This window comes from Tetrao urogallus, assembly GCF_951394365.1.
Source record: "Tetrao urogallus genome assembly, chromosome: 5".
Taxonomy (NCBI): Eukaryota; Metazoa; Chordata; class Aves; order Galliformes; family Phasianidae; genus Tetrao; species Tetrao urogallus.
Genome location: NC_136818.1, coordinates 26546902 through 26612082, shown reverse-complemented (window position 1 = coordinate 26612082; position 65181 = coordinate 26546902). Strand labels below are relative to the sequence as shown.

The 65181-nt window shown below is 47.3% G+C and overlaps 1 protein-coding gene across 1 annotated transcript; it reads right to left on the bottom strand.

Moving 5' to 3' along the window:
* Nucleotides 1-5246: 5246 nt before the first annotated feature.
* LAMC1 (laminin subunit gamma 1) lies at nucleotides 5247-53295 on the bottom strand (the record flags this gene model as incomplete). Its single annotated transcript, XM_079536336.1, has 28 exons — nucleotides 5247-5503; nucleotides 5859-5958; nucleotides 6419-6577; nucleotides 6709-6908; nucleotides 7465-7579; nucleotides 8005-8154; nucleotides 8699-8843; nucleotides 9023-9160; nucleotides 9451-9530; nucleotides 9952-10157; nucleotides 11922-12078; nucleotides 12240-12418; nucleotides 12890-13032; nucleotides 13472-13625; nucleotides 13714-13959; nucleotides 15287-15475; nucleotides 15560-15781; nucleotides 16438-16550; nucleotides 16831-17020; nucleotides 17108-17230; nucleotides 18008-18144; nucleotides 18248-18346; nucleotides 18438-18555; nucleotides 20560-20748; nucleotides 22578-22744; nucleotides 23717-23847; nucleotides 25624-25928; nucleotides 52896-53295. The coding sequence occupies 28 exons, from the start codon at nucleotides 53293-53295 to the stop codon at nucleotides 5247-5249; spliced, it is 4812 nt and encodes a 1603-aa protein (XP_079392462.1).
* Between the last annotated feature and the right edge of the window lie 11886 nt (nucleotides 53296-65181).

The window sequence follows — 65181 nt, the reverse complement described above, 5'->3', positions numbered from 1 at the left end:
CTCTCTCCCCAGTCATTTCTGCATATTTGCTTTGGTTACGTTCACCTTGCCATCCTCCACCATTATCCTACCTCTGAAAACAGCATCGATATGTGCACAGTGCCATCCAAAGCGCATTTCTGAGGACCTTGCTTTTTAAAGCACAGCAGACTCAGAGCAAACTGATGCCTGCCACCTTCTCCTGAAGAAATGTTGCCCTTCATCACCCATGGCAGCACTGTTTGGAAAAGGCCTCATGCAAACATGGTTGGCTGAAATAATAACACTTTTGAGAGTAAAAGCAAGGTAAGCAGCAGTAGGCATTTGGAGGCACAAAAGAGTGATAATCAGCAGATGCTGTAGCAGAGCAACATTACCTCATTGGAGAAGCTGGGCTTGCCCTTCCCTTTCCCTCTCAACAACAGAAGAGTCCTTCTGAAGCTGTCCTTCACTCATTCCCTGTAACAGGGCTAAGGAAGCTAACATTACGGCTACGGGGAACCGTACCAAAATGAAGCACTCCAAAGATACGTCGAATCCACAAAACGCTCTGAATCGTGCTGATTCTCACAGGTTCTAGACACATGAAAACCACAGTCATATTGGTGTGGCCTTACCAGCAAGCCCCTATGGGCTTCTCCTTCAGGAGTTATGAAGGTGTGGATTACCTGCAGATGTGTGCTCGCTTGTTTTCCTTCCAGATGTCACTGCACCATAAGCATGTGTTCACCTACACACATCCACCATCTTCCATTGTATGGAGCTTTCTTCTGGCCTCACGGCAGCACTCGATCCTTCCATTTGTGCCTTTCTTGGTAGGGAAGGCTCAGTGATAGAACTCAACAGGCTCCTAAGGGCATGGCCCGCTGGTAAAGCATAGACTTCAATCTCTGGCTTGCTAGGCAGGTGCTTTTGCTATGGGCCTTGCTGTGCTCTCATGGATGAATTTCCATGGTATGTATGGTGTTATTCTGCAGCAAATCAGGCATTTACCCTGAAAACGAGCTATTTCATAACCCAGTACCTAAAGCAGAACTCCAACATTATCAGCTAATCCTCTAAACCCCTTGCTCAGGAAAATGCATGCTTTCTTCAGGAGTCATCTTTGGGCACTTGCAAGGCTTTTCTTGACATTCCTAGCTTATTTGGACCCACAGCTCAACAGCTGGGGCAGCCCATGTTCATTTTGGCCAGGCAGAGCAGCAGAGAGCTGTAGGATTAGGGCAGGGGCACGGCGAGACCCCCGGGCCTGGCTGTGCTCAGCATGCTAGCTGCTCTGTAGGACAGCAACCAGTGCCCCAGCAGAGCCCACCAGCGGTGTTCAACACTCCCACTTGTTCCTAAAGCCAACAAGGCATCAAAATATTGCTGCTAATGCTTCTGATAGCTCAGGGAAGCCAAATCCCACACGTTCCCCCCGGGTTACAGGGCCGGCTGAGAGGAAGGATGCCTGGTGGTGACGCATCCTGCGCTGATGACAGCCGCAGGGCCGCCCGGCTCCTCGCCTCAGGGCTGTGGCAATGAGCAAGCAGGGCAGGGCAGTGGCAGCATGCCAGGCATCGCCTTGCCCTGCCCAAAGGAGACACGGACAGATGGACACGTGGCAGGCGGGGAGATAAGGGGTGTTGGCATTTCCCAGGAAGGCCTCTCCTCAGGAAGCCTTCTGGGCACTGGGGCTAAGAGAAGGAAAGCCACCAGAGCACGGCATTGGAAAGGTCTCTCCTGATGAGGACCTCAGTGCTGAACCCAGCCCACACAGAGCAGAAATCCTCAGATTCTCTCTACCTGCGCAGTGAAACATCAGTACTGGCTATTCCCCCTACCCCCGGGAGAAAGCCCTTTGTCAGCTCTTCTGGATGGACTGGAGCATTCAGACACTTCACAAGCTTCTGTAGCTCAGCAATACATTGAACCTGGCAAAGCCACCAGTGAGCAGGACCCCCAGGTGCCCACCTTCCTTCTGTTGACCATCATGACAGCCAGAGTACTCAGCATCATTTCCTGCACTGGAAATAGCACCTCATGATGGAGATACCACCCAGGGACAGCTGGAAGCATCCTCAGCTCCCCCCATGCAGCACAGTGGGCACTGTCAACCTGCTGCTCTTAACAGAGCCTTGGCCACAAGGGAGCAGAGAAGAATCTCCAGTTATAGGTTTTTAAGCTATTATATCTATCTCACGTATTTTATATATACATCCACACACACACAGCTTCATACACTGAGGTGTAAAATCCAAAATGCAGTAATACTGCATCCAGATTGGGAATCCATCAGCAGCAACTGCAGTTTCAGAATAAAGCTGCAACCAGACAATCTGAAAATGGTGAAGGGGGGAAGAACAACTTATTAGTTGAGAAGGGATTAAGTATAATGCAAGTTAACGAGACGTGTGCATTTTCTTCTGCTGAGAAAAATAAAAGAAACCCAAACGTAGACTGGTTGGATTTCAAAGCTGGGCTGTCTGCTATCACAGTAATCTGTCCTGACATTCAGAACAGAATTTGAGAATAAAATTTCTCTGTTCTTGCAAATAGGACCGGTGAACAACAGAGAGCTCTTGGCAGTTCCAGTGAAAGGAATGCCAGGCCCTTTATTTTGGGTCTCTTTTCCCCCTGGAGACAATCCTTCCGCCTCAGCAGCCCCTCTTCAGCTGGGGAGGGACAGGACTGCTCCCCTACAACACAAGGAACCACCCCTCCCACCTTCCTGTCCTGCATCACAGCAACAGCTCACGCACATTTCTTACAGACTGGAAGAACCACAGCTCAGAACTCCTTGCAGCCGTAGCAATCCAACACTGGACATCACCAAACGAGAAGGAAACCCTGGGATGGAAACCAAACGCCACCAAAAAAAAAAGCAATACTTGAAAGAATCCTGAGGTATAAGGGGTTACAAATATTCAGACTTTATTATAAATAAGAAATACTGTTTTATACATAAAAACTGCAAGTGTTGCATTTTGTTCACCGCCCCAGACAGCGAGACCACAGATTAAGGCAAAAAGCTGAAGTGAAGGCACGTACTGTGGGGCCACAGTCAGGAATGGAGTGATGACGGACCGACACGCGCTGCCATCCAGCACTCCACCAGCAGCCATCTCATCATCACATCACGTACAGAAATAACTGGACTTATACAATGAATAATGGCTGTAATGCAGTAGTGATTAAGAGATCGCTTATAAAGACTTTTTTTTTTTTATTTAAAAATAGAATTCTGTTAAAAACAGCTTAATGACGACGACGACAAAAATTAAAAATAATAAAATTAAAAAAAAAAAAAAAAAAGGAGAAAGCAGGAAACCTTAGGCCTGAGGTCAGCCAGGGCATGCGCGCATCTTCGCATCTGCTCTTCTCACAGCCTTGGCAGAGAGGTGACGTGGTTAGAAACAGCCATCTGACCAGAGCAGCCAGCCGGGAACACGGAGGGAAGGTGAGCACAAGGGAGCCCTCCTCCAGGGTCCAGCTATGTTCACAGGTGGGGAAACCCCAAGGCAGTATTTGGTAAATGGCACGAAACCCTAAGAAGATGGGTATGGAGATGCAGGGCTTGCTGGCATCATCCTGCCCAGCAGCACCGGGCAAGGTGTGCTCCCTGCACAGTGGTTATTGCCAATATCACACAATGCAGATGCTGAGAACACATGGGGGACAAATGGGAAGCTGGGCAGAGGAAGAACCGGGTGCTGCAGGGGCAATGGGGCAGGAGCAGTGCAGTGCACATGCTGCGGTGGTTACGGGGGAAAGCATGGAGAAGAGGCCAGGCTGTACCACTCTGGAAATATGGCTGAGGATATTTACACATGCACACGCACACACGCACGAGAGACTTCCTCACACTGTAATCATGATTTGAAAAAAAAAAAAAAAAAAAAAAAAAAAGGAAAAATATATATATCACATTCACACAAAAAATATAAATTTGAAATAATTAATAGCACCAGTGTGTGTCAGATAATAATTTCTTCCCCGCTACGCAAACGTACAAAGTTGCATAGTGTTTAAGGATAGATATATGCTTGATCTGAAGGAAGAGAGAGGGGATGCTGGGCTAGAGCCCAAGGGAGAGCTGCAGAGGGTGCTCCGGGCTGGGAGCAGACCTGGGGAACACCGCAAGGAACCTGAACACTGCTCTTTCAGCTGGCTTAAAAAACAAAAGACAAAAGGCAAGAGCAACACCAGGAAGTGTAAAAATGCCACCTGCCTCCTCCAGGAAGAAAATGGGGAGAAAGATCCTCTTATTGACATCTTCAAGGTCTCTCTGTTCCCCACCTGAAGTCATTCAGGTTGAGGTCAGCCCAGCTGTCAGAGCCCTCTGGATGGCAGCTCTCCTCTTCAGCAAGATTTCTGTTGCATGATCAGGTCAACGTGCCACCCAGACATCTGTAGCCTCAAACAAAGATCCTCTGACACTGACAGCAACACCTCCGGATGGGAACTCAGCTCGTCACTTCCAGACTCCCCAGCCTGGGCCACCCAACAGGCAGCTGCCTGCAGACTGCACGCACAACTTCTGCTCCACCAGCCAGCGGTGCTGGCGAGACCTATTGCTCCCCTGGCATCTCATCTTCCCAAAAAGCTCCTCTCGGAGGCTGCGTTTTTCTCAGAGCGATGCATCATCACAGAAAGCATTTCAGAAAGAGGCTTAGGATAGTTTGTAGAAGGCTACCAACATTTCCGACTGGCCACTAGTTCACGTCACAAAACAAGACCAAAAAATTCACAGGGTTAGAAGTTGGGAACAGGGATCTGAATGAGTGCAGCTATACTGGCCATTACAGTAATGATTTGGTAGCCAACCCCCTTCCTTCATGGAGACAGAGTTCCAGATCAAGGATTTTACAGTCAAGGGGAGAAGTGAGGAGAGAAAGCAGAGTTAGTTTTGCATTGCTGTACACAGCTCACATGGTTATTGCTGAACAGTATAAAGAGTCCAGAGCATCTCTCATCCTTGCGCTAATCAAAGGGAAACTGTGTCTCAGAAAGGGGCAAAGGCAGAGTGCTCAGGAAGACAATTTATATTAAAAAAACCCTTTGATGCCCAAAGACGGATATTTAATTTGCTTCTCTTAAAAAAAAAAAAAGAAAAAGGAAAAAAAGAAAAAAGTCCTTTTCAACTTATCCTGATTTGAAAAGAGAACAGCGGCTGCAAGCAGCAAAGAGATGGGGATTGGAAGAAGGTAACGTGTGTTAAGGCACTCCATAGCCAAACAATTGCTCCACCGATCAGCGGGGGAATACCCTCCACCCCCAGCACACCCTTAGGGTTTCTCAATGGACGGGGTGTTAAAACAGCCAGATGGCAAGGTCTTCCTGATGTCCTCCAAGTTGCTAATGTCTTTCAGGATTTCCTCAATGTCCCTGTTGTAGGACTGTATCGCATCATCTTGCTTCCTGGCTTCTCTCTCAAGGAAAGCCACCTTCTGGTCCAGGTCGCTATCTTTCATCTGGTCTTTGGCACTGTTCAGGGTACCCTCAATCTCATTCAGTTTGTTCAAGTCCACAGTCTCCAGTTGCCCTGAAAAGCCAAAAGGGAACAGTGGGAACCATTAAAAAGCCTCTGAAGCTTCCAGGTGGTTACAGAGCAGATCCCATGTTCTGGCTGAGCAAAGCAAGATCTGCATCAGGCCATCTTTGTGTAAGAAACAAGAACAACTGAAGGGGCTCCACCTCACCAGCAGTCCTTAGCTTGCAGGGAATTGGTACAAAACACTGCACAATGAGCCTCATTAACAAATAGAACAATTGCCAAAACCATGTTAATTTAATTTATCAGAAAACAAAATGGACCTGTTTGATTCCCAGCACAGCACCCCATCATGCTGGCTGCCAGCACTTCCCTGTTTGGAGACAAGAAAAAAGGACAGCCTTACCTAGTTGGTCTAAAAGGTCATTAATGACAGCAAGCAAGCTGTTCACAGAGTTTTTCGCTTTTCTTGCGTTGTCTTCTGCCTCCTGGGCTGCCTGTGAGACCTGTGGGATAAAAGCCACGAGAACACTGTAAGCTATGTAGGGTTTAGTGAAACCACTCTGTCTCCTTCCATGTATCTGCCTAAGCAGTTGCGTGCACCCCTGCCTTCTCTCTCCATAACGATCTCTGAGCAGAGATACCTGTCACAGCACTGGAAAAGATGGCCTGCAAACATTCCATTTCCTGCAGGAGATGGTGCTGATCCCCAAAAACTGTTTCACAGGAAAAGTCACCCCAGAGTCAGGTTTGTTAAAAGGACTGCGTTAAGAAAACCAGCTCTCCAAGTCCAGCAGGGAACCTATGTAAACTGTGTGTTAACCTATGTTCACTTTTGCAATTAAAACTTGGAAGATGGAGAACACTAAGCGGACCCAGTGTGGTCACTACAGCAGAGCAGAGGGAGGAAAGCTTCCAGAGGCAGGGAGAAGTCACCTCTATGCCACCAGGGTCAGCATTACTCACCATGCCTGCCATCATCATATCCTGATCAGCATCATCTTGTTTACGTTTCAGCTCTTTTTCTGCCTCCTGGAGTTGCTTCATCATGTCATCCACCTCCTTGGCCAGACCCGTCACGTCAGAGAAGGTCTTGTCCGCTTCTGCTCTGGTGGCAGCAGCACTCTACAGCCAGCATGGGGAGAAGGATGAGAACAGCTGGAGAAGGTGCAGAACTTAGCAGAACAGAGCTTACGTGCTGCTGAAGTGGGACATGTGGCTCTGGAGGGCTGGCTCCAGAACTGCAGGGCACTCACCTTCTGAACAGTGCTGGCAATTTTCTCAGCATCATCTGCTCTAGTTTTGGCTTCACGGGCATCAGCAGCAGCATTGCCAAGAGCCAGCTCTGCCTGGCGGGTCTTGTTGTTGGCTTCAGCAATGGTCTGGGTAATGGCAGGAATCTTCTTCAGAGCCTCCTCAGCTGCTGTCTTGTTGTCGTTCACCCGCTTATCGAAATCTGAGACAGGGCAAAAGAGGTTCTCATCACCTGCTCTGGAAGAGCCTTGCGGCACTTCTCTGACTGTACTGCCCTGCCTCTGCCTCCTTGAAATTTGGGGGAAGAACAGCCCAGCTAGACCCCAAGCAGCAGAAGAGAGAGAGAAGAGAGCCCTCCCAACCCCTTCAAAACTCTGTCCACATGATGTTATACGGCATGGAATATCCCTTTGGTCAGCATAAGTCAGCTGTCCTCGCTCTGCTCCCTACCAGCTCCCTGGGCCCTTTGCTGCAAATGGCCTTGGCTCTGTACAGCACTGCTTAACAGCAACTATAATCATCAGCGTGTAATCAGCTTTGTTTTTCTCCTAAAACCGAAACAGAGCATCGTATCAGAAGCTGAAGAAAAGAATTCCAACCTAGCTGAAACTGAAACACAGTTCTTCCTTCAAAAAAGCCAAAAGAATCCTCCAATACAAGTAATGACAGCAGCACGAGCCATTTAACCAAGATGCCCTCCTGCAGAGGCAGAGCGAGCTGATGGGAGCTGCAGGATTCCCCACACGAGTTCTCTTTACCTTTCAGGTTGCTGAGAATGGTGTTGGCCTCCTGCAATGTGCCATTGCCCTTCCGAGCAGCTTCCTCAGCCAGGGCTTTTGCTGCATCTGCTCGAGCCAGGAGCTGGTCTGCAGTCTACAGAGACATGACACCTATCAGCATACCCTTATTCTTTGATGGATGACCGTGCTGGCCTATCAAAAAGCATCACCGCACAAGAAATACCAATGCAAATACAGGACAGAATTTGTCCCCATGTGAGTGGCAATACATGCTATGAAACCACATAAATTCAGGTATTTTGGAACACTGTCTTGAATACAAACAAGACAGCATGCCCAGCAAAGATACCAACTCCCCAGTATAGCCTCAATGCCATTGCTTTTAGCAGCTTTTTGGTTTTCCTTTCCAGGATCATTCCTCATGATATCAATGATCCTCATTCCAGGATCTGCATAAGTAACAAACACCACTAGGATATGACTAAGGCTAAATCTCTTGCATTTTACCAGTTACTTGTCTCCCTTTGGGTTGTTTTGCCTGCACCAAACAGAACTGACCTGCTGCTCCGTCTTCCCTTTCTCCAAGAGGTTCTTGACTTCCAGCTCCTTTCCTTTCATATCTTCCCTCAGATCTTCATAGTCCTTCAACTTCCTTGCTATTAACTGATCTAATTCCTCCGCTTCCTTCTTGATCTTATTTGCTTCACTCTGCATGCAGACATCAGAAACACATGCAGGTTCTCTGAACATTAAAGAATTTCTGAACAGGTGACAAAACACAGCATGGTTTTTAATGATAAAACAGGCAGAAGCCACGACAAGCTCCCATCTTTCACAATTAGAGCTGCAACTTTTTCAAAGCTCTATGTACTCCAAAGGTCTGTGCAAGGAAGGATGGGCTGCAAACAGTTTTGTGCAAAGAGAAACTACATTTCCATGGCGAGTGGAAAGGGAATAGCTCTGCAAACTTGACAGGAGTCAACTTTTTTCCCACTTTTCAATTCAAGACACGATGTATGACAAGCAAGATTTCACTGTTTTTTGGTCCTTCAGAACCTGGCAGAAATAGGGGATCTATTTGTAGTTTCCCGCTTGCAAGTCTCCTTCATAAAAACTAAAACACAGACATCTGGATGATGTCTAGATGGATCTAAGGCTGAGTACCATTAGAAAAGAGCACACAGTGTTTGTCAGCCACCTAGCACACTGCTTTAATGTCTGTCCTCTTTACAAAGCCATGCACATCACATACCTCCAGCCCTGTGGTGTCCACAGTGGGCAGATTAGTGAGATTAGCATAGATCTGGAGGGCCTTATTTCCAGCTTCCTCTGCCTCCTCAAGCACACTGCTGGCCTGTCTCTCTAGATCTCGAGAAATGTTTCTTGCTTGGTTATACCTAACAAAAAATAAATAAAACCAAGGATCCCGTTACTCTATCATTTCTTTTTGTTGAATTGAACTTACTGAGAGCAGAGAGGCTAGAACACAGAGAGACCCAAAAGCACAAAATGCTAAAAAGCCATCTAATTTTAAGTACTGCCAGGAAATGAACTCAGTTTTCTGTTCCTGACTCACTTCTGGTTGAGCTCATCAATATCACGTGCCGTTTGGTTTTCCCCAGCCAGGGTCTTCAGCAGCAGCTGATACGCTTCTGTGGAAGTATCGTTGGCTGCCTTGGCAATGCGAACAATCTCATCAGCTTCTTGTTTGTGCCTGGACAAGACCACAGAAGGAAAATGACACCGTTAGAACTGCCAAGCAGCACTTTCTGTCCTCAGCTCCAAGATCTTCCTCCTTCACCCAGTGAAGTGGTGCAGTGGAAGATGCTGCTGGAGCATACAGCACGTATCCAGGATTTGCCCTGACACACAGGCGTGCAAAAAGGGTACCAAGCAATCTCTTAAGCAGCCCAAGGATGCATGTTTCACATCAAGCAACCAGCTCTGTTTTGCTCCTTCTGCAGGGCCCAGATGTGGGCTGGTAGGAGCTGCAGCACAGCCTACCTCTCAGCCAGCCGGCGAGCCTCTTCTGCCAATAGAGTCATGTTGTTGGGGTCACCACTCGACTCCGGGGCTGTAATGGACTGCAAAAAGGAAAAAAAAAAAGAGGGAAAAAATACCTTGAAGCTCTGTTTTCATCTTTTATTCATCAATGCTTTAAATATTTATTGTCATGATCTAAATGCTTTGAGATGGGTCTAACCTACTTCTGACCTCTCTCTATTTTTTCTTAAGCCACTGCCATTTCCACCAGCAGTTTTCCCTTAAAAGCAAACATTTTGGTGTATGTTCAGGGTTTTTCCTTCAACAGGGGCAAGGATGCCATTTGTGAAAGAGAATTTGCAAATTCCTTGATTTATTTTCTAGCATTATTCAGTAACGAGAAGACATTTCCACAGCAAATCTGCTATGGCAGTGACAAAAAGCAGAGAAACACAGCCAGACAGTACAGCAAGGAATGGCCCTGCCCTCCCCCTGCCCCATAGATCTGCACAGCACACTCACCACGTTGCCAGCTGCCATCTTTGCCTTCTCCAACATATCAGAAGCCATTGCAATCAGGTCCTCTGTGTCCTCCACCCGGCCCCGGGCTTGTTCTGCCAGGTTCTCTGTCTCCTGCACCGTGTTCTGGATGTTCCTCAGCCTGCTGAGCTGACTTGTCAGTGTGCTGTTGATGTCTCTGAGACGATCCATGAGACCCTGATCTACGTCTGAAAGACACCATGCAAAAGAAGGGAAGCAAAATCAATTAAAGCAGGAAAAAAAGTTGGAGCAGCAGCTTAGCATCGCAGTCAATACATCGGCAGGTTAATCCTCCGCTGAAAGGGGACTTAGCAAAGGTGTTTCATAATTCAGCTGGCTTGAGATCAAAGTCATCATCATTAACTACTAATCAGACAGACCTGCTGGGTGCTTGAACTGGCTCTAATGGGAGATCTTGTGTTCAGAATCTTGTTTCACCTCTATCATTGATTAAAGAAAGGCAACTGAGCTGCGCTTCTAAAGGTACGTAACATCTGCTTTCCTGATTCCATTTATCTTCATTACTACAATATGAGCAGAACTGGAGGAATGGCAGGGCTGTATGTTATCCTCTTTGGGCAATGATGGCTTTCCCTTGAGCCAGACTCTGTCCCAAACAGAGCAGCTGAAGACGTGCAGAGCAGCAAACCCACACTGACTGCTGCCCACCCCAGAGGGATGATGAAAGCTAGCAGTACAGATGATCCAGCCTTGGTTCTTCAACACACAAACTATGAGCTCCCTAAAATCTTGTCTGCCCAGGTAATGCCCCATAGCAATTTCTCAATAGTGGAGCTGTAGAACAGGCACGTGCCTCGTGAACTATTTTGATAGGCAAGAGCACTATTTGGGGACAAAGTCCAAGCAGAACTTCACATGCCTTCAAAACTAAGGTTTTCCACAAATACACATCTTTGTCTTGCAGCACATCCTATGTATTAAATGTGAGCATTTAAGCATTAAAAAAAGTCACATATCAAGTAGAAGAGCACAAAGAAATGCCACGTGCTTTTTGCAAGTGTCATTTTTGCTTGCCTTGAGCTTGCCTTTTCCAGAGGAAAGATGTGGAGAGATGGAGAAGTAACACCCCAAAGCCAATCTATGCCCTAACCTTAATGTAATACCCACACTCACACCTTGCACACAGGACTACTGTCATCTAGGCACGGATACTAAGAAGGAAACAACGCTATGTAGAGATGCAGAGTTTCAGAAATCATTCCCATCAGCAGGAATCCCTCCAAACACATGCAGTGTCAGATTGGTACCAGCTCTTCCAAGCTTTGCCAAAAGATTTTTCCCAAGCGGTCTCAAATCAGCGAGCAAACTCCTGGGGGAAACACTGCTAGTGCAAAGTCGAGTCTCCTTCAAGTCGCTCTTTTCTAGAGCATGCATTAACTCAATGTGTTAAAAAAAAAAAACCCTAAGCAAAATCCACTGTCATACTTCTTAATGCCCTCCTCGTAGACATCCTATAGTAGAGGTGGCAGAACAAGAACTCTTAGGAAGCAGAGTTTAAGAGGAAAAACAGCTACAGGCCACCACAACAGCACTTTTTAGGACATTATGCACTTCATGGTGAGCTAATAAAGTTTGCCAGCAGGATTTTGAGGCATTTATTCTGATCACTGATGATATCCCAACAAGAGACGCTTTGGCCCAAGGCATCCAACAAACAAATCTGTGAGCAACTCAGGCTGCATTTGCTAATGGTGAAAACTGCAGAAATACAAACCTATTGAGCACCCTTTTGCTTTTAAAAAAAAAGAACATCAGAGGCAAAAATCAGCCTTTGCTGTTCCTATAATAATGCATAGTAGTTTCAACACCATCCAAAATAGCTCTTCATCCTGGTGCACATTGAAGTCTTGAAATAAAAAGCTCTACATCCTAAGAGAACACAAACACCAACCTCATTTCATGCTAGCCCACATCTGATCTGCTCAGCTCACCTTTGCTGTTCTGTGCTTCTCGGAGCAGCTCCATAACATCTCTTTCTGCCTGCTTCAACCTCTCCTCGAAGGCTTGATCAGTGACAGTTTCTTCTCCTGTGCCCAGGTTTGCTATAAGGTTTTCCAGCTCCCGTAACCTCTCTCGTTGCTCTGCTACCTGTGTGAAAAGGGCAGAGCACAGTTACATCACGGGGAGAGCAACAGCACACCTTTCTGCTTCCCGTCACTCTGACACTGCACCAGAGCCACTGGGCAAGCAGGTATGGCACAAAGCACCAACCTCAGAAACCACACAGTCAGTCATATTGGTGGCCTTACCTTATCTTTCACTAATCTGTAACACGCAGGGCACTCCTGGCAGCCCGGCCATGACCTGTTGTAGAAGTAGTTCTCCTCGCACTGGTCGCAGCGGTTCCCCACAAAGCCCTCCTTGCACTCACAGCGACCATCCTCACGGCACTGCAGGGCACGTGAGCCCTCCGGGTCACAGTCACATGCTGCGGGGAAGTTAAGCCTTGGTCAGAGCAAAGGAGACACACAAACACTAAAAAACTGCAGCCCGTTCTCTGCCAAAGAAGCAGAGCACCTACCGACCCATGGCAGAGCCCTGTTCTCATCAGAGTGCTGCTCTGCAGGGCAAAGCCTTAAGTTGTGCCAGGGTGAGGTTCAGGTTGGATATTAGGAAAAACTCACTCTCACAGGGAGTGGTGAGGCATTGGCACAGGCTGCCCAGGGAGGCAGTAGGGTCACCATCCCTGGAAGCAATCAAGAACCACGCAGATGTGGCACTGAGGGATGTGGTCAGTGGTGGGGATGGGCTAGAGCTGGATTTAGGGGTCTGAGAGGTCTTTTCCAACCTTAGTGATTCTAAGAATATCAGGAGGAAAGTCTGGATCACCCTCTTTTTCAATCACGCTACTCCTTAAGTCTGGATCTGTACACTGAGGCCATAGAGCACCCACACTCACGTTTGCAGCCCTCAGGGCCGAACCCAAAGTGGTTGGCCTCGCAGTGGTCGCAGCGCTGGCCGGTGACGCCGGGCTGGCACTCACACTGCCCCGTCCATATGTCACACTGGCCGTTGGTGGAGCCCAGAGCATGGCAGTCACACCTGGGGGAGAGAGCCATACATCAACAAGGGGCAGGAGGCATGGCTGATGTGCCTCTGAAGGAGCCCTCTGAGCACTGCTGGAAGCCTCCACAGCAAGGCAGTGAACTTTTCTTGCTGGGACAAGGCACCCAGCCTCTGAACCACGCAAGGTCACTTGGTGGCTGCACTAAAAAAGGAACCCACGAGCCCCTGCTACCAACAGTCACACAGCCATGTGACACTTTTCTATTTAAAACTCTGATTTAGGGCTATTTATAAAGCTATTTATAAATCAAGATTTTTGTACAGCTCTTGGAGCTGCTCCTTAACTCCTGCTCCTCCCCATCCTCAGCAGTGTTAACAAGGAACAAGAGGTACTGGTGACAAGCACCACATTCCCACCGTTGCTGATGGCAGACCCAATAAAGGGCCCACTGCCCCAGCATGGGCTGAAGATTACCTCTCACAGCCTCGGCCGCTCTGCAGGTTGAAGAAGCCAGGCTCGCAGGCACTGCAGTCCCTCTCGGTGACACGGGAAAGGCACTCACATTGCCCTGTCACTTGATTGCAGCTCGTCTGCTGATTCACGGTGCCATAGGGATTACAGTGACAAGCTGCAAAAAGGTCAGGAATGGGAAACGTCACCCCAAGGCAGTTCTCAGGGACCAAACCAGCTTAGAACATGAGAGGAAATGCTCGTACCCCGGCATTTGTCAGCAGGGTTGGGGGCCAGAGGGTTCCCAAAGAAGCCATCCTTGCAGCGGTCGCAATAGAAGCCGGCTGTGTTGTAGATGCACTTGAGGCACTCTCCTGTCTGTCGGTTGCAGTTGCCCACAGCGTTGGGATCGATGTTGTCATTGCACTGGCACAGGCGGCACGGCCTCACAGCCCCGTTTTCACCCAGCGGGTCTCCAAAGTAGGCATCATCACACAGCTCACACCTCTTGCCTGTGGCGGGACAGAAGCACATGCTACCCCTAAAGCCATCCATATTTGCTGTAATTTGTTGTTAATTTAAGAGTCTGAGTGGGAGGAGCTCAATGGGGGCACCCCTGCTCCAGGAAGCTACACAACAGTGAGATTTGTTGAACCTCAGCAGGCAGCCCCCAAAGCATGCAGCCTAGCAGCTTCCCAAACTAGCTGCCAGCTCAGCCTTCCCTGCCAGTCCCAAGCTCTTTCTCAGGCAGTTCTACACACACAAACCATCTTTTCCCTCACCTTTTCCTCATTACGAACACATTCAGAAGCACGAGAAGCAGGAGCAACTCTTGGGTGGTCATGTTAGCTACAATAAATGATGAGCTTGCATGGAAACCTGAGCTGCAAGGAACTCCGACCTCAGCACTCTGAATTGGTTAACAAAGCGATAACATCCATGGGAACCCCCAGGAGCTGCTCCAGATGGCGTGCCTCTGGGCTTGAGCAGGGGCTTTCCCAAGCATTTAAAGCATTTACAGGTACTCTGGACTTTGGAGTCTTTCATGCCAAGCAAAAAACCAACAGAGAAGAGTGGAAGCTGCCAACCATCTTAAGTCTTATTTGCTGTTGGCAGACAGAACAAAAGACTCCACTTCACAACTCAAGTACGCACTCAGGCTTTCCGGTTTGTCATTAAGGAAAAAGCTCAGCACCTGTTCACACATTTCTTTTCAAAACTGTTGAGTATAAGTCTGGTCTTGCATGTTTTGATTGGTGTTCACATGTCACTGCAAACTTCCAGCTCTTTCTAGGGAGGACACTGGCCTCTGTGAGTATCCCACACTGCCTCTGGCTGGCAAACAGGAGGCACACCTTCTAATTTTGTTTCAGTCTAACCCATCTTCCTGACTCTTTTAGATCTATCAAAGTTTCAGCCCAATGCTATGCAGTTATCAGAGGATAGAATGGCTCAGATTGGAAGGGAACCCAAAGACTCAGCAACGTTCCCTGCCATGGGCTGGCTGCCCCCCAGTCAGCTCAGGGATGGGGATCCACGGCCTTGGGCCCGTGTGCCAGATCTGTACTAGAAGCCAGCATGGCTCACATACATAGCACAGAAATGTTAAGATTTGCACAGATGAAAACATTCCTTTCCCTTCCATTCTTGAGAGAAGTGCACAAAGAACAAGTCCTTCAGCCCTGAGCCTCGCCTGGGGAAGCAGGGCTGGTGGAGGAAGGGAAAAACAGGTTGCATTTGAATGAAGAGACACAGCAGTCTGCTGTGGGTCAGAGCAGCAGAACTGCTAGGAGATCAGGAACACAGGGTGGGAAAAGTGCCCTTCTGGCAGGGGCTCACCTGTGGTGCCCGTCTGGCAGCTGGTGCACACAACCTCCTTTGTGCGGGGCACGATGGCGCAGCTGGAGCCAGCAGGGCACGGGCAGGGCTGGCAGTCCAAGGCTGTGCCTGCTGTCGCATCTCCGTAGTAGCCATCACTGCACTTCTCACAGTGAGAGCCCGCAGTGTTATCCCTGCAGTCACAAACGCCTGAAAAATTGAGGCAAGTGGGTTTTTTTCCTTCTTCAGCCAACACAAAAAAAACAGCCCTTCACTCCCCCTCTTGCTGCTTACCCGTCTCAGGATCACAGGTCTCGCTGTGCCCATTGCAGCTGCAAGGCACACAGGGGCTGTAGGGTCCCAGGCCAGGGGTCTCTCGGCGGTACCCGGGGGAGCAGCGCTCACAGAACTGCCCCTCATAGCCTGCAGGGCAGGAGCAGCTCTCCACCCATGCCGCGGGCACGCCGGCCCCTGGGACAGCGCTGGTGATGGTGACGTCATCCAGGTGACCGGCACCTCAGAGCAGAGAGAGGACGACATGGTCACTGCTGCACTATGAGAAGCTGCCCAGGTGACAGCCCGCTCCCTGCCATGCATCACCCTGGGCTCCTCTTCATGAACAACCCCTACTCACATCTGGGGAAGCTGCAAATGTGCATTTTTGTCTGCTTGATTTTAACTCCGAAAATCCTTCTTCTCATGACAACATCCAAAGGTCCATAACTAGCACTTGATTTTTGTAAATCCTCACACCACGGGGAATTTTTCAACAGGATGAAGGTAACTGATCACAGAGAAACTGATTTTTGTCTCCCCACATCTACGCTATCGTATCTGTCAGGACTCTGTACTGCACGTTCCTATCAATTTGGAAAGCACTGGATGCACAACAGGAGTGAAGAACCACATCTGCTCCACAGAGGGACATCAGCAGTGACAAGCACTCAACTCTGAGATTCTCAAAGGCAGCACATCATGTTTCTTCTCCATCTCCTCTCCAGGAGCCTCAGGAGAAGCTGCTACACAGGAAGGCCAGGCAGAAAGCAATTCAGCATGGCTCTGCCAAATAACCTGTGGCATTTATTCATGACCAATCCCTGCAAGTAAGCAATCACAGCACCAAACAAAGGGGTCTGTCCCTCTTTCTTATGGCACTCTGCTCAGCGACTTACTTCTCTCACTGTATGTTCCACGGATCTTGATGGCAGTCAAATTGTGAAGAAGCTTCTGGAAGTCGAATGCAGAGAGAGCAGGCCTCCACGGGTAATCGGCAGCCTCATGGAGCCTAGGGAGAAAAGCCATGCTCCATTTGCAAAGCTTTCAGATGCTAACAACTGTGTCCTTTTAAAGCACTATTTCCAAGCAAGGCATGCAATTGCCACATACTCTTCATACACTTAAGCAACACCGCTGAACAGCCAGCTTCAAATTGACCTGATAAGACCGCTCTTGTGAGCTAAAATTACTGCTGTTTGTTTTCCCAGGAGCTCAGAGGGCAGGGTGTGTGGCAGACTGGGTCCCACCTGCTCTCTGGGCTCCCACTGGGCTGGGCTGGGCCCCCTCACCTGAAGGTGTAGGTCAGTGGGCTCTCACTGGGGTACGAGTTGCCCTGGGCAATGAGAGGCACCGACACACGCAGCCCGGCCCCTTCCAGCACCAGGTCCTCTGCAGAGAGACGTGTGTCCCGTCTGTCCACACGGAAGGAGAAGGTCAGATTCTGACCGTAGCTCCGAACTTGGTTGCCCAAAAACTTGCCTGGAATGGGAAGAAATCCTTACGGTCAGGAGACAGAGAACAGAGAGGCAAGGGAGTCAAGAAGCGAGCTTTTCTGCAGTGACCTACGTGGTGCAACAAAATAGATGGGAAAGTAACTGTCTGAGATGACAGAGATGTCCTGGGTCTCTGAACTCCACTGCAGTGGGACTTGGGAGCCATCACGTTGCTCAGCATGCCACTCGTCCTCTCCTGAAAGCCAAACATGCAACAGTCAACATCATTCGAAGGAGTCATCCTGCAAACTGCTCATATGTAACCCATCTCTATTCTATATGCTGGTACTGTGCAGAACACACACAGCATATCCAGAGTGCTGATTTAAGCCCTCTGAACTTCAAACACTAGAAAAAACGCAAACTTGCTTAACATTTTGATTTCTAAAGACCTCAGGAAAAGACTGGGAAACCAGCAGTCAGCAATGACTTTATGCAAGTTTCAGCCTTTGTAGGAACCATTCTCCATTGGAATTTTAATTATAAAGATGTTCTTTTTAGACTACGCAGAATGAAAACATTCATATGCAGGAAACAGACTGTATGAGAAAAGATTTCTGCTCAGCTCACGGATCCATCAGAAACACAACCACGTTTCATTCAGAGCCAAGCAACCCAAAACCTGAAGCAATTATAATCCTCTCCCTCAAACTCTTGATTCAGTTCTAAAATGGAGAAAATGCCCCTCCTTCTTTAGCACCTCTTTTTTGAGGCATGAAGTTTTACATTATCAGTACCCACTTAAACTGCATGCACTGGGTGCCTGAGGGCAAAGCCATGAATTCTTTCCACCCCAACGAAACAAACAACCTGAAGATGGGGAAGTTCTCATTGACTTTGGAAGCTCCGTGCTTCCCAAAAAAGGGAATCTGGGATTGCACCCAAAGTTTGCAATCTCACACAGAGAGGAGGGAGCAGGACTTATCCCACTTTCATCAACCCGACCTGAGATACAAAGAAAGGCTCATTTTACCAAACTGAAAGCTGGAGGTGATGCTGTACACGCTGTAGCCAACAGCATTGGTGCAAACTGAGGAGTGTCCAAAACAGAAGCAGGGCGTACAGCCTCTTGGATTTGAGGGATCCAGATGGAAAAACCCAGGTTTGCATCTGAAGTTGCAAAGGAAAAAGAATTCATTTCCCTGTTACTTACTCCAGGCCATTGCTCAAATATTTCTCATTCTTGAAACAAAGCCACAGGACGAAAACTCACCTCTCACAGTGGAAGCCCTCAACGTTGTCCTTGCAAGTACACCGTCCTGTTTCCATGTTGCATTCACCTGTGCTGCCAGCAGGATTGCAAGAACAGGGCCTGAGAGAGCCACGTGAGAGGATAATTAATTAAAATCACTCATACTTTAAAAAGGCGTCTTCTTTTCCCTTCAGAGAGCAACTCCCCTTACCTGCACCCAGCCTCAGAGAGGGAGTGGAAGCCCGGCTGGCAGCGGTCACATTTCTCTCCCATGACACCAGGTTTGCAGCTGCACTGGCCATAGCTATCACACTGCGTGCTGAGGGAGCCTGGGGAAACAAGGACAGGGGCCTTACCACACCCATGTGAGATTCACCCAGCTGTGGGGAACGTGCAAGAAATACAAGGAAGTCTGAAGAACAGCTTCAAGCTGATGAGCAACAGCTCACAGTTTGGTGTTTCTCCATAGCAGGCCTGGAGACAGATTATCAAGTTTTGCAAAAAGAAAAACAAACCTGTATTCAGCTTGAAGTATTCTTTCCAAATGTTGTTTTTATACAATTCTTCAAAGCTTAATTGCATTCTCTTCCTTATTTCTTCCTCTCAATACTACCTTGATACATCTACGTCCATCCATGTTGCTTTGAGCAGCCTGGTCTGGTGGGAGGTGTCTCTGTCTATAGCAGAGGTTGGAACTAGATGACCTTCAAGGTCCCTTCCAACCCAAGCCATTCTATGAGTCTATGATCTAATGCCCCACCTTTTCTCCCCGCAGCATGCCCTAAGAAATTATTCCCAAGCCCTGTGTCTCCCCAGTGACCACCTCCCCTTTGCCAGGAGCTATCCTGATCTCTTCTACCCTTCACGCTCCAATTTCCCCAAGTGATTCCGAAGCTGGATTTAAAGACTGAACCATCCCCCCAGAGAGAGGCTCCATGTGCTTACACTATTAGCCCTAATCAATTCTACAGAAAAACTTTCTTGTTTGACAGGATTCCTCCAAGGTACTACCCAAAAATCCCCAGAAGGGGACTTGCACAAACAGTAGCAAGGGTTTCTTTAATCCTCAATGCCTCTTCCTCAGGCACTGCTGCAGTCAGCAGGCCAAAAGCTGTCAGCACTACAAGAGTTAACAACTAGGACAAAAGCATACTAAAATAGATAAATACTTTTCTTTCCACTTCAGTCCTCGTTAGACGATTATAGCAAAGTGAAAAGTCATGAGACGATTAGGCTGGACAGGAGAGAAGAATGCACAAAACCTTCACCATATACCAAGTACAGCATACTTCTATGAGACTCCTTTGCAATCCCACAAATGACTACTAAGGTAAAAACAGCGTTCAGGTAAAAAACAGTCATGTAAGGTAATCCAGATACACACTGGATGACACAAACTGATGCCTAAGTTATAAGGGCCTCTGAAATTTGTCCTAAAATACCTGGGAAGTCACCTCACTGCCTCTTCCCTCCACTGACACCAACCCTCAGCACAGACATGTCTTAAAATAAGGTAGGGCATGAGAACCAGGGAGAGCAGAGGGAGGAAAAAAGAGGCCTTTCTTGGTCAAAGCTTCAGAACTGTATGACTCTGACCAAATTAGCTAGCAGACGTACCCTGCCAGCCCTCTCACTGGCTGCTTTTAGGGCATGCCGCAAGCAATTACTTATTCCAGCTACTCTATTTTGGAACCTCACATCATATCTTACTATCTGTTACCCTTTTGTTTCCTTCGCCCCTATTTGTTGCAGGGCTGCTGGAGTTATGGGACCACGCCATACAGGTCAAGCGGTTCCCTTGACGACAAAAGATTTGTTCTCCTGCCAGGATTTTTTCCATTCTTTTTTTTTAAAAAGGAGTCTAACTGCATGTTTTGACTTGACTTTGTTTCTTCTCGTCCCCTTTTGTGTTTAAGGTTTCACTGGTTTGTATTTACAGTGCTTAGATACTCAGTAGGAGAAACTGATGCTGCTAATATTCACTACCATTCTTTGGTCCAAAGAACTTCCTGAAATATCCGCTCGCGTAATCTTGTTTATTAAGAATTTAAATGAGTGCTTTAGTGCTGGGTGTGCCCAAGGCAACACATACACAGTGGTGGAAAAAAAAAAAAAAAAAAAAAAAAAGACAACTATTTTAGAGTACATTCGAAGGAGTAAATGCTGCAGTGGTGAACTATCTGCCCCTGCCACTCCAAGCCCAGTTAGATCCAAGGATAATTTTAACCATTACACAACCCAGTAAACATCTCCTGTGCAGGCCGAAATTAAAAATGACAAAAAAGCCTTTTCACTTCCAGGCTTGCCATCGTCTGCAGCACCCTTACACTTACCCACGGGGTTGCAGCTGCAGGGCAGGCAGCCCTCCTCGTTCCCGAGGCGGTAGAAGCTGTCTCTGCACCTCTCGCAGTGGGCGCCGTCAGTGTTGTCCCGGCAGCCTGAGCAGTGCCCGCCATGGCCGGTGGAGCGGTACAGCTCGGGGTCGAAGTAGCACTCCTGGGATCTCCCATTGCAGTCACAAGCTGCAGGAAAACACATGGGGATCAACTGTGTGGATATCCCAAAATCACAGAATCACCAAGGTTGGAAAAGACATTCAAGATCGTCCAGTCCAACCATCCACCCATCACCAATAGTTCTCACTAAACCACGTCCCTCCACACAACGTCCAAACGTTCCTTGAACACCTCCAGGCTCGGTGACTCCACCACCTCCCCGGGCAGCCCATTCCACTGCATGACCACTCTTTCAGAAAAGCAATATTTCCTAACATCCAGCCTAAATCTTCCCTGGCGCAGCTTGAAGCCATTCCCTCTAGTTCTATCATTGTTACATGAGAGAAGAAGCTGACCCCCAGCTCACTACAACTCCCTTCAGGTAGTTATAGAGAGCAGTAAGGTCTCCCCTGAGCCTCCTCCAGACTGAACATTCCCGGCTCCTTCAGCTGCTCCTCATCAGTCCTGTGCTCCAGACCCCTCATCAGCTTTGTCGCCTTTCTTTGAACCTGTTTCAGGGCCTCAATGTCTTTCTTGCAGCGAGGAGCCCAAAAAATCCCAACCCGGCCAGTCACAAAACCCAGCACACAAATATGAATACTTCAGCCATGCTGAGGAATCCTGGTGACACGGTGCACCCAGTGACCACCAGCAGGGCGCCTCTCGTCCCCGTGAGCCTAGTGGTGACTTCCAGCCCACACAGTGCCCTCCCATCCCATGCAGTACCACCGACTCCAGTCACGCAAACACACATGGCAAGATCAGAGCAAGGGCTGACATCCTGCCGTGAGAAGGGCTTCTTCCTGGGAGCAGGCAGAGCCCAAATTCCCTCTGCTTGGGGAGAGGGAGGGCCGGGCTTCAGCATCCTGTCAAGGGAAGCCACAGGTCTCCAACAGCCAGCTGGGAACCATCAGTGCACACCGAGGTCAGACAGGAAGAAAGCTTTTCTGTCTGAAAAAGCTTCCCCATAAAGTAAACTACCAGGAGCTGTGACACTAAACTAAGAAAAATAAATTGGCATTCAGTCCCAGACATTTCCATTTGCAGCCCAGAACTGTTGCAATAGTCTTGAAATTGGATGAAATAGTCTAGAAGTAACTAAAGAAAGTAATCCAAATCCAAGAGGAAATCAGGGAACACTAAATGAACTTTTTAAAAGGCAATTAGACTCCAGAAACTAAATGCATTTGTTTTACTAGTACAAGCTGGTAGGTTTTGTGGTAAAGTTTGCTCCCATCTCTCTCCAGAAGGGACATGCTCCTTCCCAGGGACACAGCAGAAAGCTCCTGCAGGACAGGGATGACAAACCAAAGGCAACATTCCTCAAAAGATCTGGATGTGCTCCGAGCAGCACAAGGAAATGGACTCTGCTCTACTTTCCCATCAGCATATACTCTGAGATAGGAATCTGAGCCTGTTTTGAGAGCACGTTATGCATGCAGATCCCCAAGGAGAATCTGAACGCCTCTGCTGACACAACAGCAGTAACAGTCCATCTACCACCCTATGCTTCATCAGAGAACTCGCAGGACATGTTGCTGAAATGCCAGATAAAACACAGCATTGGGTCATCCCAGTTTTAGGCCTGCCTCTAAGGAAGGCTTGGGTCTCCTTCCTTTGAAAATGTAGGCAGATGTGAGTTTGGATAACACCAGAATCTCCAACAAACATTTCATGCTCTCAGAAACCTGAGATACTTCTATAGGGGCACTAAGAGGGATCTGAAGTATCTCCAACTTGGGAGCACAAATCACACAGGCTTTGGATAGAGACAGAGACTTAAAACCAGGCCATTTCAACAGCCAGGGGAGCAAACCCTCAAGCACTCGCCCTGCCAGGTGTGTGGACACACATACGCAAGCACTCGTTGGCACTTTCTGCTGTTGCTCTTCTCCACGGCCGGTCATTGAAGAAGGGAAGGCACTTCTCACAGTCATCCCCAAAGGTGCTGTGCTTGCAGTTGCAGACCAGCTTCCCAAGCTCATTCCTTATGCACTCGCTCGCGTGGCCATTGCATTTGCATCTGGTTAACAAGAGACAAAGGTGTTTAAAATCCAGAGATCCAGGTCTCCCATGGAGCAATCCAGAAAATGCCCAGATATAAAAACTTGAGACAAGGTGTATTTCAGAAGGCGTAAGATTACAACAAAACTGGTAACACAAATCCTGTGGAACAAGCAGGTATAGCATCCTCAAGGCAAGTGCATAGAAAAGCAAGAATGCCAACCCATCTCCCTCTGAAATCTGTCACTAAAGCAGGATAAACTAAGCAGAAGAAGCAAAAATAGTACTGGTGTTACATTAGTACACATCTCCTTAGTGTCTCTCTCATGGGAGTCCTGGAAAAGTTATACATGCTGCCCATATGCTGCTGTTGTCAGAGTAAGGAATTAAAGATCACAATGTGACTGGTATGGCAGCCCAGTCTCCAGCTTGCTCTCTGCAAACAGCCTGAAACACTCCACTGGGCTCAACTCTGTTTACGAAAACATTCTATTGCCAACAAATGAAGATTAAAGCATTCTGCAGTACGCTTTGGCAGAAGGAACAGAGAATCACAGCACTGTACAGTGCTTCAGATCTCCATGGGAGATGGCCCCCAACGTTTAGGTGAAGCAACAACCTTGAGACTTCCTACTTGCTGTTACTCCAGGCTACGGATTAACAACGTGCGTAACAAAGCACTCCTAAATACTTTTTTTTCCCCTTTGTTTTACTTTCTTGTCACTTTTTGTGCCCCACTTCCCCAACTGCTGAACTAATTGAGCTAATCAGGAAATAAAACACTCAGTCCTCCTCTACTTCTGAGATTTACAGCCTCAAGAAGACACGTATAGTATTTGTGAGCTCCATAAAGACTCACTCTGCGGCATTTTGACAGTCAATAAAGACAGGAACTTAACAGTACCACGTGAGTATAACCAGAATCTGTCAAGCACTCCGGTAATCCCCACCAAAAGCTCCAAACAAACACAGAGGTTTATTGTTTACTCACCTACCACCCACGGCAAAATCAGAAATCGCGTAGTAATACGACTTGAGCACTTTGGGGTCATTGAAAACTTCATCTCCGAAGGTGTTGAGGCGGTTGAGGCTCACCCGAATATCGGTGGCCGTCACCCATTCCTAGGACAGACAGAAACCCCATCAGAGCACACACAGAGGAACCCTGAAGTGCGTGTCAGCACCGCATCACCAGCTGCTGTATTTACATTCCGTAAGTCTGGCCAGCAGTCATCCATCAGTCAGCACGTTCCTACCTCACCACTTCCCCTCCGTTCCTCTGAGGCTCACCCAGCCCTGCCCAGGAAGCCTTACTTCATATCCTCTTGCTACGGATAAGTTTTCCAGACAGCCCTTTCTCTGCACCCCTTCCCAGGGCCTTCTTGGGCCCTGACTGCTCTAAGCTGCAAGAAGCACAAGGAGCTCTGCTACCCTCACATACCTGATGGCTGCTCTCTTGCAAAGCAAGAATGGGAAGAGCTTTAGGGTGCGCTCATCTGCAGACATACATCTCCAGAAAAGAAGACAGGCAGATGAGTGAGGGTGTGAATTAATCTTTGTATTTACACAGCATCTTCCACGAAGTACCTCCCTATCCTCTCCCAGCAACAGCCAGCAAACATAGCGAGTCTCCAGATTTCATGTCACCTCCAGCCTGTGGCTGTTAGCATCTCACTGCTCTTATTACAGCTTTTGCAATCCTGTTTTCCTTCAAACGTGGTGAAGAGTACAGGAAAAACATCCAGGCGTGTACAACTGCACTGCAGCTGCGCTGCTGTTCAGCCAGCACAATAAGGAGATTTGCTGAGCTACAAGCACTGGCATCAACACATGGAAACACTGAGCACAAAACACAGATTTACTTCAGTTCTGCAAAATCAATGCCAGAGGCTTGTATGTATTTTAGGAAACCAGCGGTCAGGTCTCCGTTCCCTACATGGAGTTTATTAGAGGATTATAAACCCTATCACCAACTGGAAATTTTTCTGTTCACATTCATGATTAGAAACCACTCTCAACAAGGTCTAGCTGCAGGAAAAAGGTGGCCAAACTGGTTCTTTTCCATTTCACAAGTTTTTCTCTCTCCCATTTATCTTTATATTTGTTTGTAGAACTCAGCCCCACCGGATACTTTTCTGCCCACTGACTGAAGATCAGGGATCGCCTTGCTAATGTAAGAGGAGGGAGGGAGGAGCTCCTAAAGGAAGGAGACAAGCCCTGTTGGGGCAAATTCCACAGCTTTAGCTCTTTGTTGCATGATGACCATGGAGAAAATGGCAAGTAAACCGGATAAACTGGTGCCCCCAGTATGCTCCAGAGCACTGCCCAGCCAGCAGCATGAATGGTAAGAACAAAAAGCCCCTGACCAAATCCCTTATCTAAGCCTTTTGTAAGAGAAACTAAAGGTAGATAAAATCACGCTCCCCCTGCCTCAGCATACATGTAATGCAGAAAGTTAGGGTTTCAAACAACTCCTCACTTGTTAATCATATACTATGTTTCTTGATCTTCTGTGCTCAAAACATACATGAAGATGCCTCATAGCAGACTCAGGCCCTATTCGTATAGCTGAAACAACAGCAAAATGCTGCAGCTGCTTTCTAAGCTGACAGAGGTAAGCATCCATTCTCTGAAGATTTCCATGGTGTCTATGAAAAGTCATCTTTGATACCACTGACATTTTCTTTGTTGTTGTTCTACCTTAAACTTACTTACAATGGAGTTCCATTCTTTCTCCAGAAACATTTCTTTGGATCACCCCACCCACCCTACCTGTGGTCCTCAAGTATGAACAAGGGCTCCAGTATGAACAGTCCAGCCCACAAAGCTGCCATCCAGGACAGCTAACAGAAGGACCCAGCTCAGACCATCTGACAGACACCAGTCCTGCTCACGTACCTGCAGCACAGGGCTGTTGTCAAAGTTGTAGGCGCTGGGACGTCCCTCCAACGTTGAGAAAGCCACGTTGCCCCCAGTGAGGGGGGAGATGTCACTGAACTCATCCGTGCAGAGTGCCTGCTGCTCGTCCTCCCCAGTCCGAATAAAGCCCCGGTTGACTTTGTTATAGGTGCTCTCACAGGACCCACTGTAATACTGGTAGGGCACCCACGGGCCATCCTCCCGTGTGCGTTTGTAGATGGCGAAGCTCTCTGGCCTGCTGGTGTGGAACTTCAGTCTCACGTATGTGATGTCAAAGGCCTTTCCTGCAGGAGATGGAACAAAGGAGTGAGAAACAACTCACAACAAAGGTTTAGGTTTAGAAGATCTCCAGTTCCATCCAACAGGATGGGCAGCTTCCAGTACCACAAGCTGTGTACTTCCCAGCAAAGACAAGGTGAAGGAACCAAAGGTCAAGGAGAAGGCTGAAGAGATAAATAAACAGATCCATGGATTTCAGCACAACTTAACGCACAGCTAATGCACTGTAATTCTCTTTTGCAGGCATCACTGATTACATCCTTATCCCAAAAGGATGAACAGTTACAGATGCACAAACAGCACATGTATATCTAAGGCCAGGTCTAAGCTAATCATGCAATTTGATATTTATTCCAAAAATACATATTGGAGAAACATTATTAACCAGAGGTAAGAGTCACAGTGCAGGGTTCCCCCTGCTCAGACAGAGAAACAGTCCCAACTCTTTCCAGTACTCATGATGTCTTTCCTCCAGCACTGAACTATTGAGGACATCCCCTTCTAAATATTCCCTGGGAAAGACAAAGCAAGGTTCAAGTTTCTTGGAAACTATGATTAAAGTTGCCAAGACATTCTTCAGTTTGAAGTGCAACATGCTAGCCATGGGATAAATACAAAGCCACATCCCTTCCCGCTGTTCTCCCAACAGGTCTGCAGACAACAGCACACCATCCTCCAAAAAGGATTCTCTCTGGTGACTTGAACATGCACTCCTGCACACATAAACCAACTGCTCAGAGGATCAGTTGATCAAGACACAGGCTTCCTCTGCTGTAGGACTTATGCAGGTTTAACCCCTATTTGTAAAAATAAATGAATGGCACCACATTAAATTTTATCAGGAGACTTGGCACCTGCTGAAGAGTGCTTCACTGCACAGACAGGCAGCACAAGGCAACAGGAATAGCATAGGCCTAAAGCGCATCTGCAAAAAGCTGACTGCAATGAAATGACACCTCCAATTTAAGTTCTTTCACATCTAACATTACTCCAATCATCCCAGTTTTATGCAAGTGAGACTCTGATCTGAAGTTAATGAATGACTCCCCCTCCAACCTGGAGCATCATAGTGATACAAGGCCCCCAACACTTCCTACTATTCTACTCATACAGTGTGTAAGCTTATGGATGAGCTAAGCCCAAGACTGGAAGCCAGACATTAACAATCTGTTGCTCTTGCTCTGTTCCAGCTGACTGTTGGTTCAGAGTCAAGTTACTCAGTGTGATCTTCTTACACACAGAAGGCAACAAGTGAGAATTTATCTCACTGTCAATGACAACTTGATCCCATGAAGGCCAGAAATTCTTCCTATCAATACTTACTATTGTACAGCAAAGGCTTAGCCTCCTCTCACCACCCAACGCAAGCAGGAGATGTAATCCCATTTGTACTTTGTTCCAGCAGAAGGCCAATTCATAGCCTGAACATCCATATCAAGAAATAAATCAAAGCCTGCAGGAGCATCCCAGCTAAAAACATCCATGCCCTCACCACCTCATGCCAACAACCTGCTGGCTTTTCTCCCATCTCCACTCTAACTAACTGGATTATGATCTCTGTTTCCCAAAGAGCTCTCCTGCAGCTCCTTGCAAAAAACATCACCCAAGCTAAAGGCACAGCATGTGCAAACCAGGCTCTGAGCAGCACAGAAACATTTTTCCATAGAAACCCATGTGTTAAACTGAAAGAATGCTTCCTTCATCTTCAGTTTTACACCACAGGCCAAAGAAAACCTACTGGAAACTTGTCCAAGTGCACAGCCCAGGTGAAAAGACATTTATTTTAGCTGGCAGTGTGACTGCTTGAGAAGCCCTGCTAATGGCATGACATTGGAATGCAGTTAATGCACACAGCAAGGCTGTGCTCCAGCACTGCAACAGCCTGCCATGGGTAAATACTGCAGGAACAATAGCATTTACCCAAGACCAGCTGACACAGTGTTGAAACACGTTTCCCCCCCTTGTTTATACTGAACATAAAAGCCGTGCTTAGCAGCCTGCCTGCAAACTCTTCAAGGCTGCACAGCCTTTTTCCTAGCAAAGATAAGGCTTCCAGGTCTTGCAGGGCTCCATAAATACATGTTGCTGTTACTCTAAGGAATAGCAACAGCAATAATAAGGTGAAAGGCAGCTTTAAACATTTCATTTTGAAGAGAGAAGTCATTGCTCTTCTGTTCCTAGACAACGACAATTGTTCTGATCTCATTGTGGCCTTAAAGCATCTAACAGCATCATGCATCTGATGTATTTCCCTGTGTACTGAGAAGCAGCAGATCTATTTTACAGGAAGAGCTCCATGTGTTTTTTAAAGAAAGTCATTAGCAGAAAGATGATGCACTGTAATTAGCAATCATGAGCTCAGCACTTTGGGAGTGCAACCTGGCATGCCTATGGAGCACAAAAGCACAAGCCTCGTGTTTTCATACAGCATCCCTTCTGGCACAGGAAGATGTCCACCTGCAAGTGGCAAGGTGACAAAAACAACCAGCCCTTCTTACGGTGCATGCTGATGTAGAAAATCACATAAATATGCACGTGGTTCCAAGGCAGCTCTGCTGTTACAGATTCAAAGAAGGCAGCAATAATGGCGAAAGCTGTTTGGCAGTGTCGGATGCTGGGCACACCATCCCCTACAACCCAACCATACTGTCAGCCCAAGCACAACACCCAGGGCCAGGAGGCAGACATCAGTAGGGTCATCATTCCTGCACCCCAGCAGGAAGCACACCACACTGAGCACCATAAAGATAGCCTGGAAAATGTAAGTAAATGCTGTTTAGATCTGGATGAGAAACTCCTCCCTTTCCCCTCCAAGTTAAGAATTCATGCCTACTCACAAAAGGGCTCCTTGTGCTCAGGCTCCTCAGAAGGGATGGATGATTTACATCAGGAAAGCATCCTGCCAGCTGGCACAGCCACTACAAGCACCGGATTGTGAGCAGATGCCTTTGAGATAAGCTCCTACCGACACTTGGCTCCTTCATTATCGGTCCGCTCACATCCATGGCCCCAGGAAGAACTCCCGCTCCCTTCCTTATTGTCTGCGACTCCACTTTGCAGCCTCCTCATAGCAAGCTTTAAACGGCCGCTGCTAAGTTCTGCTGCTGAGAAAATAACTGTCTGAGAACGTGCACTCGGCAAAGAGTTCTTCCTGCACTTTCATTTTCAGCAAAATTCTCAGAATTGTAATGAAACAGTTAAACCTTGCTCTGACTGTTTCCCTTTTGGCTATCTCCTGTTTCACATTTATTGCTTTTCGACTGGCCTTCATTTCCATTTCACAGCAACAAGGTAAGGGCCAGCAGCTCCCCGGCATTTCCTCCTGCTGACCTGCCCCATGCTCGTGGCCAGAAGGGAAGCCAGCTCAGGCCCTGGGAGGTGCCTATGGACATTCATCCCTCCTCTTTACTCTTGCCTCAGTTCCCTCACCCAGCACAAGGCTCGACCAGCTACAAGCAGACACTGCTGCCAAAGACTTGGGGCAGAAAGCACTCAGTAGCTCCAAAGGAGAAACACCAGCAATGGCAAGAGACAGGTGATACTGAGTTAACAAGATTTTACTTAGGAGTAAATTTCTTGCACCAAGCACTGCTCTCAACTACTGCAGGATTTTGGGCAGCCTCTTATTCTAGAGACCCTCCTGGAGCACAGAGATTGGTGGTGGGAAGGGAGTGTTTAAGGAGAATGAGTTCTTCATAGAGAGAGTGGTGAGGTGCTGGCACAAGCTGCACAAGGAGCTGTGGATGCTCCATCCCTGGAGGTGTTCAAGGCCAGGTTGGATGGAGTCCTGGGCAGCCTGCTCTAGTACCAGATCTGGAGGTTGGTGGCCCTGCCTGTGGCAGAAGGGTAGGATGTGGCTTGATGATCCTCAGGGTCCCTTCCAACCCAAGCCATTCTGTAATTCTATGAAAGCAAGGAATTATTATAGTGCTATAGCAGACATCTATAATAATGACACCTAGGCTTCTCTGGGAAATTTTGTGTAGGATTATTACAGCACTGGTACTGCACATAGTAATGGCGTAGCCAGAGTCTGAAACAAAGAGAAAACATAGGATTTACCTTTTCTGATAATCTGAAGGATTTATCACAAGCACGTCACAAGCCGTGCTCCACCAAAACAATAGATTTTGGCACAATGAGCTCCACCAGTGCTGGATGGGACAAAGCAGGTTGCTTTTCCTATGGCACTTGTCCTGAAATGGGGCAGGAGGAAGGAAAGGCACAGGGACGCTCGGGGAACCTCAGCATGCTGGAATGAACGTGAACTCCCACCGCCCCATTAGGTCATGCATTCTTCCAGGCACTCCAGAACAAAGGCACCATTGACTTGTGCGTGTAGGCGGCTCCGGACAGCAAAGGGCTGCCTGGTAAATTATTGCATGATAATCCAACATTGATAAGTCATCAAGGCTGCTTGTTCCAGTCGAGTTTCCAGAGGGGGGGGGGGAGGAGGAGGGGAAACTTGTTTCCTCTGGAATGGGCTGAAGGCAGCCTCATAAGAAAAGCATTTTTTCATTTGATCACTCTGAAGTTGGTGTGCGGATCGGCACAAAAATCAGAAGACGTGGTCTAACAATTCTGTAATCGCCGCTGTATTTTTACAGCTTTGATGAAAAGATGTTAAATCCATCTCCCAAAAACGCCAGCTGTGTTTATTCATTAGGGACTGGAGAGATACCATGCACAACACAAATGTCCTATCCGCACAGGAAGGCTCAAAGCTCTTTTTCAGCACAAACGATAAAAGCTCGTTTTAAAAAGGCATTTTACACTTGGCAAGTGCTGCCAGTTCACAGATGATCAAGGACTGCACACGCCATTTTGGAAGGGCTCCATTTTATTCACAGACCCAAACACAGAGCTACCTCTGCTTGGGGCGACAGAGGGCTGGGATCCTTGGACAAGTCCAAGCTAACCCCAAAATGAATATGAAAGGTCACAGCAAGGGTAAGTCTTCCTCGTGTGGGAGATGCAGCTCCTACCCACCAGAGCCCACCACAGATCCAATGGTGGCACTGGGAGGTGAGGAGATCCACCAACAACTTTTCAGCTGTATGAAGGCCATACTTCCCAGCCCTGGAATGGCGCAAGGCATCTCTTACAGATGTTTCCTGCATGAGAAAATATCTCCAAAGGCATCAAAACTAAACAAATCACATTACATTTTAATTTCTGCTATGACATTCCAATTAGACAGTAGGAGATGTAGGTGGGAATGTTCCCAATGTTCAGCCCCAGCTCTGTCTGCTGTCTGCTCAGAGGTGGAGATGCGTGGAAGGAAGAACAATTGGAAAATAAATTACTTCCAAATAGCAAAAGTTTAGATAGCTAAAACACGAACTTGTAGCTTCTTCAAACGTGACATTTAGCCAACTGGCAAACAAGTATCTTCCTGTAAAAAGAAAACAGGATTACTGGGCTACGTTGCAGTACCTTGCAAACAGTAAACTGAAATATCAGGCGATCTGGTGGGAACTGCAACACCATTTCTTTAAAGGACAAGTAAACTGGGCAAGTTCAAGTGGTGAGCTGAAGGCAATCCAGGCCAAAGGCAGCACAGAGGCAGCTTCAGCTTAGGTGCACAAGTAGACATACTGCCAGACTGCCCTTGCTTCTGGACACAACCCAGCAGCTCAGTCCTTCATCGTTACCAATCTCAGCCCATTGGTTTATTAAACAATCTCTTAAAGGTTTTCCTTCCCCAGCCTGCTGAATGGCAGCCCTTTCTCCACTCCTCATGTGCCCATGGTCCAAAGCAGTGCTAGCGCCTAGCTCGGCTCCTATCTGAATCAAAGACATAACTGGCATTGCTGAGCCTAATTAAGTCGAAATTAAATTATATGACAAGATGAGAGCTGCAAATTCAGCAGCACCAGTTTAGGAACAGGACAGCCATCCAGGCTAGCTAGCACACTGCTGTCTTCACCACCAGAGAGAGACCGAGCATTTTCCTATCCCAAAACAGTGAATTTTCTGGAATTTGGATGGTTCCACCTCCCCCCCACCCCTGTCCTTCCACCTCCTACTCACCAGCCAAAGATTCCTCAGACTCAGTCCATTATTAACGCTGCAACTATTTGGAAAGAACACTGTTGGTGTTCACATCCATCACCTGCCCCAGCAAGGACAGAACAGCCCTCTTTTCTCTGTGATGTTGGAAGTTTTGACTTCTCCAATAACCAGTTAAGAAAACTGACTTCTGGCACATCTGAATCACGTCACATAACAGGACACAGAGTTTCCAAGCCTCCTGCCTCTGCTTTTTCCACCACCCCATCTTTCCACATGCCATCGCACTGTGCTCTAGTACATGCTGTGTGAATTACAGGCTCATGCACAAGCTACCGCTATTTGCTAAACAAATTGCAGCAATATCCATAAGGACCATTTTCAAGCAGCCACCCACACACCAGTTTTACTTTCTCAGCCTGTGAAGCTATGTAGGAATTGGGATAAACAGCCTTGGCAGAACCGTTGCTGGAGCGAGACCATTTCCAAAACAAAGCCTGCCACTGACTTATGTTTCAAATATGTTTTGGAAAGTCAGAAACAAAGCTTCTTCCAACATTTTTCTCTTGAGGCAGAGAGGGAATTGCATTTCAGTTCTCAGCTCACGGGAACAGCCAGTATGTGCCTTTGGCTCTGCATCTGGAGAATCAAGTGCAGGCACTGAAAATGCTCCAAGTTACAAAGGTGCATTAAAGACAGTCACATGAGTACACGTCCATCCAGACAAGCACTAAATGCAGTGCCTGTTTCTAAGGAGAGAGAATTTATCAAAAAGCATTAAAAATGGGAAATAAGCGTGGCTTAGCGTTATTCTTTTCCCAGAGAAACAACTCGATAGGGTTGCTCTGGAACACCACTGACAAAAAATGAAACTGGCTGCTCTCTCCTGACGTCTCACAGAGAATGAACCCCAGGCTTCCCAGGTTGCCAGCTGCAAATCTGCTTCAGGTCAGGCTCCAGAAGACCACGAGACACCCACCTGGGTTCAGAAAGCTGATGTTGGAAGCAGTCTGACCACCACCTGGGATACTGCAGAGAAGTCAAACAAGTTTCCTACGAAGCATGTTTTCCTAGAACAGCCCAAGCGGAAACCAAGCGTTAAATGTTAACACACCAAGGGACTGTTCCCAGGGCTTTTAATTTGCTGAGTTTACCTACTGGTCTTGACACAGAGGCTCTGCAGCCTCTGGGTGTAAAGCTAAATGTTAGTGACTGGTTCCTGGTGGCAGGAATGCAAGTGAAGCCCAGTAATTCCCTCATTAATTCACCTTGTTAGGAGCAGAGCAGCGGGGCAGTCACAGCGATAAGAACAGCCTGAGCAGGCTGGTGGGAGCCTGCAAAGAAATATGTTTTATTCCCAGATGGTCGGGGGTCACGGTGCTCAAAAAGTCAGAGCTGCCTTGAAGTGTGGATTGGGAACAGCTGCAGCAACACATTGAGAACAAAGCCCAGAAAGAGAAAACCCACTCACATGGCTACACGAGGCTCAGCAGCCCCTGGGTTATTGCACAGAGAGCAATATTGATAAGCAGCATCCTGCACACAACCAAACCTGTCCCAAGGCAGTGTGCCTGTGACATCACACCACGACCTCCCCAGTCACACTCAGGATTTTGGGCTGCACAGGAATAGCTCAGGGTTTCCTTCGGTAACAGCAGTGCCTAAAAGAGGGTGATTGTGCAGAAAATTAGTTTAATCATTTGCATTGCATGCCAAAACATGAGATATTGTTTCCAGGCAAGCTACACTGCTGTGAAGCTCAAATCAACACTACCAGAAGGTATTTTTTCTCCAGGAGAGAGACTATTAAAAATTCATTTTCTGATTAGGACTGCTAAGGCAGCATGCAGAGCCATAACATGCCTGTAAAAACAATAAATACTTAGCTCCTTAAGAAAAAAAAAAGTTCTAAAGGCACAAGATGATAACTCTCCTAACATCAACTACCACATATTCAACTAAGTCATCTGTTGACCTTCAGTGGCAGCCCATTAAGCAGGGTCTGCTCCTGGGGTCCTCAGTACGTACACCAACTCTTTGGACAGTACTTTGAGGGGGGAGGAAAAGAAACCATCACTTAAACCCACCTGTAAAGTTGCTGCCTTTGGAAAGTGAAGTCCCAAAGAACACAATGTTCTCCAGCCTTTGTTCTCACCATCTCCTCTAGTGGGGTGGCCAAAGCCAACACAACCTACCTGTGGCTCCCTCAACCAACACATATCCCAAGAGCTGAAGAGGATCCCACTCTTCAATCATTTACAACAAGGACAGCTTTGCTTCTCCCAAAGCTCTGATTTTCTGACCTTACTGAATAACCATGTCTCCTTGTGACCCAGGCAGGTTCTGCATCCAGAGGTCAAGGGAAGCTACCACCACACAATCCTAAGTGCTAATCTTCAGATTTCACCATTATTAAAATATCAGAGTGCCTACAAGGATCAAAATTTAGAAAAAGCACAAAAGGAATAACGGAAAACCAAAGCTACTTCAGTTGGAAATAGAATCATTTCATCTGCTCAACACCACCAAGGAAGATCAGCTTCTTACCTCTATGCCCTTAGATACTGTCACCGCTCATTTGCAAGCACAGACCTCGTTAAGCAATCAATACATTTATCATGTTAAGATGGATCTATTAACTCAGTCCAACATAAATGGAAAAGACCTCCGCAGATACCAAATCATACAAATTCTAGAGGCTCCCTTCCTCAATGGCCTCATCAGATTATATTTTTAAACATATATTTTTTAAGTATACAATTTCCCACTCAAGTTCTGATGTCAAATGAAGGCATCAACACAAATCTACAAAGCAATTAATAGGCACAGAAAAAAAAAAAAAAAAAAAAAGCCAATTAGCAGCACGCATCAGCCATAGTGACAGCAGCAATATAAACCTCTGAAAGAAGGAAGAAGTCAAAACCAAGATCTGCCCACGTTAAGGAAATGCTACAAATGTGATGGAGAACTGGGGGGAGGATTTCCTCTCATCAAAAACATGTGTACCACCAACACTGCCTTCTAAGCTCCAAACCCACTTGGCCTTCTTGTTATAGATTCTCACCCTACAGTGAAAAAAAAAAAATCCTAGTGTAATGGTTTTAGCTTAAAAGTAAGAGTTGCTAGACATTAACAACTTTCCAAGGACTTCATCCCTGGCCTTTAAGATAAGGTGTTTTGTTACATACAGCAGCAAATGGACATGAGAAGAGTAGGACAGCTGACAGCATAAACTAATATCTACGTCTAACCAAGTCACTGAAGATTTCCATGAGCCTCCTGCGTGTCACAGCGTCATGAAGCCTGAACACACAGAGCAAGTGTAAAGACAGTGGATATAGAGCAAACTGTAATGAGCTTCCAACGTGTGGATGAGGTGAGCATGCGCTCAGACTTCCCTTCACCAAAGTCTAACAGCCCCAGGTCTTGCTGCAGACGATTTGCATGGCTGTAACAAAACTTATTTTTATCTGAAAGTTATCCCTCTTACGAAATATGTGCATTTTATTTCCTTTAAAGACAGAAAAAGTCATTTCAAAGCTCATTTAACACTTCTAGATCCAGATGTGCGCTGATTTCTGAAACGTGCATGTACAAATCTGGACAAAAAATTGTTAGTGCTGACAGCACAGGGAAGGGTGGGGGTGATTTCCCTGGAATGGCTGATGTTACTGAAACAGAGCAGCAGCTTGCCCTGCATTTACACTGGGAAAGTACTTCATGAGTAAGCAAAAGTTACTTTTGAAAAGACCAAAAGAAGGGAGAAAAAGAAACAAACACCTTCAGGAAATGTTAGGATGCACTCATGCTTCAACTCCCACCTCCATCAGCCCCAAGCTGCCATTCCCCTCTCCTCTCATCCCTCCTGTATTTGTAAGCCCTGAGTGCTGAAGTCAGGTGAACGTGAGCAGCAGTAAGAACTAAATTTGAGTGAGTTCGGATAGAAATGTGTATGCACCAGGTAGTTCTCACCCAGGCAGAGATCACTGCTACAGAATGCAGTCAGAAATCAAGGCAGTGCACTGGGCAGACTCTGCCCCATTTTCTCCAGGTGATCACCGAGCCAGATCTGGTTACTTGGCCTTTTAATTTATGTTGTAGAAAGACAGGGCACTTGGACAGATTTGCTTTTTAAGGGCATTTCAATCTCCCAGGAACACTAAGTACATAAACTATGCAACGCTCCATTAACCAAGTGCCCAAACAGTAATGGCCTTCAGATTTAAACCACATTGCCTAATGCGTCCATATCCTCCCCCAGACCCGTGGACTGAATGGTAATCTATTTCCCCCCAACTCATGGGAAAACAAAGCCAGGCTGTTCCCAGCCCTCATGGACATACCAGGGAGCTTCAACCCGTAAAGCCGTGAGCATGAAGATGCAGAAGAAGAAAATCATTGTACTGTTTAATTGCACTCATACATTACATTGCAGCAGAGATTCTTATTTTAAATCAATTATTTCCAAGAGTCAGCTGTTCCCCTCAAAAGACAGAGCTCTCAAATATTCCCAAGTCCTCCCGACACAAACATATCCATGAAGATGGACATACCCATGTATTTGCTACGCCAAGTTTCTATATATAATTGTATCTCTACAGCAAAGAAAATCAAAGCTGTGCCAATCCTACTCATACAGAAGCCTCGAGGCAGGACTCAGATCAGCACTAAAACGATACCCAAATAAATAAAACCACACTATTAACTCCCATTTATGAGAGCTGGGAGGTTTCTCCCTGGGCCTGGATGGACACCCCGCTCACTGCTGGCACACAGGACGTTCCCAGCTTTCCCTTTTCCCACCTCCCCCCCAGATCCCCTTAGAAGAAGCTCATTCCCGTGGCTCCCACTTCCCATGGAACAATAGGGCAGCTCTGGGATAATCTCTCCATCCTACAACCACCATTAACCGCAAATCTTGAAAGTGTATTCAGACAAAACACCATTCAGAACAAACAAGGGAACCTTCAAACCGATATGAAAGAAAATAATGACATAAGGAAAGCTCTGTAAGCAACCTCTAGGCAAAGAGCTGATTGTACCCTTGCTCTGACTTCTTTCTTTTTCCACACCGTGAAATAGTTTTTAAAAACTGGAAATATCTCAGCTGAAGTCAGGCTATCAGGAGATTTGCCAAGGATTTCCTCGTTAGCGCTTTTTGCATTCATGTCACCTTCAGCAGAGCATCCACGGTTACAAGGCTGAAGATGGCACGTATACATTCAAAGTCAAAATTAGAATCTAAGTTTACTTTCAAGAACAGGCCTTTATAACACGTTGCCATGACTTCTTTTCTCCCCCCTTCCCACGCTGCTTGGCTGTGGACATCTTCAGCTTTGGCATTCTATCGGGCAACAAGCCAAATAATCTGCAGTTCAGATAAACCACAACCATAGCTCAGGGCAGCCACAGCCAAACCTCTCTCAAAGGGGAAGCATTAAGAAAGGAAGAAGCTGCTAAAATTCAGGAGTGCATTGAAGCCAGCTGGGGAAGGGCGCAGCACCAGGAGGGCTGCCAGCACCACGCACACCAGATAGGCTGCATCTGCTCTGCGTCCATTGCTCAGTGTCTGGACGGCTGCACTGAGCACAAAGTGTACTGAGATTTTTGTTTGTCCTCCTGTTTATCCTTTCAGTGCAGCTGCAGAGGAGCCTCTCCTTCCCCTCACCGAAGCCCCACCGGGCCACGCGTTGCAAACAGCACATCAACCACATCCAGCTCCTCCACCCCCCCCCCGCAGCCATCAGCCAAGCAGCCACAAGCCCTGAAGGCTCCTGCAGCCATCCAGGATGGCTCCCAGCCCAACTGTTGAATGCCATCAGCCCCAGATGCATCACCGGTGCCTCAAAATACTTATTTGGGGTTCAACCAAGATGGATCCAACCACACACCCTGTCCTTCTCCTTTCCATGCTGCTTCTCCCTGTCTCTTGCTCCAGCTTGTAGGCCTTCACGCTACCCAGATCCACAGCAGGACAGTCAGAGAAACTTCTGTCCTTACCCTTGATAACAAATGGGCAAGGGCTCTGATGGACGCTCGTTTGTATAGACAGGCCAAACTGACACCCCTGCCTCCATCTCTCCCTACAAAGGGTAATATTTGTATTCATCTGACCACGTAAATTTATTAGGCATTTATCCAGCAGGAAATTAAAACCTCTTGCTGGCTTAATAGAATAGTTTGGTGTTTTGGAACATTTTGCTCCTCTAAATAAGCACTGAGCTTATCCCAACTTCTGACTTGGGTAGGTCAGGGGTTGAGATGGTACAGACAAACACACTCAAAATCACAGAATCACATAATCACAGAGGTTGGAAGGAACCTATGGAGATCACCAAGTCCAACCCCTGCTAAAGGAGGTTCTCTACTGTAGGCTGCAATATGAAGGGCTTTCACTGATAATAAGCACAAAAACAACAGAGCAAAAACGATGGACAGCAGCAGTTGCACCAAATGAGATTATTTTGCACCAGAACAGAAGACACGTGTTGCTGCTGACAGCCAGCAGCCTCCAGCCTGCTTCTCACCAAGTAGCTAAGAATTAACCCCCATCAATTTTATTTGAATAGGTTGAATATCTTTATTCAGAGCACACGTCTGTGAGTGTTTTCCCTGCTGGATGCTGCTGAGCAGCTCAACTTCTCTGCAGCCTTTTGAAACACCTCCGAAACCACTCTACCAACTTCATTACCACTGGCTTCAGTAGCTGTGTCATCTGCAAATATTACCTCTTCCCATTCTGAAGCGATTAAAAACCACAGATGCCAACAGTGGTTCTCAAGAAACCCCACTGCTAACCTCTGATGGAAACTAACTGCAGTATTTTAATGCCAAGAGTGCACCTTCAACAACCTTTCACTCTTCTGTTTTCTTTTCCTGAAAAAGGGTGAGTTGTGGCCAGGAGCATGACTGTGTGACTGGTCCTGACTCTATGCCCAGTTCTGCATGGCCACAGAGCCTCTTCCTCTGCCAGAAAACCTGCCTGTCCCCAGCACATCCCCTGGCTTCATGGCAGATCACTTCACTGACTCCAATGAAACCCTACCTGTTAAACACACTAGCAGAAATATAAAAACATCAGGATTTGGCAGAATTTATTACTTGAAAGCCAGTAACAAAAAGCACAAATGGTGTCTGTGTCACCAGCTCTACCTCCTTGGAACCTCCTAGGAGATGGTCACAGAAGCAACCTGAGCACCACGCACAGTGCTCAGCAGGCCTTTCCCAGCATTTCTATGCAGGCACCAGCACAAGCAATAACACTGACCCTTCCTGAGCTCATCATCACCAGCTGAAGACTAAATATCAGCACAGGTGATGCTGCCCTTGTAAGGGAGCCTAGATCACGGTGAGCCCATCACACAGATCCAAGAACACAGATGAAACCATGATGAAACCATGGAAAGACCAGCGTCCATCCCCACCCAACACATCAGCCTACTTACTGGTGCCTTGAGTCTATACTGGCAGAAAAAAAAAGGAAAAAAAAAAAAACCAACAAAAAACACATCAGGTGGGGAAAGCAGCAGAGAATTTTGTTCCCAGCTCCACCCAAAATGAGGCAGATAGGCTTTATATCCCCCACATACTGCTGCGACTGCCAGGGTCAGCCTGCCCTTAGGACCACAAAGACCCCAGCAGCTCAGATGAGAGGTTTGCAAAGACAAAAGGAGACCCATGGCTGAATTCCTCCTCCCACTTCTCCTCCTCTGCCCAGAGGCAGGAGTGAGCTTTGTAAACTGCTGCTCTCAAATATTCAAACCAAGGCAGATCAGGCATTTGTTTATATATATTTACACGCTCTGTTTACAGAACTTGCTGGAATTAATGAAAGAAATCGTTTCATCTGACAGTGGGGAGTGGGGGAAGGGGAAAAAACACTGTAAATTTAGGAATAAGAACCATCTGTTCCTCTCGACAGCCCCTGCCGACCCTTCCAGCTTGAATGAATTGCTTGGACCAGGCTTCAGCAATGCAAAGAGGAGAGCTGTCTTCTGCCATCATCCTGATCTTCACACACAGAACAGCTCACATGGACAAGAACCATTAACAAAGCATTGAGAATGAAAGCAGCTGTCAAATCCTGTCTACAGAGGTAAATGTTAAAAAAAAAACCAACAAAACATGAGCATCCAGCTGGCTAGCCACCCTCTGGATGAAGGCTGTATTCACCTCTGCCAAGTGCCAGGACAAGAGGCTGGCTGCACCACTGCTGATACAAGCCAAGATGCCTTTGGCCTTCTTGGCTTGACCAAATGTGTTACAGCCTCATTTCTCATTAAATGGTAAAATCTACAGGCCGTCTGAGTATTTCTGTAACACGTTCCTCTCCTCAGAAACCTTAGTTACATAGCAGATGTATTCTTAGTTTTCAATCTCTTGACATCCTAAACCATGAAATATTAAAACAAATCTAGCAGTCTTCAGACTTTGATCATAACCAAGAGCCGAAGCTACTGCGTCACTGAGGAACAAGACAAGAAAGGACACACAAATTTACAGAAAACCCCAGACAAATTTACAGAGAGCCCTTCCAGACTACACTTGAGATACATTTTTATTGTAATTTCTGCTTTACACAACAGTGGGGAGGAACACAAGAACTCAGAGATCAGCCTACAGCTGATAGCACGCACAGGTAGTACACACAGATCCTGATAAGCTGTGTTGGTTAAGAGCTTTGCAATTGTCTTTAGGGGAAATAGAGATCTTCTTTTCCTACTTACCCCCTTTATTTTCAACCAACAGATGAGCACTTATTTCTTACCAAGACTTTGTAACTCTGTCAATTGAAAGTATGAAGTTCTGCAAATCAGATGATTCTAGATGTAGGGAAGCATCAGTTCCACCTCTGATTGAACAGCAGGGGCAAGAAGACATCCCTGGACCCCATCAAGCACACTCCTTGCATAACTACTGGGCAAGATGTTCCCACATCACCAGCCTCAGAGGATGGGTGAGCCAGTAGAGAGCTTGCTGCTTCACCTCCTCTTTTTGCTCTTTTTTTCCCCAGTTGCTATGGACACGTGTCCCCATTTGGGCCGCTGTCTTTGTAGCTGTCCAAACAGCATCACTGCTTCTGCAGGAAGGTTACTGACAGATACGAAATCCTTTTCTTATAGAAGGAAATGAGAGCCAGAGGGACAAAGTGGTTGCGTGGAATAGAGCTGTATTTCTAAAACATTTTCACAAAACTCTGAAGGATTCAAATATTTTAGAAACATTTTCCTCTACCTGCCCCTGCTGGAAGCAGAAAACAACCCTGCTCCATACAGATGCCACAGGAACAAAGCAGCACAGAGCTGTCAGGCTGAGATCTCTGCTTGGCCTGCGGTGGCCCAGCAGGCACTTCAGTGCCATCCCTCTACAAGCAGGCTGGGTTGAGAAACAAAACATTTCACACTCAAGAAAATTCACTTGGCATCTTCCCTACAGGCTCCTGTTGAATTCATAACCTTAGTCTCCACAATCCAGGCCCACGCTTAATAGAAATCAGAAAACTGAAGAAATCAGGCTAGTGTCCAGACCAACTCCTCTTCCTGAGTGTTCCTGGTGATATTTCTTCAAATAAAAAAAATGTGTATTTTGGCAAAACTTTATTTAGCTAAGAGTACTCTGGCTTGCTGTCATGCTGGTTACAAAGGAAGCATCCAGCTGAGTGCCCCCAGATCTTTCTGCTTCCTGAAAGAAAACATTTTTGGAGCAAACAGTTCTGCAAACGAAACTGTGTGCAACATCTTCAGGAGAAAAAAAAAATAAGTTTCCATTTAAAGAATGCACAACTGGGGCATGAAGGCCAGGTGGGATGGGGCCCTGCTGGTGGGGGCAGCCAGCACATGGCCAGGGGGAACTGGATGGTCTGTAAGGACCCTTCCAACCTAAGGTGTTCTATGCCATGGGGACTCTGCATGAGCACTTAGCAGAGATTTGGGCACCTCTTTCCAAGGGCAAAGTTGCTTGCTATTGCCACCAGCTCTATAATTCAGCAGTTTTGGAATATCTGCATCATGTTCAGGGTAAGGAACCTCCAGCAGGCAAGCATCTGACCATCATTCTGTGATCCCCAGCTCTGCAAAGCAGCATGCCCAGGGCTTGTGCTGCTCTCAGGACAGAAGTACTTGGGGGGGGAAGAAGGAATGGGAAAAAGAAAATAAATATCATTTTAATTTCTCTAATGGATTGTTGGCTCCAAAAGGAAAGGAAAAAAAAAAAAAAAAAAAAAAAGGGAGTTTGCCAATTTGACAGTGGTGGATTTTCATGCCTTCAAAGACAGAGATTTCCCTCTGATACTTACAAATGGATGCATTTTATGAAAGAGGAGACATCAAAACCTGCACAGTGAGGGGCATGCCAGAACCCCAGAGATCAACACCAAGTGCTTTATTCATAAGGAGTGGGATGAACATCTGAGAGGCTTGCTGCATAAACAGGAAAGCCTCAGTGCCCCCAACAACGGGATCAGCCAGGTCAGCTCCCTGCGTTCTGCTCTGCCACCTGTTTGTCCATACTGTTGGTGGAGAGCAGAGAAGTTTAACCTGTATGTGCTCAAGAAATGCTCTTCAAACAGCATGGCTTCCACCCCCCAGACAGAGAGCACACGGTATCGACAAATCAAGATGCTGCACACATTAAATGCTCCTTACCAAAACCACATGATGGGGAATGCACAGTAAGAAAAAGTGAAACAACCACTACCTCACCAACAGGAAAATAAACTCCCTTATCCCCACAGTCACACCTTCACCAGACTGGATTTTCTTCAACCATTTTACACAAGCTAAAAAAAAAAAAAAAAAAGAAAAAAAAGAAAAAGAAAAATACAGCTCTTACATTCTCCTTCTGTTTGTTCTATGTCCTAATTCCTGGCAGAGCTGCTGTCCCACACGAGTCACAGATGACTTTCACAGCTGCACGAGACAGCTGGATGCAGAGTAACGCTGGGCAAGCGCTTTGCAGGCCTGAGATAAGCCCACGTATCTGCTGAAGCAAGTGGTGTAAGCTCACGTTTGGGGACACAAAAGGTTCCCCTCCCAGCTCCAGGTGGCAGGGCAGGAAGGCACAGGAGAGCAACTCAGCCCAAATCCCAGTGCCCCCTAAGATGCAGTGCATGCCTGGCTGCCAGCAGGACTCCCAGCACCAGCACAATGGCCCTGCTATTTTTAACATTTTTTCCATCTGTGAGAAGGACATAAACCTAAAGGAAGTGCAATTGAAAGAGTGGAAGAACTTACTCAGCACCAGCCACATTAACAAGAATGCAAGCTACAGCCTCCTGCAGCCCAAATACACTGTGAAGATCCCTAACCTAGCACGGTGTGGCAGTCTTGGGGATGGGAGAGATGCTGGAAAGCAGTGCTTGAGCACCTGGGATCACAGCAGCACAGGACAGAGCTGAACCAAAGGCACAGCTGCATACCTGCACAGAAATGCATCACTCCAGGGCTTCTCTTCCTCACCTTTATCTCTGTGTGGGTAGGACACAATTAAAGGGAAAGCTCTGCAAGAGATGCCCCCAGGTACGCTTAAGCTCATTTTCCATTCCTCCAGGCAGCTGCAGATTAAGCAAGTAGGTGAAAGTTGCATCAAGAAAATCCTCTCCTTAAGGCTAACAGCTCATTCGCTGGCCTGAAGAGCTCTTCCCCCTCCACCCCCAAAAAATCAGAAGGCGGTACAACCTTTCTCACAGCTGTATTCTACAAAGGTGTATCCTTGTACACAGGCTATCTGCAGCTTCACACAGTGGCAGAGCAGACAGGGAAGCTGCCTCCTGTAGACACAAGGCTGGCACACACAGCTCCTTGGGAAGCTTTTCAATGAGAAGAATGCTGACACAACACCAGCCCAGCCAACCTGACGTGTTCACAGCAATTGTTCTGCAGGAGCTGCTGAGTTCTGAACACAGCACAGTGCTGAGGCACCACGGACATGTCCAGCCTCCATCCATCCATCCATCCATCCTTTGTTCAGATGTGCAGTGACCACCAGCAGCACGCTGCTCTCCCACCAGCCCTCTCTCATCCATCACCACAGGAGCCCTGAGCCCACAGCAAGAAAAGCCACTGAGTTATTAACACCAAAATGAGCAAGCATGTAACTTATACTGCCTTTGGAAGCGCCATCCAGTTGCGAACAACAACAGTTACGAAAGTCAGGCTTTAGTTTCATTTTTTTTCCTAAAATTATGATGAACAGTTTAAAAAAAAAACAAAAACAACAACAAAAACCACCCTACATATCAACCTGCTGTCCTTGAATCTGCTTCCCCAGCAGTCAGACAGCTGCAGAAATATCATTTTGCCCACTTATTTTAATGGGCCATTAATTCAAGAGATCTGCTTATGCAAAGTCAGCTAGAACAAGCTAGGGCAGCTGAATCCCAACATACAATCAGGACATTTTGCATAAAGTCAAACGCTGCAAGAATTCTGCGTTTGAGCAAAAGCATGCTCACAAATGCCTTATGCATGAAGTCCCACCACAGGAAGGCTCCCTAATCTCTCCATCTCTTTCCCAGGTTGTCAGATGAAGTGTCCCCACGCGTGGCACACAGGCGGAAGTCTCAGCGAGCTCATTTCCTTCCTTTGACCAAAGCCTGAGCATCAGCTCGGGGCAGATCTGCGCCAACCAAAGCATTCCCTTCTGATGAGCCTTACCACGAGGCTCCGTGTTCAAAGCTCTTTTAGGGTGTTTTCCAAACTGAAATCAGAGCCTTAGGCTGCACATTCCCAGCACTTCCCCCCCCCCCCCCCCCCCCCCCGGCATCCGCCCGCAGTCCCACTATCACCAAACCCAGCTGTGGTTATCTCTGGGCTTAGTTGAGTGAGCCCACAGCATCAGGGCTGTGGTGGAGCTGCAAGGCTGGGACGGTGTGGAAAGCCACATCTTCACTGCCTCCTTCCAAATGAAGGACATGGCCCAAAAATGCTGCACTGCTTGGGCACCAGCACACTTCTGCCCTATGCTCTGTTGTCACAGTAACCAGGCACGAAGCTACAGCATAAAAACTGTGGGGCCAGTGGAAGAGAAGAGGGAAAGAAGCAGGTACCTGAACGGCACAGATCAGGTAGCAATCTGAGCTGCCATGAGCCGAGCCCATAAGTGGGAGCCCAGCACACCCCTATTGCCCATGTTTAGTTTTGGAGAAGCTTAATGCTTGTTTTATTTTGTTCACATCCTTCAGAGAAAAGCAGCATGTGGTCTTTAGGCAGGGGAGATGGAAGACGTTCCTGGAATGATGCACCACCTGTTTATTAATTCCTTGGTAACTGCTGATTCAGAATGACAAGTACTCTCTTCCATTGGCTTAAGAATCCTGCTCTTCAAGCCTTTAAACATACCTCTCCTAGGGATGTTAAAAATAAATAAATAAATAAAGCACATTGAGCTCCAATTTAAGCTTCTTTCAACTCAAATGGCTGTATATATATATCGAAGCAATGACCTCTGATACTAAAGTTATTCAAAGAATCACCAAGGTCAGAAAAGAGCTCACGACCATCCAGTCCCACTGTCCACCTACAATCAGTATTTCCCCACTAAACCATGCCCCTCAGTACAACATCTAAACATTTCTTGCACACCTTCAGGGATGGTGAATGGGAAGATAATCATTACAACAGAATTCGATGCTTCACTCTACAGCACCACCACTTTTACCGGAGGATCATCTTCTCCATCTTGCCTGACATCTCAGAAAGCAGAAGTAGACCAATAGCTATCATCAGGGGCAGGACACTTCCATAAGCCACCAAGTCTGTATTCTTTTGTTTCCTTTAAAGGAACAACTGCACAGAGGGGCAACCATTATTTTGGAGGTGGCACAATGCCTTGCAGCACAACTCAGAGCAACTGCCACTTCTGACCCAAGAGGTAACTGAGCATCACTTGGTGAGCAACCGCTGTACTTAAAAAATACCCTCAAGGGGTTTTGACAACCAAAATTAGGTAAAGTTTCTCCTCAGAAGGAGTAGTAAGGCATTGGAACAGGCTGTTCAGGAAGGTGGTGGGGTCACCATCCCTGGATGTGCTCAAAAAACACGTGTGACACTGGGAGATGTGGTCAGTGGGCACGGTGGGGTGGGGTTGGACTTGGGGACCTTAAAGTTCTTCTCCAAGCTTAACAGTTCTACAAAATCCTTTCAGCAATCAATAGCCTTTTCTGCTGAGTTACCTGTGACAAAATATGCCATCCAGAAACCACCAAGAGAAAAGCAACAGCTGACAGATGGCAGCCACCTGTTTCAAGAGAGGCCTGACTCAAAGCACTGCAGGCAGCCAGCACGGTCACCTGAAGGAGGTGAGGGCTTCTTAGGGTACACACCACTACAGAAGTACAAACTGCGGCACTGCGACCAACAGATCTCTTGAGCAAGTTGGACACACATCACTCCTCAGAAGGGGGTGATAAAGTTTGCCTGTGTTACATTAACCTCCCACACGGAGCAGAGATGTGAGGTGTGCCTTCTGCTCCCTCCCATGCTCACTTTCACTCCATGGGTCCAATGGCAACACCAACTTGCTTTCTGCAGGTCTCTTCAAGTCAACCTCTTGCGGGTTCTTCACAGATGGCTTTCTGGCAGCAGAAACGAGGGAGCAGTGGGGATGTGGAGCACGCAGGATGCTGGGCACAACAGCTGGAGCAGGCAGGGTGCAGCAAGAGAGGATAAAAGCCAGCGGGCTGCCAGCACTGCTGTGAATTTCAAAGACTCGTGCTATTTAGTCAGGCACAGTTTAAACTTTCTGGTACACACTGCTAATGACACAGATTAACAACTCTAAACGCCATTCATTTTGCTGAACAACCTCTCTTCCCACAAGCCCTTTCTATACCCTGTGTAAGCACTCAATACCACCCCTACCCATGGGATCACCCTTTCAAAATACATTTAATTCCCTCCCACTGTTTTCAAGTTAATGTAGACTTTTTAGGGGTAGGGGAGAAAGAGAAAAGCTGGATTTGCGTGACAGAAAGGCCAGAGGACAGGGTCCCTCCCATCTGCCAGAGCAGCATGTTAATTTCCAACCAAGCATTCAACAAAAGATCGTGCCACAGCCCCTGAAGTTGCAACAGACCATCTGGATGACATGAAAAAGGCAATCAATTCATGGACAAATTAACGAGGAGTCAAATTCGGAATGAGGTTTTGCAATAGGAAGAACCGAGCTTCCCATAAAGATTTCTGGCCCCTTCCATGTGCAAGTGACACTGCGTGCAGAGAGCAGCGTCAGCAGCACAAACCACACCACTGCTGCTACAGCACATCCAAATCCTTGGCAGTAATAAACATCCATTTGGTTAGTAAGTAGGGAAAGACCAGAGCCAAGTACTTCAAGTGCACCCAAAACTCAAACCATCCCTCCTCTGACTTGTCTGAGCACCTCACAAGGGCTGCAACCCCGTGCTCACAAACAGCCAGGGCTGCAGCTGCATCACAGCTGCTCCACTTCTCAAGCACCACTGTAAGGTGGAATGAATCAAGAGCAAAATATCATTTGTTATCAAAAAGCAGCATCATTGTTGTGCTTTGGTTTGCACAAAGCACAGAAACTCAACCAATCTGATTTGGGGAAATCTGATGTTCCTTACCAACTTTCAGAGTCACAGAATGGCTTAGGTTGAGAGGGACCCCAAAGGCCCCCCCGAGTTCAGGATTTCCAGCATCTTCCACGCTGCCATGGACATGTTTAGATGTTGTACTGAGGGACATGGTTTAGTGGGAAGTATTGGTGATAAGCAGATGGCTAGACCAGATGACCTTGGAGGTCTTCTCCGACCTTGGTGATTCTGTGATGCTATACCCTTACATAGCTCCTGCATCCTGCTGGGGATGGACGTACTGAGAACACACATGAAGCTGCCCAGCAGCCAGCAGTGCCACAAGCACCACTCCTCCCTGCTGTCCCGGCTCTATGAGCAACCCAGTCCCAGCCTGGAGGCTCTGGGCCAGCTGCTGGCAGCTCCCAGGGGAGTGGAGATGTCTGTGGTGACTCACGGTGACACAACAAGGCCTTCACAGAGATGCCAGGGAACACAGGGTCAGCAAGAGTCTCTTTAAACGCATCATCTATTGAGGCAGCTTCCAACAGCCTTGTCCTCCTCCAGTAGCCCCAGTTCCCCAGTGCAAGGAAATGCATCCAGGAATGGAGAAATTGCACTTTTTTAGGACCATCACCACCTTTTTAAGATAGTAACAGACACAATTAAAAGCACTGCAGTACTAGATGTGTCTTTCTGCAAGCTGTGCCATTGTTTCCTTGAGGTATTTGAAACAGCAGCCCTTCCCCAAACCACAGGCCTCCATCCTAACCAGAAGTCAAGGGCTCTGGCACCACAACAAGCGGCTCCATGTGTTCAGACTGACAAACTACCAGCGGCCAACAGCCATTCAGGATGAGAAAGAGGCGGTGTGTACGTACAGATGCACGCAGAGTCACTCTGCTTAGAAAGCAGAAGAGCAGTGACTCGTGTAATGCTGGTAATTTAATCAGTTAACTCATGCCTGCAGAGCACCCATGGATCTCCATCCCGGCATCCCTTCGCCAAAGTCTTGAGAGGGCAGCAGGGAGAAGGCTGCCCTTCACCAACAGGAGATCGGGGAGGGACCCCAAACGCACGGCCCACACATGCCAGGAGCAGGGATATGGGAACAAGAGGGCCCAGGCAGGATGCAGGGAGCTGAGAAAGGAGAGGCGAGCAATGCGGGCTGCACACCCACACATCGGCCGTGTCCAAAGATGGAGGCGGTGCGGCCCCACCGAGGGCTGCCCCTCACCCGGCCCAGGAGCTGCCGGGAAGAGCGTCCCACAGCCAAATCCCACAGGATGGACACGTCAAGGGCTGCAGATGGAAGGGCTATAAATAACCGGCAGAACCAGAAACGGACCACAGAAGTCCTCAGAAAAGAAAAAACATCACTTAAGTCAAGCGAGCCTACTGAACACTGTGAAATCAAGAAAGGCTTTTACAGAAGGGAGCAATTCTCCATTCCATCGGTCTCCATGAGGTCACCACCATCACCAAGCTCAGCCACCCACCCCACACATACATGAAGAAATGGGCCCATTTATTCCCTCTTTAAAAGACCAAGTGCAACCATTAGCTTAAAGCCCCTGACCAGCAACATCACCTCTTAATTCAAAGAGGATTATCGAGATTTTTCTTTCCAAAACAGCACTACCAAAATGGAACACATGAGGAAAGGAAAGAAAATCTGTTTTAACAAGAGAACATGTCTGGATGCAGGCACTTTACCCCCCCAGCAGCACCCTGCAGCCACGTGCCAGGTGCTGGGCGCACGGCAGAAACCGCGGCTCCTCAGGGCCAATGGAGGCTGGGCCAGAAAGCAGACCTTGGGAAAATAAATCACAAGATGAAAGCAATTTGCTGAGAACTGGAGTGCTGCCAGCTTGAGGCTCTACAGAGCTCACTCGGCCTTGCAGCACGGGAGGGAGCAGGCCCTGCGGACAGCCACACGCGAGCCACCGAGGTGCTGAGAACAACCATCCCTACCCAGCAGGTCCTGGTGGTTTGGTTCAGTAGAACATGGCACCCAATAAGAATAAGCAACTCTCCAAGCATTTCTTTCTGCAACAAAGACCAGAATGCTACAGAAATCCACAGGAATCCACAAATCCTGCGTCTTTGCAAAATCTCAATGTACCATCCCTATAAACACCTTCCCCCACAGAAACAACAGCGCCCAAAACCAAACGTACAAAGATCCTACAGCTATCTGGAGTTCTGCTTCCTATATACAAGACCATACTGGCTCACCTACACACACACACACAGACAAAATCCAACAATAGTTTTTGGATACTATTTCTGAAAGAGGAAATTTTGAAATTCTCCACGAGCGAACACAGCTGTGTTGTGTCAGGACTGCAGGCGTGATTAGCACTGGAAGCATCTCTTTGATGACTATCGCATCGGAATATCTACAACAAGTAGAAGCATGGAAACCAGGAAAGCTGTGCCACCCAGTTTCCAAACAAAATGGTGAAGATCACCACATTTCATGGGCTTCTGTTGTTTTTAGATGATCTCTCAATCAGGCCTGGACCAGTGGAAAAAAGATTAAAGAACAAGGTCGGGTGGTATTGGTATTTCAATTTAAATATAACTTCTGCTCCTTTTCACAGTTGATGGGTTTTCACCATTTTCCAAGCTTCTGCAGAGGAAAAAGCCAGAATGTATGCTTCCACCCCAAAGCCCACTCCCACAAGGCTAAGAGCAGCTCCAGCCCACAGCATGGAAAGCAGTCAGCAAACACAATTCACAACGCATCTGTTCTCATAGGCTACTCCAGCGTATAGCAAAGATGAACAACGTCCTCTCAAAGCCAGGTCACTCAAAGGATGCTACAAGCCATCCCAAGGACACTTCTTGCACATGGATGTCAATGGGTTGTGCTCTTCACAGGGTCTCACACAGAGCAGGTGATAACACCACAGCGCTCAGCATAGGCACCACCACTCACCCCTCACCTCGAGCCTGTAAAGCACCTGGGGGAAAAACCAACCCGTTCCCGTTTGTGCAGACGGACAACAGAGATTTCCACTGTTTACAGGGACATTATAAAACCCGTGGTATTTTCTGAAGCAACCAGTGAGGGATGTATCGTTCCCCACGGACAGAGCTGTACCCCACCACAGAGCTGCACGCTGTCAGACAACATTCCCAGGCTTGCATTTACATTCTTTACACCGCAGTTTACAAACCCTGGGAACCAGAGGCCCATTCCCCCCAGCATGGAGGTGGCTGTCCCCATGCTGCCTGCAGATCCACGTTCATTCCCCCATAAGGCAGCAGCCAGGGCTGCTACTTGCGAGGGAAACGCTACTGAGCAAACCACACACTGTTCATTAAGCAAAGAGTTCCGAGCTGCAAAGTTCCCAAGATCTGGGACTGCAAAAGCAGTCACTGGCTGTATCAAGGCCAGTGATGAACCCTTCCTGTGACACAGGGCGAGCACAAACAGCAGCTATTTCTGCAGCTAAACCACCAGCCAACTCCAGCTCTCTCCATCCCCTAAAATAAGTGTGCCGCCATGGATAGCGTTCCTGAATGCCTCAGTGGCATCAGCATCCCAAAAGGGTGCAGGACAGAGGAATGGGAGAAAACTTAGGAATTTAAAGGGTATGAGGGAAGCGATAAAGAGCTTTAAATCTGCTTTATATAACTGCACTGAACAACTGCTGGCCACGCGAAGCCTGATCTCCTCGCTCCTCATGTTGAAACCTGCAAAATGTAAATCAAGCCTTTGTGAGACCAACTAAAATAGAGTCCCCTCGGGGCTCCACAAATACCGCAGTGCAGGCACTGGGCGCTGGGCGAGCCGCTCCCAGCCCAGCCCCAGCACAGCTCCCAGGGATTTCCCAACCAAGTGCAGGAGCAGCAGGGCTCTCCCAGGTGAATGATGCTGGGCAATAAGCAGCCTTTACAGAAGGAAGGTGGCAAGGTGGTTGAGCCCACCCCCGCATGGCAGTTTGAGAGTCACACAGATCCTGCAGGGCACTTCCACCAGCATACAGAGCCCTGTAGTGCCAACTTAAGCACTCTCCCCACAAATCAATCACCACTCAGCAGAGATGCAAAGCTTTATCTGCTCACACAAACCCTCCCATGCTCTCAGCTGTTTCCCAAGAAGACACAGAGCAGCCCCTTGCTGAGCTCCAACAGGGCACCCAGCAGCCTCAATAATGGCACACAGCAACTCCCTGCATCCTGTTGCATGTGCTGAATGCTTCCATTAGGCACGTTCTGCAGCCCACCCTTTACAAAAAGCTGCCTTTTTGCTCTTAAAGAAAAAAAAATTCTCTTCTGCTGCAAACAACCAGCAAATCAGACTGGAGCTGAGCACAAGAGCTGGCTCCTTGCCTGAGTTTCCTTGTAAATGCCTTCAAATGGCAGTCGTGCTCTGAGCTGCTCTCTGCAGACCACGTATATAACCAGCACCGCTGCTCTCCTCGCAGCCAAATAAAGGGATGAGCGCTGACAGAGGGGTGGAGGAGCCCTGCAGTCCATCTCTCCCAACAACTGGCAGCTCCAAGACAGAGATGCCCAAAGAGCCACAAGCAGCAGTGCTTGGACCCACAGCCACAGGCCCACAGCGTTGCCCATGCCTCTGTTAGGATGGTAGCAGCTGTGTCCTTGCCCAGGAAACGCTGCAATGCACAGACACCAGGCCAGGTCCAGGCAGGGGGTGGGGGAACACGTGTAACAGCCCAAGAAGAGGTGGATACGTGCAGCACAGGAATCATAAGAGCAACAGAGCTGCGGGAAGGCAAAGGGAGGATCTGCTCTGAAAAAAACGACGAGCCTGAGAAAATCCAGCCCCCTGCCCAGAAGTGCTGCACTCCAAAGACATGTTGTGCTGCTTTGTGTCCTTTTCTGCCACTGTTTGAAGGAGCGTCCCTCCCACTAAGCTCTGTTTTGCTACCCCGGGGGTCGGCACTTCCCCACCGCCCCACTGCTCAGCCACGGGAGTACGGGGCGGGCAGTACTGGGAAAAGGAAAGATCGCTGCGGTGAAGTCTCAGTGAGAAGGAATTCAGGCAAATGAGCTAGGAATGGGGAATCGAGGGGCCACTTCTAAGAAGAGCAGAAGGAAAGGACGAGGACGTCCAGGCGGGATGAGACTCTGGGCAGCCTGGTCGGGTGCTTGGGACCCCGCACAGCAGGGGGCTGGAACTAGAAGAGCACTGCGGTCCTTTTCAACCCAGCCCATTCTACGAAGCCACGTGCTCCCAGCCCAACCCGCACAACGACGGGCATCGCACCGCGTACGGCGCGGCTTCCATCGCACGTGTCCCCGAACCCCGAGCTAGAAGGGACCAAAGCGACCACCGAGCCCCGCCCCACACAGCAGCCGCAACCCTGCGGCCGAGAGCGGCGTCCCGCGGCGCGGCTCCCCTCCTTCCTCCCCTCCTCCCCATCCCCGCTCCCCGCACGGCCCGTACCGAGGTGCAGGGTGAGGTTGACGGCGGCGGGGTGCTGTACGCCGGCCAGCATGCTCTGGCTCTGCCACCAGGTGCTGTCGGCCTGACTGTTGTAGTCGGTGAGGAAGGAGGCGCCGTGCCGCAGGTGGGGCTGAGAGGCGTCGCACAGGTGGCACGACTGGGTGACGCCGGTGACGCCGGTCTGCACGCAGTACTCCTCGGCCGGCGTGCCGCACGTGTTGGTGGCCACCACCGTGGCGTTGAAAGCGGCGTTGACGAACTCGGGCATGCAACGCTGCGGCCGCCCGCTTCGCTCCTCCAAGCACTCGTCCATCGCAGCGCCGCCGCCGCGGGGCAGCGCCAGCACGGTCAGCAGCGCCAGCGCCCGCGGCAGCGCCCGCCGCCCGCCAACGCCGCCCATGGCTCGGCCCGGGGCCGCTGCGGAGCGCGGCCGTGCGGGGCTGCTGTGCCGCTGGGCCGGGCCGCGCCGCGGCGGGCGGGGCTGGCGGCGCGGGGCAGGCCGGGAGCGGCACCCCCCGCCCGGCTGGGTGGAATGCGCCGCGGGGCGGCCTTAAAGCGGCCGTGCCGGTGGGGCCCACCACGGGCTGGGGTTGGGGGCGGGCAGGTCAGGGGTGGGGGTCGTGGGAAGCGGGCGGAGCGGAGTGAAAGCGGCTGTGATCGCGCGGTTCTGTGGTCTTCTGTGGTGTTTGGTGTGGGCGTCCAACCCATGCTCCTGCCTGCAGTTTGCTACGCACCTCTGCAGCGAGTCACGTTTCACAGGATCCCAAAATCACAGAATCACCAAGGTTGGAAAAGACATTCAAGATCGTCCAGTCCAACCATCCACCCATCACCAATAGTTCTCACTAAACCACGTCCCTCCACACAACGTCCAAACGTTCCTTGAACACCTCCAGGCTCGGTGACTCCACCACCTCCCCGGGCAGCCCATTCCACTGCATGACCACTCTTTCAGAAAAGCAGTATTTCCTAACATCTAGCCTAAATCCCCCCTGGCGCAGCTTGAAGCCATTCTCTCTAGTTCTATCATTGTTACATGAGAGAAGAAGCTGACCCCCAGCTCACTACAACTCCCTTCAGGTAGTTACAGAGAGCAGTGAGGTCTCCCCTGAGCCTCCTCCAGACTGAACATTCCAGTTCCTTCAGCTGCTCCTCATCAGCCCTGTGCTCCAGACCCCTCACCAGCTTTGTCGCCCTTCTTTGAATCTGCTCCAGGGCCTCAATGTCTTTCTTGCAGCGAGGGGCCCAGAACTGGACACAGTACTTGAGGTGCAGCCTCACCAGAGCCGAGTACAGGGGGACAATCACCTCCCTGTCCCTGCTGGCAACTTCCTGATGCAAGCCAGGATGCCATTGGCCTTCTTGGCCACCTGAGCACACTGCTGGCTCACATTCAGCCGAGCCGAGTTTCATTCATTAAGCTTGCATCCGTCTAAAATGCACAACCCATGTTTTGCTTTTAGTGCCCTACATGACTGGAACCCCCGAGCCCATCAAAGCGTCCTCCCCACAGTCCCCTTTGCTTCGCAATCCCACTGGCATTAACGCACCACGGCTCATCAGACGCTCTGCCCCCCAGACTGCGATGCGGGGCCACCACTGCACACTGGCTGATTTCCATCCCGTTTCACCTCATGGCAGCGAAGGCAGTGCTTAATTTCTGTGGGTGGGCATGGCTGAAACTGGAGAGAAAAGTGGTAGCAGAGCCAAAGCACCTCACCTTTTATTTCTGTGGGGATGGCACAGACTGGTAATGCAACAAGTGGAACTTAAAACTAACGCCAAAAGGGCACAAGCAACACAATTCTATATTCCATTATGGTTTAAAGCCATCCTGCGTAGAGAAATCCTGTGAATTGTTTTGGTAAATGGCTGTGGTTTCAGCCCAACCTTCGTCCAGCAGTTGTAAAAGCCAAGAATACATAAGAAAACTGTGAGGTTTCTATCTATCAAAGAAAAGCAGTCACAGTAATCTTATGAAGAAAACCAAATAGAAAACCAATAGCTGTGAAAGCAGAAATGGCTTCAAAAAGTGCTTTCTTTACGTTTGATTTTCCAGTCACTCTTTTGCTGATCATCCCAATTAATCCTGTGCAGCAGCTACAGCAAGGCGAGTAAATACACCTCTGAGCATGCTTCTGGGAAGTAAAATCTGCTTCTTACGAGTCCCTGCGATTTTGTTATCTCTTTTCTGGAACAGGCCTGGAATGCTTCTTCTCTTCTTAAGACAGTAATGTGGCAAAGAAACATGCCAACATGAAAAAACTGAAACGTGAATGGACTGTGCAGCTTTTCCTCTTCTAACACAGCCCATCCTTTTGCTTAATGGCTGTCTAGTGGAGGCACTGATCATAATCTCTGTTTCCAAGCACGTGGGATGTTACCTTTTATTTTTACCCCATCTTTTTATCCTGTGCTGTAGCCTTGTGCTGTATTTAAGCAGCAACCTTTTGCAGCCTACGTTAGACAGTGGCAGAGAGCCCAGAAGGATCCAAGATAGCCCTTACTATGCTCCTTTCCTCCTCTGAGACCTCCACTTGCCTGTCCTGCACCACAGTGAGCTGCCACCTCTGTAAAGCCCACTGATAGCATGGCCTTGGGATAGGGGCATGCGTGGATGGGTGAACTCAGCCTTGAAACACGCAGAGAACTTCTTGGAGATGAAGTGTTCCTCAAGCTCCTTCCCTCGTAGCTCACACAGTCTCAAACCCTGCAAGGATGGAAGGGCATCAAAGGCACTGTTAACATATCTCTATACGGTATTACATCTCTAATATGTAGCTGCACATTCACCAAGAACAACCTCAGGCTCAGTGTCTTTGCACTACTGGGTCCACTGATGTCTCCTCTGCCACCAAGAAATTCCAGCACCGCATGCTGCAAAGAGCAGAGACTTGCCCAGCTATGCAAATCCTTCACAGGCATGAGCTGGAGCTGTTTACCCTGACTGTAAAACGTTCCCTCTAGAATTATCTTCCAAGCCTGATAAAGCACCATCCCAGCACACAGCCTGAGTTTTGGGGCTGGTCCTGGGTATCTCACCATGAAGGATGTTCTGTGTGACCACAGAAAAGTTGTTTAACAAACATCCTTCCTGAGCTCCCAGCAAAATTCCCAAGATTTTTTGCAATACACAGCTGGATAAGTACTTTTGCCAGTGGCTCTAGGCTGACGTTTTCTTCCCAGTTGGTTCTTATCTGTTGTTTATAGTCACAACCTGTTTTTTTGTGCTTTTTTTTCATAGTGCTGTCTGCCAGTCTGGGTCTTCTCATGATCATTGTTTTATTAATAGTATAAAGTTATTTTGTTGTCCTTCCTTTGGTCACAGAAGATGGACGCTGACACCAACCCTAATTCAACTCATCTTTTAAGAGCTTGCCATTGTAAGCTTCATGCTTTTTAAGCACAGTTCCAGTGCTCCTCCAAACCAAACATTGTGGAGCCTCATCCCAGAAATCCGCGATTCCCAAACAGCCAAGGTCAGACCAATGGAGGGCACGGTCCATTGGGGAGGCTGGTCTTTCAGATGACTGATTTTGGATGAGCAGAGCTTGTGTGTCTCCTGCTAAATAAATAGCTTGTCATGATTAGCAAGCTGCAGTTAGATTTGTGCATTTAATTTGTCATGCCAGAAGAGCCAAATCTGGGTGTCCCACTGGACAGTGGTAAGAGCAGCGTGTAATTTTGGGATCTGGAGAGTCACAGATCATCCCAATTGCTTGTTCTCCCTCTGAAGCTCCAAATGAATTGAAGCAGAGCTGTTTCCCCTTTCCATGACACAGAGCACACAGTGGATGGCAAGGAGCTGCGAGGAGTTTGACCCTACAGAGCTGCTTTTGGGGTTCTTACCTACATCTGTTCTTGCTGTCTATCAGCACACCACATCTCCGCTCTCAGCGCTCCCCAGCTCACTGTGTTCTCCCCTGTGCTGCCAGACAAGGACCAGCTGAGAGGACAGAAGACACATTCCCTGCACTCAAAATATGCTGCCGTAAAAGACTCAATAGTTACACAAAGCAATTCGGGGAAAATCTGTGCAGCCCTCGTAGCCAAGGAGCAAAACAAAAATACTTGGAATGAGCACAATCTTCTGAACTTACAGCTATTAAACCCCACAAGGTCCCTGCAAAGCTACAAAGCATAAATGAACCACAAATGCGAGAGGTTTGTCACACAGCCATCTCAAGGTAGATGTTTGCAGGAACACTAAAAGCTTTTTTTTTTTTGACAACAAGATCATCCCTCTATCAAACATGGACAATCTTGGCGGGATAACACAGTACCATTACTGAGTAATATCGCTTTGTATTTCCTGTTTTCCCTTTCTCTCACTCTGGACTGCCAGGATTTACGACTCTCCCGTATTTTGTACAATGACTAAACCTTCTATTGCTGCTAGATAAACAAAGTGATAAGTCTGCACAGCTTCTGAAGAGCACCCACAGTTCCTGCTGCAAAAAGCTGGGAGAAAAGCCGGCACTCTGGTTTCTCACCCTTCCTTCCCTTGTCTGAGTCAAGAGAATATCCCCAAAGACCCAGGAGGGTCTGGTGGGAAAGAAGATACAGCATGTGGAGGCTGGAGCAGGGCTGTGTTTACTCTCCCAAATCTTCAGCTAAAGAGGGCAAGTCATGATTCTTTGGAGTGCTAGGTCTTACATCTTGCAATCCTTAGAGGAAATGTGCACAACCATTCTCTGGTCTGCAAGAAGACTGGAATTTGCACTGGGTGACCTTGTGAGTCTTTTCCAATCTTGGTGATTCTATGACTCTAAGTCATAGTGATTTCTCAGGGACAGTAAATTTATTCTGAAAAAATAAAACCATAAAGCAGAGTGTTGGAACCTCATGAGAGAACATCACGAGTTGTAAATGCATTTCGCTTGCTGGAAACCTCAACATTCTGCCCACGTTTTCATCTCTGCTACTCAGTTCAGCAGGAAATATCAGAAAGGGACAGCCAATTGTTCAGAAAAAAGCAGTGATTGCTAAGAGATGGTTCATCCTGTACATCGTGTCCTCTTGGTAGGTCTCTAAATAGGAAATTTGTACTCCCTTCAGCTGTTATTCATGTCTTTCATTTTGGAGCTCGATAAAATTATTATGTCAGAGCATTTAATTCAATTAGAATTACTTAAGTAGATCAACTACAGTATTTATCTAATAATTCCTTTCAGGTGCGTTAATTACCCTCAGCTATTAGCAAGTCATTTTAAAATCACTGCAAGAAGTTAAAATCAAGATTTATCGTGTTTAAATATTTTTTTTAAAAATTATAATTGTTTGTGGCAGGGAGAAGGCACAGAGCATAGGCTACAAGTTCGTGTGATGATAACGTCAGTCTCCCCTGCTCCTATCTTCTGGCAAAGTTTCATCACAGATTCCTGTTGGTTAAAGACTGTTAAATTTCAATTAGCATTGAAACGACATTTTAGATTGAGATACCAGAACGTGCTTCTTAAAAGCTATTTTCTGTATTGTTTTAAATCACAGAATACTCCTTAAAATAGCACCTCATTGTCACTGCCCAGTGTTTGTTTAACCTGAAATGTACTTTTTTGTTGGTCCCATTTTTGGCTTTGAGTTCTCTAAATACTTCCCACACTCCTTTTCAACCACGGCCTTGTGGCTACCAAGGCTTTGCCACCCGAACTGCTGAACTTCAAAGGTTAAGAAAACAAAACACTCCGGAACATAAACATCTTTATGTTGTGATACATACCTAACATACCGTTTTCATCAACGCTTCAGCGCAGCTCTCAGAGCTCAAAAATTGTGTCTGACATTTTATAAATGGTTTTCACTTCTGCATTTTCACATATTTTAAACCATTACGTGTCCCTGGGTGGTGCACACTATTAGGGAAGTGCACCTTACCGGATGTTGCTGCTTTATCAGTCACCACCAGACTTTGATTAACTCTGTATACTTTTTGATTAACTCTATATGCTCGTTTGTCTTTCTTCTTACAATGAAGCTGTTGCACAGCAGTTGAATTGGATGGAATGATTTTAACTTGGTCAGAATCATTAATGGCCTCAAGTTGTACCAGGGGAGATTCGGGTTGGACTTTAGGAAAAAATTCTTCTCCAAGAGGGTGGTCAGGTGCTGGAATGGGCTGCCTGGGGAGGTGTTCGAGTCACTGTCCCTGGAAGTGTTCAAGAAATGTTTAGAACTGTTGTACTGACAGACATGGTTTAGTGGGAAATACTGGAGGTAGACAGACAGTTGGACTGGATGCTCTCGGAGGTCTTTTCCAACCTTGGTGATTCTGTGATTCTATGATCCCTCCATGGGACTCCCAGTTCATTTAAGCAAATATAAATCTAATTCTGCACGCAGTACCTCAAAGAGCAGTAAGCTTCCAGGTAATGGCTGAGAGTTCTTTTTAGCTTGTGCTAATCTGAGAGAATCATTAAAGTTGCTTTGGTTTACTTTTCTTGCCCTGCCTGGATCTCAGACTGTCAGTCACAAAGGACCAAGCCGCAGAATTCCCAGGTTTCCACCATAGAGGCTTGAAAGCTTCTTGTAGTATTCATCTCCAATACAGGAGCCCCCAGTTTTCACAAATTCCATCTTTCAGGACAAGGGGCAATAACAGCTATTCAGTCACTGGAAGCTGCATGGCCAAGCCTCAGCGTAACAACATCTGGATTTGCAAAGGAAAAAGAGTGAGGACCACAGCGCAGATAACTTTGTTAGGCCCCTGAAGTGAACAGACACTAACACAGCATTTTTTTCATACTGATCCCCAGTACTCACTGTGAGATTTCCTTACAGGTCACTGTTGGGACAGCAGATGTTCTCCCATTGTGTTGTTCTCCACACATCATGCAATTGGCGTTGCCAATTTATTCAGGTTCCAGCTGAATGTACAAGTAGCACTTAACTCAATGAAGAAATTGTTCAGCCTGACATAAAATGATGAATGACAATTCCACAAGTTTCTCTTGAATTCCTGCTTCAGGGAAGCTAAAATGAGGGCAGATGAGGAGAAGACGGTGGCCCCAGGGACCTCGTTGGATGGACCCCTGAGCAGCCTGGTCTAGCACTTGATCCAGTGATTGGCAGCCCTGCCAATGTTTTTTAAAATACCAACAACCATACCCATATTTAAGTCTACAGTAACTCCTCTTCCTCTCATCTGTTTCGTACAGCCCCCATTCAGAGTTTAAGGTCAACTTTATAGAGAATGAACCTGGCAAGCTTTGACCTGAAAACTGGAGGCTCGTGAAAGCTGGAAGCAACTCAGAATAAGGTATATAGCATGGGAAAGCTAGACAAGCTACTTGCATTGTTTAGACAGCTTTGATGTGTCACAGGCAATGAGCGAAGTCATCGTCTGGTAAAATGCAAATTCAGGCACTATCACTTGGGACAGCTTACGTACTCTTCTGTCACTTATTTGTAGATGTTGGTTACTATAGCTACCTGATGCAGCCACTGTTTTTCACATATATTGCTCATAGACTCAAAAATACTCTGCCTGGAAAGAATTGCAGGATGTGAATATGCTATTTTCACAAATACAATTTTTCTACTTTAATATCATATGGAATTGAATCGCAAGATCACGCAAGAACGTCTGTCTTTGTAGTTCTTTGTGCGTGTGTGACAATAGTAATGCAAAGATGCACTTTGACATATGGCCTTTGTCTAAATTGGGCTCCTTGCAAACAACCTCAGATCTCAGCTCAGAGTCTCCACCTCTTTGCTGAACCATTCTCTTCTTATTTTGAAAATATTCCCAGAGAATTGCTTGGTAACACCTTGGAGGAATGGGGCCATTGCATAGCTTCGCTGGAAGAGAACCCTGGTGAAGGACTGGATGGTGCTGGGTTGAATTCCAAGGCTCTGGAAGTTGTGAAGTATGCAACATCTTTTGCACCATTTTATCATTCACAGATGGAGCTGAGGAGCTGTACCCATGGCAGAACTATTGAGAAGCTTGCTTCATTTTGGTAATCACACACAAAAAACTTCAATCTAAAGTGCAATGAAACTGAAAATGTGTTTTGAGCAAATCCACATCTTGTTGCTAGGAAGCTTCTCTGGCTTATGAGCTGATGTGACAACTACATTCTTTGGAACTTTTGTCAAGCAAATATAATCTGGAAGACTACAAGGTAGAACTATTTTTATAAGTTTCAATAAGTTTTGAACTTTGTCATGAGTGAGGGAAGAAAGAGTAATCTCCAACTCTTCAGGCTTTGAAAGCATGACAATTCTTTCACACTTATCTGTCTGCTTCACTTCTTATGCCTCACTCTTCGAATACAGATTACAAGATGCCAGCCTGTAATTTGTAAGAATACTTTTCTCATAATGACTTGACTTTGCTTTTCTCACCTTATCTATCATAACTTACTTCAGAAATTGCAAAGCCTCTTAACAGCAGAGTAGGTGATGCCACCTGGGCATGCAGAGCGATGAAGACCGCGCACACAACTCTCAGAAAAGAGCAGTGCAGTGAATTTCATTTCTAAGTCGTTCTTGTTAATAGCATTAAAGTATCATATGTGTAAACAGCTTTCAGATCACTGAAATGTTATTGTGTTATTGCCAAGAGTGAGCATGCAGGATCTGCTTCCAAGCAAACACAAATGCAATAACTTTCTGCTTTCAGCCCAACTCAAGATTGCCTCTTCCAGCTCTACTGGTATGTCTAGTGTTATTGAGACAGTTGTTGCTGGTCAAGGCACTTTTTATTCCAAGAGCTGTGAACAAAGTACTATGAAAACTTCTGTTCAGCTCCACTCTTCCACTGCTTGATGCTGACTTTTAGCAGTTATTCATATTTGCAAAGGAACATCTCTCTGCAAGATCTGTGCTAATTTACATTAAAACAAGAACAACATACGTTGCTCCTTCCACGTCTCGACATTTATGTTCTCCTATGGGTGCTAGCTTCTTTGTGATCTATTGGGCTGTAAGCACACCGACACAGAAGCTCCTATAGAAAGCAAGGAAAGCCCTTTAGAAGCAAACCTCTGTGGCAACTGGCTCAGTGCCGTGCTGCTTCCCAGCACAGGGGTGTCACATGGAGGTGCTCACAGGACTGGCTGCCTTCCAAAGACACTGCCTGACCAAGTTGGAAGTCCTGTAGTAGCTCTTTGACAGACACTGTTCTCTCAGCTGTGGGAAGGATCTGTGCAGGATGCAGATAATGATACTGACACTGCACTGCTGTCTGCTTTTGGCCTGTGCTTTTCTGGCCACAAAGCATTCCCCACTGGCTGTTCCATCACACCCATTCTCTATCAGCATGATAGAGCCATCCAGCTTCTGTTAGCACAGGCTGGCATGCCCAAGTGCACACCCATGCAAGAACACTGGCTGCTACAGATGATGTGCAGTGTTATTTTCCCTTTCTTCTCTTCCCATTCCTTCATGGTAGACCATTGCTTTACCCAATTATGATCTAAGTCACGCTCTGGTCCAAAACTATTGCAGAGCTTCTGGCTACTCATGCAAGCAGCCTGCCAGCACCACTCGCCAAACTAAATGTCTGCATCAGCCCTGGGGGAGGAGGATGAGCCATTTTATGGCAGCTGTAAAAGGTCATACAATAAACACCGGTGCTACTGCTCATCTGTTGTCTCAACTGACCTGAATGATTGGGGGGGGGGGGGGAAGGGTGTGTGTGTGTCAGTGAGCTGTCTGAAGCTGTCCTGGCTCCTCGAGATTCAGGTTACAAACTGGAGAACCAGGAAGGCAGAGTTGATTTATTTGGGATTGCTGTAGCTGTGGTGGTACTGGTTGTTCAAATAGGACTTGAAAAAGGCTTGAAATCCCGTGTCTTGAAAAAAAAGCTTTTGCCTTTCATACGCAAAATTCAAGCAGGGTGTTTTTTTGTGTTTGTTGTTGATAAGGACAACACCATTATATAAGATTACAGTTACCTAATAAGCTAATTTGCACCAGAGTCAGAGACCACCTGGAAGTCTCCTGCTTTGTCTTCTCCTTGCAAGAGAATCAGACTGGATTCACTGCTGTGATTGGTTTTCCAGTTACAAGTTTAGCAGCCCTTCTACAAGTTTAGCAACTCTTCTGCTTCCATTGGTGTTTTAACAGTGTCTTACAGGTTCCCACCTCTAGCAGTGTTATGCCTCCACGGAGGTGCATGTGGGACAAACATTCCATGTCATCACTTTAGAAATAAGAATTAAAGCCAAAATTATTCAATGAAAAAGAAAAAAAAATTAAAAATGTGGGGTTTTTTGAGAAGTCTGGAGGTCATTTTCCAGGTTGCTAGAAGCTGTTAACTACTTTGAAACTGCAGCTTTCATCATGTATCCACCAGCTAACATGCAGATGTCTTACACATAGCACAGTGTACAGTATGTATATTTCACATGTAAAACTGGATTAAATCTAATGTCTGAAAGCACATGGGACATCTGACAACGTCAGGGGAAAAAATCTTTTTTTCCTCATGAAAATATGCACATAAATCCCTTCATTACGACTTGATATGGCTAGAAATTTGTATTTTAACAGGGAGAGCAGACAATTTTGTTGGGCAACGTGTCCCATTTGGTATATGGGATGGAAGAGTAAAAACACACGTTTGCTTCTTATCATAAAGTATTCCTGTATTAATAGATAACATATGTTTTAATTCTAACTTTTATATATAGCTGTCCTGAGATTTTGGAGGTCTGATCAGCACTTGGTAATGATGGGCTCTTTCTTCCACCCCAGTTCCTTAAGTCTGTTTCCAGAGAATTTTTCTACAGGCCTAGAAGTCTCTTAACTCTGCCCTTCCACCCACTACAGATGCATGAGCAAAGCTCACGCTTCGGACACTGCCAGATTCCTGAGTCACTCGGAGGCTATAAAAAAAAATAAAATCAATGCTGATAATTTTGTGGTGGAAAGTATGATGCGGTAGAAAGTGTTGGGAGATTTTCTAGCAGTTTTATGCTCTGTAGGTTGTGTTCATGCAGTTCCCACACTATGGGCTTCGGAGGATCTTAAATCTTCAAATCCTTTCTTGCCACCAAATCCCAGAATTGATAAAGCTGGTAAAGGTGGAGGGTAACTATAAATTACAAGTAGAAGATGTCTTCAGGAACATCATCGGTCATAGGTGGATGGTTAGACTGGGTGATCTTGTAGGTCTTTTCCAAACTTAGTGATTCTATGATTTCTTAGTGCACTGAATGGAGGAGAGCTTCTACATAAAAATATATACATTTGTAACTAAATACTACAATAGATCCACCTCATCATGTATCTGCAGTAACCTCAGAGACTGTAGGTGAACTGCACATCCACTGTTGGGGTAACAATGCCTTACAGCGTCGTGGCCTCTTGATAGATGTGATGGAAAGGGAGAAGCCTGTTATCACATCTATATTTCCAGCATTATCTGTATAAATTTGACAAGCAAATTTTATAAGAGCAGCTGCAGTAGAAAAGCATAGTTTATAAGTCAGAGCTTGTTTTCAAAGAGCCCAGAATCTTGGGATTGGGTTGAGCTGTTGAGTCAGGGCCCAGAATCTTAATGTCTAACTTCAGTTAAAGTTTACGTTGAGTCGTATTTTAATGTAGCAAGCAGTCAGTTTGAACAACCTAAGTCAAAAGGAATAATCAGCTAAAATGGTATTGCTGTGGAGTTACCGATACTAACAGTGTGCAAACAGGCAATCAGTCGAAAGGGGAATTATGTTTTAAGACGCTTCACAATAAAGAATAAAAAAAAAAAAAAAAAAAAAAAAAAAAAAAATTATTGTAACACAACGGAAAGCACAGCAGTGATAGCAGAGCAGCAAAGTCCTAGGCTGCATTAAGTGAGGATTTGCACAAATGCAACAACCACAGGCACAGAGAGAGGAGAAGAAAAAAAAAAAAAAAAAAAAAAAGCAACTTACCTTCAGAAGGCCTCAGTTAGGTAGCAATCTCCAGCAAGATGCCCCCGCCTCCACTGCCAACCCTTAAATGAGGTCAGAAAAGGGGTGGATCCTGGCTCCATCCCTTCTGGTCACTCAGGTTCATTGCATACACCTGAGCTCCCTTGGGTTGGCCCTGCCTTCCCACCAGGTGCTCAATTACTGCTTCATGCCATGACTTAGCATTTCCATTATTGTTATCTTTTACTCTTCTGTTGAAGCCTCCTTAAACTCCTAGGTACTACTGTGTATTCTTTTTACATAGGCAGTATTGGACTTTCAGCTTTTTGTTCTCCATCCCTAGCTGGGAATTTGGGGGCAACAACTACCCTCACAGCATTGGTTGGCATGGAGCTGCATGACCAAACATGTAGTTATTCTTTAAGCTCATGATG